Source organism: Python bivittatus, unplaced genomic scaffold (assembly GCF_059951505.1).
Source record: "Python bivittatus isolate LINGU-HERP-01145 unplaced genomic scaffold, Pbiv_v1 ctg000980_np1212, whole genome shotgun sequence".
Taxonomy (NCBI): Eukaryota; Metazoa; Chordata; class Lepidosauria; order Squamata; family Pythonidae; genus Python; species Python bivittatus.
In genome coordinates this window covers 15,937,208-15,998,155 of record NW_028277125.1, presented here as the reverse complement: position 1 = coordinate 15,998,155, position 60,948 = coordinate 15,937,208, and the positions used below count along the sequence as shown (strand labels likewise).

At 37.6% G+C, this 60,948-nt stretch overlaps 2 long non-coding RNA genes across 2 annotated transcripts; one reads left to right on the top strand and one right to left on the bottom strand.

The window, feature by feature from the left end:
* Positions 1-24,934: 24,934 nt before the first annotated feature.
* On the bottom strand, positions 24,935-52,608 carry LOC148213545 (uncharacterized). Its single transcript, XR_015794358.1, has 5 exons — positions 52,556-52,608; positions 36,344-36,520; positions 30,489-30,587; positions 26,304-26,562; positions 24,935-24,951 (listed from the first exon to the last, which is right to left on the bottom strand). It is a non-coding gene; the product is annotated as an uncharacterized LOC148213545 (long non-coding RNA).
* LOC148213546 (uncharacterized) lies at positions 26,725-32,583 on the top strand. The gene is made up of 3 exons (XR_015794359.1): positions 26,725-27,049; positions 27,779-27,908; positions 30,659-32,583. It is a non-coding gene; the product is annotated as an uncharacterized LOC148213546 (long non-coding RNA).
* Positions 52,609-60,948: the final 8,340 nt, after the last annotated feature.

The window sequence follows — 60,948 nt, the reverse complement described above, 5'->3', positions numbered from 1 at the left end:
TTAAGAGCAATTTATTAAGAAGATTTGTCATTTCCATAGCTTAATTATGAAGGTATGTAGGTTTGGTGAAATATGGGACCATTGTTCTCCCAGTGAAGAGCCCAGGGTGTTATTGAATCAGGCCTGATAGCTTTTTTTTGGTTACAGACCATTTGCTCTGACTTTCCAAACATCTGTGCAGTTAGCAATCTATCAGCTTAGCCCTTGACTGATCTATGCAAACTCCATGGCTTTATTTAAAAAAAGAAGCTCAATCAACAACTGTAGACGCTTTGATTCTGCATGTTAAGTTTAATTAAGAAACACAGCCCTTAATCTTTAGCCATGTCTGTCCCCTTCATCTACCCGCTAAAGTGTACTGAACTTGTATCCGAAAGGTATCATTTGTCCTTGTGCAATGGGACCGTTAAAGCTTTCTATACCACATTTGATTTATTTCTTGCAATAGTTAAGGTGCAACAGCCTTCACAACTTCTTTTGCCTCCAAGTTAAAGGGATAAGGTCAAACAACAATGCAGAAAAAGTAGCCCCTTTTTCCTCTTAGCCAAACAATGAATCACTGCTTTGATTTTAAGACCGGCCAGTAATGCCTTGTAATACATGGGTGACACTGCTGGTTTCTTCCAAAGGTTGCTATTAAAATGGTCAAGTGATGGCTTGCTTCCAGGTCTTCTGGCAGCACACAACGATATTGTATTTATATTCAGGCCTTGCGGTACAGAGTGATGGAGAGATCTTCTCCTAAGAGAGAAGTAAAAGGTTTAGAGGGGAGCACAAGGCTGGCGCATAATTGAGATAGAAATTGATTTGCTCTAAGTTTTAATGCTATTAAAAGCCGCTGGCTTAGGGAGGCCACTTGGCATGAATGGAAAAGCTTTTCAAAATTATTGATAACGGAAGATGCAGCCCATCTGCAGAGAACTTGTCAACAACCAGAAGAAAATATATGAGACCCCTTTGTTCTTTTAGCATGCAGAGGGCTTCGCCCTGTAGGGGGAGTTTGAAACACTGATTGCAGCGGTTGCAACATTTATGAGGATTGCTAGTAAGCTGGGTTTCCTTATATTGAAGAGCCTGAGAGGTTAAAAACAGGGTCTGATTCATTTCCAAGAGCAATAGATGGCACTAATGTCTGCATCTTCGGAGAACTGAGAACAGGTAGCCTCCTTTTTTCCCTCTAACCTCCCCTATAATTGCTAGAGACTCTCTGCACGTGATATGACTTGATAGTCCCAAGGTTTCTCCCCATCCATTCCACCTAATTGGCTACCGCTAGCAGGAGAAGGAACACTTCTTGTATATTGTGAATTGCCACTATGAAGCTGGAATAACAAAGGTGAAAGGGGAACCTTCTTTTCAGTATAAACCAGATGAGTTTCATAAAGTCTAATTCAGATCTGTTCACTTCTCCTAAGAGGCGAATTTCTCAAATTCAGGTGTAGAGACTTTTCCACATCTAGAATCTGTACGCTTTGAATACAGAATCTGCCTCTAACCTGTGATGGAAATGTGAACTGTGAAGTGACAAAAGGATATCTGGCATTATGTCTAAAGCGTTCTTCTGCTTTATTCTACACATGGGGCTTATAAATGAGATATCGCAGCATGTCTTGTCTTTAAGTGGAGTATTCCCTATTCAAATTCTGGCATATAAACAAACACAAAGAGTGTTGGTTGTTTTTTTTTTTAAGTGAGCCTATCTCCCTGTCCATGACCAAACTTCCCCATGCCAAATGTTTTTATTCCATGCGTCCAAGATCAGCCAATAGTTTTGCCTCTCCTGAATTTTACTCCACCCATTTCAGCTAAAAGTAGGGCTATCAGATCTGGGACTCAAAAATCTAGATAACCAATAGATGGCAGCAAAGGAATACAAAAAACTCTTTACCGCCATCTCCTGGTCATCTAGATTTTAGCTGCACTGGGAACATGGGGATTAAAGCAGCAGATAGCATTGCAATGCTGCTGTAAGCTTTCCTCTCATCTTGGTCTATGAAGATATGTGACAATCCAACACTTACAGATTTCTATAAACCATTCAAAGCACAATCTTAATAAACAATACTGACATATTCTGCAAGGTTTTTATAAACCATGTTCCCCTGTTTGCAACCTTCAATTTGCATTATGAACCAGATGGTGAATTATCCAACCAGTGAAAAGCATGGTTGTCTGTGCCCTGTTGTCTCCATGTGTAATGCAAAAGCTTTGCAAGCTGTGACTGGATATGCTCATCCCCCTCCTCTACCGATGCAAACACACACACACACGTGTCTGTTTTTTGTTTCAAAAGAAAATTAATGTTACGCCTGAAACCTAAACTGTGCTTAATCTTCACAGTGGTTTGTTGAAGCAAGCCAGCTTCATAAACCATGGGTGACAGATTTGGACATCACAACCACCTGTGATTAATTTAAAGTGAAAACAAGATTTTGCAAAAGAAAGGGGGTGGAATGCATGAACCTGAAGTTTCTTGCATTTTGTCCTAATGCTAAGCCAAGGAAGCAACTGGTACTCTTGAAGATTGCCTAAATTGGGGAATGGGTTGAAGGTGGGCAAACAAACTGAAATTAAATCCATACAAGATCTAACTGTTGCTGGTAAATAAGAAAGTGGACTCGGAGTCAAGTCTATTCTGAATGGAGTTGCAATATCTCTGAAAGAGCAAGTTTGCAGATTGAGGGTGGGTCTTGATCTCCAGCTTTCACTGGATTTGCAGGTAATAGTTATGGTGAAGGGTGTGTCTGCATAATTATGGCTACTCTAGCTACAACTCTACCTGATCCAGACAGATTTGGCAGCAGTTACATCTCTACCTCACAATATCGTTGAGAAGCTCTATAGCTCAGCTTCAAAGTCCTCTCTGATTACAAATCTGCCCAGCCATGAAGGCCTGCAGAAGAGGCTCAGATTAAGATGCCTTTGCTATTAGATACTCCCCAGTCTGCCATACAGAAATCGAAGAGGGTTTCTCCTACATCACTAAGCTTTTGCACTCTGTTAGGAGTAGAATTTGCCCCCCCCCCATTTTTTAGGAAATCCATGACAATGCCATTCTTTGGCCAGGCGTTTAATTTGAATGGACAATTTTAATTTATGTTTGAACTTGCTGAATTGTGCTTTCCTTTTCAACTTGGTGAGACATCTTGAGTATTCCCTTGAGTGGAAAGAGGAAGGAAGGAAGGAAGGAAGGAAGGAAGGAAGGAAGGAAGGAAGGAAGGAAGGAAGGAAGGAAGGAAGGAAATTGCTTTTGCCCCATTTTTCTTGGAAGAAAGAAGATCAAGGGAAATGGAACCAAGGAAGATGGAGGAAGGGAGATACCTAAAACCTTTTCATTTTCTCCTTTGCTCCCTTGTATTTTCTCTTTCAACTATTTTTTCCTGCTTGCCAACCAGTCAACTATTTAATAGCGTTTTCCTACCTCTCTTCCTTTTTACTTTATTCCCACCCTACCACCTCACCAAGAAAGATTTACATCACAAGAAAAGAGGAAAAAGGGAAATCCAATCAGCTATTTAATCTCTCATGCTCAACTTCTACCCTGCCATGCTCTCTTCCAGCACACTCTCTTCCATTTCTCCTCCAATCTATTTTTCTTTTCCCAATGGATAGCCATTTTGTGACTTTTGAATACTGAATCCTTACCAGGCTGGAATGTTTTGTTTGGTGTTTTGCATTTTCCCATCCTTTGACTTCTTAAAAGTTTTGAGAGAGGGTTCATCTGAACAATTGCAGTTCTTTAGAGTAGTGTTCCTCAACCTGAACTTTAAGATGTGTGGACTTCAACTTCCAGAATTCCCCAGACAGCATGGCTGTCTGGGGAATTCTGGGAGTTGAAGTCCACACATCTTAAAGTTGCTGAGGTTGAGAAACTCTGCTTTAAAGCATCATATTTTCTGTCATTAGATAACTGCCTTCTGGTTGCAAAGACATCAACACTCTAAGTGTGAGGGTCCCGTTAGTAGAGGTGATGGGGTTCTATGGTTGGAGAGCAGCACTTAAAACAAGTTCCAGAACTGAGATAGCTGGGTTCAAGACTGAATCCTGATCAGGACAAACCAGAAATCAGTTTTTTCCTCATCCTCTGGTAGGAACAGCTTTTCTCCTGTAGCCTTTAGGGTACCTAAAGATACCTGTTTAGCTCTTTGTAGGAGCAGCTCCATCCTGCAAATGTGATGGCAGGGGTTGAAGCAGAACCAAAGGACATGATAAACAAAGAACAGATAGTTCAAGCAAATACAAAATAAAAATGCAAACTAGAAATCAGCAGGGTTCAGGATCTCTCTCCCAGATGTATTCAGATCCTTAGAGGAGATAAGCTCTTTTCAAAACAGTTTCCACATTCCTCCTTTTCTTTCAAGCCACTGACCCAAGCACATCTGAGGGACAATGAATTTCCTGCTGATCTGTGAGCAGTGATGTTGAATGAAGAGTCAGAAGTCAGAGAAAACCCACTGGACCTATTCATGACTTTTTAAATAAAGTTGCCAAGATCTGTAATTAAAAACTGTTATGCAGAACAAAGATTTTCTTTGGAGCAAAAAGTTTTAATATTCTTGGTGCAAATCTGTCCTGTGTGTCTGTGCAAAGGCAGACAAATGAATGAGAAGTTTGGTTGAGGGGTAGCAGAATATGAGTGGGACTTTCTCATATCAGCTTTGTTGTTTTATTTTAAGATTGAGCCTAGTAAAATCTTGCTTTGTTTTGTCTTAGAATCACTCTGCCAAAGGAAGGAAGATTAGCTTTGCATACTTTTTAAAAATCTGGCAGCAAATAAACTGTCTGTCAGACTTGCTAAGGCTGTTTATAATAAGAGACGTTCTGAGATGTCGAAAGATGGTTGATCTATCATGCAAATTATTCCATTTGTGTTTTAAAAAAAGAAAGAACATCATTCAGATTGTGTTATGATCATACATATTTGTGGGTCCAAGTTGTTCTGTCAGTCATGATCAATACACAAACACATGAGTATGACGTGAAAAGATGGCTCATTCCAAATCCATTTCTTTTCTTTGTTTTCATTGAACTGAGTTTCAAAAGGATGTTATGTACCCTTTGAAACCTTGTGATTGGTCTTTATGGTTCATTTTTCTCTTTCTCTCCATCTTGTCAGGGAAACTATTATGGACAAACTATTTTGGAACTGCATCTGTAAGAATGAAGCACTTTTTGACCATGTCATTGGAGTGTACATATGAGCCCAGGATGGAATGGACTCGATTGTCAGGAAAATACTAGTGAATTTAAATTTAGTTTTCCCCAACAGCAGATGAGCAGATCTGGATCCAGACTGGACCCTCTTCAGAATGCAGATGGGCAATAATGCAGTTGAGTGCTCATTCACTTTAAAAAAAAAAATCTCCAGAACTAGTATTTCATAGTTCCCATAAATTATTCTACAGAACAAGATTATTGAATTATGAGGACATGCCCTTCCATATTGCCTTTCTGATTGCATGAAAAGGCAAGAAGCCTCAGCAGGTAGCAACATCTGGTGGACCTTGAGTGGGCTGAGATGCTAAGTGAGATCAGGCCTAGGTAATGCTGGTGAGAATTAATGTTAATGATGAGCAACCATGAAAGAATCTCTGGGGTATAGGGTATAGACTGGGAAGTTTAAAAAATCCCATGGGAAAGGAATGGCAAACTATTTCAAGAAAGCTACATGGGTAGATCTATACAGATGCCAGGAATCAAACTCAATTTGTTTGGTATCCTTATTTCTGAAGGTGGGAAATTCACATGTCAGGGAATAAACTGAGCTAGAACTTTTTGCTCTGATGGGTTAGATGCTTTTGTTTATTAACACAATTAAACATCTGGAATTCATCCTCCACCTATTGTTTAGGACAGGAAGGCCTGGCGCAATATGGTTCATGGGGTCACGAAGAGTCGGACACGACTTAACGACTGAACAACAACCTATTGTTTGAAGTGGCATGTTCTACCATGTCAGGATTTTTGTATGATGTAACCAGATCTAGATATTAGGAAGGAAAAAGGGGTGCTGATTTTTCTGCATGTATGGGTTTTTTTTTTAATGATTTCATCTAGATAGATGTCATCTCTTGCAAGAACTAGACCTTGGAAAAGGTACAGGGTCATAACCAAATAGCAGTGATAAACACAGTTGTTTGTATAGCAGGTTTTTAACCTTCCTGAGAATGCTGAAATTGACATTTAATCAAGTGGACTCTTTAAAAAAAAACACGCTACAATGAAGTCATCACAGACCATTAGAAATCATAGCAGTACAACAATGCTTAGCAGAAGAACAATTAGTTACATATGATATGCTACGCATTACATAAAATGCTATCAGAACAGATTGGCATTTGTGACAATATTAAAGAAATTATAAATTGCTGTCTTGTGTGGAGCTAACAGAGGGACTCTTGAGTTTCATCATAACAAGCATTAATGGCTAGAAAAACTTAACCCAGTCACATAGCTTATATTTATAGTGAAGTCATAAATCCCCAACTCCCATTATCTTTGAATGACAAGAAATGGTATTTGCCATGCAGGAGACATTTTTAATTATTCCTGAGTATTCTTTTTGGAGTATATATTGAACCCTACCATGTGAAGGTACACTGAAATAATTTTTTTCAGCAAAAAAAAAAAAAAAATGCAGCATAAAACCTGAGGAAGAATAGTAATTCAGAAGTAGTGCATACGGTTTGCTAGCTCTTGAGTTTAATTCTTTGTAACTCCAGTTTTAAAAGAATCAGGTTATAGGTGATGGAGAAATTCCTTCCTATTTTTGGAGATCTGTCAGAATAGAACAGCAGACTAAATAAGCTAATTAATGATCTGATCACTATAAGGCAGCTTTTGACACCGATATGACTTTTTCTTTAAAAAAAATGGATTTGAGAATTAGGCCAAAGGCAAACGAGACAGCATCAGTCATACAATACTCTATGTCAAATGAAACAAAGCCATTTTTCAACTCCAGAGGATAATATTAACCAAAGCTTGCAGAAAAAGTAACACTAGCTTTTTGATTCCTAGCTGATCCACCATACCATGAGACATGACTTTGTAAGAGAAAGCAGAAAGTTGGGCTAGAAAGTTGGAAGAACCATGTTCAAGAGAAGATGGCATGATTGCTTACCATCCAGTAACAGAGTCCTAATGTCAGTTTACAATTTTATTTATTTGTTTGTTTGTTTATTATTAAATTTGTATGCCGCCCTTCTCCCCCAGAGGGTGACTATGATGGGAAACTATGCATGGTGAGACTGGAGCTGTTGACTGGACTTTGATTTTCCATTGTAAAACTTCCAAATGAAACCATCTATACTAACAGCATAACTGCAGTTCCCTTTTTATTCTGCATAACTAGAAATACAGATGTTCCCAGGGAAAAATAAAGGGTGGGAAAAGCAGTAATTATCTTCTCCCTACATTAGCCTACTTTGGACATTTATCCTACTTTGGACACATTATGCAAAGTCCTAGCTCCATAGAGAAGGCTCTAATGCTAGGAAAGGCGGAAGGAAAGAGAAGAGGACAGCCAACAGCAAGGTGGATGGACTCAGTTATAATGGCTATAAGTCCACTATTGGAAGACCTAAAGGACCACGTCAGGGACAGATTAACATGGAGAAAATCTATCTATGTGGTCACTAGGAGCTGAAAACAACTCGATGGCACATAATCAATCAATCAATGAAAACAACATATCTGAGTCCACAAGGTAAGATGAATAATGACTTATTTCCTTGTAATGCATGTTCAGATGCAGAATACAACATGTTGTACACCAAAAAAACTATTCTTACTGAATGTGTATTTGCAGTGAAATATCTTTCACAACTTGTTTCTAGGGTTATATGGCAAGAACTACCTGTCAAAATAATGCTATGTGTAATCACATGGCTGGACAATGCACTTACCTCAAAAGGCTGGACTGGAATAGCTTCTGAATTGGCAATTATCATTCAGGGAAATGTATTTATTATCCAGGTTGCTTTGGGGACCATTATTCCACAGACCCTAGACCTCCTCCCAAATATCTTTTGACTGATTCAGAAAGCCTTATAGTAAGAACTTGAGACTGCTGAATTAACATCACTGACTAGAGCAGTGTTCCTCAACCTTGGCAACTTTATGTGTGGACTTCAACTCCCAGAATTCCCCAGCCAGCATGGCTGGCTGGGGAATTCTGGGAGTTGAAGTCCACACATCTTAGAGTTACTAAGTTGAGAAACACTGGACTAGAGCATTTCCATTTATAAGACCAGTAAGATCCTGCCTATGCCAAAGACTTTAGGATTTCCATCTTGGAATATTCTATTACTTACTATATCAAATGTTAAGGCTCAATCTGCATTTTCTGATTCTTTTCTGCTTTTTCAGGTATAGTGGTTCCTGCCTTCCTTTTTCCCTTTCAAGGTATGACTTTCTTATCCTAACAGCATTTCTTTGCACACACTTTCTCTCATGCAAAGTCAATGATAGGTACCTGATATCTGTTTCCATATTGGTCCTGGACCTTGAGCAACTCGCAAATAAAAGATATGTTTTACAGAATTTGAGAGCCTAAAATTCTTCCCATATTAGGGGAACATACTGGTGTTTCAGGCCTCAACTTCATGATCATTGTGGAATTTGGATTTCCTAATTTCTCTCATCATCTGTCTGTGTTGAAGTGTTTTGGCTTGAAAGTCTGTTAAAGCCAAATCCTTCTGCTTTCAAAAATATGAAGGGTCAAAACAATTTGACACCCTTCTCCCAGTATACCAGATGGAAGAAATTGAGCTCAGTAGGTACTTTATCATCATCATCATCATCATCATCATCATCATCATCATCATCATCAATGATTAATTAAATTAATTATGTCCACCCACTCCAAAAGACTCTGGGCAGCTTACAACACCCAAATATACAATTAAAACAGTTAAAACATGAAAACAAAATGTGACAGCCTGGACTAAAAGAACAATCATAGACATTAAAAACATGACAGAGACTTCATAGGCACACAAACTCCAGGCATGGCAACAGTCATTGTTGACAGTATCTTCCAAACTCAACTCCAGAACACACCAGCAGCACCATTTTAAAACTTCCAAGATGAGTGGATAGGTTTTGCCTGGAATTTATGCTTTCTGGAAGCCCAGTTCCCTATTTCATTGTAAAATTTGCATACTTCTTGTTACATGTATGTTCTATCCTAGTGTGTCTGAATTTCATGGGAAAGAAGCTGCTGAGAGTTTTTCTCAAGTAGGAGGCAGCTGGCAGGCTTCTCAGTAGGATCAGCTGTAGCCCCCATTTTATGAACCCAGTTGGAAGACCAGGATTTTTTTTGGAATTCTGGAGTATAACAGAACTCTATACCCAAAACCTTGAATTGAAGGCACCCATTTCATCTTTTAACCCCACTCCTAAATTGATTTCCCACTTGGGGGAAGGAGGTGGCTTAAGCAACAATATGAGGATCTGAAGCCCCTATAAGGTTTAGGTTCTCATTTCATCTCCCACAAACAAGGCAAAAATTTCTGTCACACCAGTGAAGATATGTAATCAACCATGTTCCTCCCCTTTGACTCCAGCAAGGTTAATAATAATAATAATAATAATAATTATTATTATTATTATTATTATTATTATTATTTTAAAAAATAAAGTGGTTTCAGATAAATTGCCCATTATTAATGAAGACCACAGGCAAGAGTGCAAGGGCTAATCTCCCATCTCACCAAGGCTATTCAGGTTTCTCTGCACTGCTATTTGCATGGCAAATAACTACACATATTTCTTGTGATCGGGGAAAATTAATTTCTTCTCTTGTTTGGCCCCGAGGCAAAAATGATGGCTAAAGAAGGTCTGTGCCAGTGGTATAGCTATCCAGCCTAGCCAAAAATAAATTGAAAAGTCAGAACAATCTTTTCCTTCTTGGGCAGCCAGGAAATGTCCTTAACAGCAGAAATCAGTATGAGCAGGTATGAGCCAGTTGAGAGTTCAAAAGGCTGGAGGGAAATAAGCAATCGAGGTTCTAAGATTGCAGTGGTGTCTGCCTTCCAATCCAATCTCTCCCCTCTTCAATCTTTTGGGTGATGATAGGGACATGGCTTCAGAAAATGTATACTCTATGCACATCTGTGGGCAAGAATAATTTGCAGGCAATTACTTGTAACCCTAGCATACGTGTATATTTGTGTATATGTTGGCAGTCTCCGAGAAACTTCCCTAACTCAAGAGATCTGTAAAACACCTCATTAGGATTATGAGCCTTTAGATGAGCATGTCTAAACAGTGGCGAGATTTCAGGCATTCACAAAATTAATTCCTATGTGAATGTCTACATTCAGGAAATGTTGGGCTGTCAGTATAACGTCGAAGTATACTTTTAACCTTATGGCACATAGATGTTTTGAATTGCACATTCAGATCTTCAGCATGTTAAAACATTCATAAAGTCATATGTTCTCTCTTCATAAATATTGGCTTTTTATTTGACGTGTTTGAAGGATTGCATTCAAATTATTCACTCTCCCTTGCTCCTTGAGTGGGGGACAATGTGGGAGACTTACGTTGTACATCTGATTCTTGTCTTAGCTTGTCCAATGGGCTCCTTTGGGAAATGGTATGAGGAAATGTGTGATTGTGAGCATCTTGCCATCACCAGTCTGGAATGTGTCACTGTGAAAAGGGTTGGAGAGGAAAACAGTGTGACAAGCATAAGTTCCTTTTAAGTTCTCTCCTGCTTTGCATGACCAAATTCAGTGATATTTTTCTAAAACAATGAATTAAATCCAGTGAATGAAATCCCATAACCCTTAACTTTTCAATTTCACAGAGATGTGCAATCTTTTGGGGGACATGGATTTGATCTTTGAGTGGCAGATGGGAGAAGGATTGGGGCCAAGAGATGTAGATAGACTGAGAACAAAGTAGATGGACTGAGAACACAATTTAATGTTTGAGTTAATTTAAACCAAATGTTAAATTAAACTGATTAAATACAGTTAAAATGAATACTCCTGTTATATTTAATGATTTTTCATTTTTTGTCATATTAAACATTATAATTGAGTGGCAACCTTTAGAGGACTATGACAGTCACTCCCATGAATTTGGAAAAAGTGATCCTGGTGCCTTAAATTATGCCTCTTTGCAATAAATGAGGATTGATGGGCACAAATACAGTCTGTTCATATCAATCATATATACGGACACACACACACACACACACACACACACAAAATCTCCCACATTTCCTTCAGAAGCTCAAGGCAGCATACATAGATAAGTTTTTCCTTGAAAGAACAGCTTTGTGAGGTGGGTTGGGCTAAGAGAGGGCATCTGGCTCAAAATCATCCTGAGTTTCCCCAGACTTAATCTGACACCTTAACCATGATACTGGTTCTTATATATTTATGACTTAATCATGATTATACATTGGTTCTCACCATTGCAAACCTGTAGAAATGAACAATATTCTGCAGGGATATTCATTTCCAGAAGTTACAATAGACTTTTGAAGACCCACAATCACTGATGTTCTAGGGTTGGTGGATTTGCTTTTTCCAAAATGTTTCTAGTTATAAGAGACAGAGAAAAAATAGTGTTTATTTGCAATGTACATTTCTGCACTAACAAAGCAATCCACCTTTTTCTGTCTTCAATATATGGAATTCAGAGATATAGTGCTTCCAAAAACTTTGAGGTCTATTAACTACCACAGTTAACAACCACCAATGGACATATCCTCCATAAATTTGCCTAATCTTCTTTTAACAGCTGTCTAAGTTAGCAGCCATCAGCAAATGGTAATAAATTCTGTGAGTTAACCAGACATTATATTATGTACTTCTGTCAATCCTTAGGCCATCTATCACATGGCGTCCTAACAATGTGAAAAAATGCAGAAGATAAATATCTTTTTCTGCACTACTCATAATTTTACAAAAAATCTTCCTTGTCCCAACTTTCAAAGCTTATTCTCATTTTCCACAGTTTGATAACTTTAATAGTGTGTTGGAGCATAACTTCATATTTCTTAGCCAGCATTACCAAAGACATCTGGAAAGCACCATATTGAGGAAGGTGGGAAATTAATAAGACTCATACTTCTCCCTACAATGGAAGTGTTTACAGCCGTCTGGATCAGTTTTTGTGTATACTTTAAGTCATATTTATATTTCCAGACTATAATACTTTGGTTTGGTTTGCTTTTCTCCAGTTTCCTTGCCTGGCTCCTATGGCAAAAATTGCATGGAGCAAGTGTCCTTCAGGGGTCTCTGTAGCTATGTGGCCCCAGGATTAGGGGTATGAAAAAAGGGTTTTTTGTTTTTGTTTTTTGGTCACAAAAACATTGTTAGATGTGTCATGTACAACTGTTACTCTGTGCATAGTTCCAATCCCATCAAAAAGGTAAAGAGTTTCTCAAGTCAAGTTCAGTGCTTGGTTACTTGGCAACAATGCAGAAGTGGTTTGCCATTAGTCTAGAGTACAGCCCCAGTATTTTCTGATGCTCTCCCAATCAAGTACTTATTAAGTCTAATTTAGATCTTTTAAGAGCAGTCATGGTTGGCTTGGTGCTGCCATTGTAGTTACTTTACTTTACATTACTTTACACATTGTAGTTAATCAGCTGTAATATATGATTGGTTTTAATTGTGTGAACTACCAGGGTAGTCCCTTCAGAAAAAAAAGTCATTTTTTTAAAAAAACCTTTTTTTAAAAAAAGTTATTTTTATTGTGATTGTATTGTTTTTCTTGGGCCATAACTACTAGAGTATATGCTTTGAATACAATAGGCCCCAAATTAATTCTCTAGCATGTCCACATAGAATTCAAATAGGCTGTTCTCTGAATCCAAAGATGGGCTGATAGTCTGACTTTCTATAATAGGGAAGGACCATAACATATTTGTAGAGCAGACATTTTGTATACAAAATATTTAGTTGCCAAAAATCTACTAGTAGGGTTGGGAAAGACCTTGCCTGAAACATGAGATAGCTGCTTCCAATCACTTAGAGTTAACAACGTAGCCAATTCTAGGCTAGATTAACAAGTATAAGGCAGCCTCCTATCATTCTGGAAAAGTGCAGAAGTCAATGATAGCACATATGCTTTGCGTGGGTTCATTCTCTAGCAACTGGTGTTGAAGAGTGAAGAACTGCACATCTGAAGACCTGGAGAGGGTCTCTTGATCAGTGAAAATATACCTAGCTAGAGAAATCAATGGTCATTTTGTACATCAATCTCATTTTGTGCAGGTATTGTTTGGAAGCCCCACAGTGTCTGAAGCACATGCTTCTTCCTACTGTTGTTGTAGAGATATATGTGGAACATTTACTTCTGGCAAAACACTGCTTCACATCTGTATATCCATTGCTTCTTGGCTGCATCATTAAGCAATGACTCCTATATTTTGAATGTGCCACTACTGATACAACTTTCACCCTACTACCTGCATGCTTGGTTTTTTACAAATGGAATCAATTAATGTAGGCATACACAACTTCTTCTGAGCTGGGGACCACACCTGGTCTTTCATCTGCTGGGAACCATGCTTCTTTTCTTCATACTTTTTTACATAATTCAAATTTGGAATTTGCTGCCCCAAGATGTGGTGCTGCCTATCAGCTTGGCTGGCTTCAAAAAGGGTTGGAGCAATTCATGGAAGTCATGGGGATTGAGGTCTATTAGCCTTGATGACAACCTCTGAAGACCATCTGCTGGGAGATTAGTGGGCTTCCTTGTGCACTTGGCTGGCCACTGTGAGAACAGATTGCTGGACTAGATGGGCCAGGGGTTCACTCCAGCAGGGCACTGCTTATGTTCTTTCTGTCACAATAAAAATTATAAATAAAGCTTTTGGAGAGGCTTTATCAGGCCACAGGTTATGCAAGTGAAACATTTCTCTAATACTACAGTCAGATGTAAGTTGCTATGCATAGTTACTTAGATGATTTTCCCCGGCATGTTACTCTGTGCTGTGGAAGCAAACACTTAAGTATATACTTGTACTTATGCTGCTAAGCACCAAATACTGCCTAAACCACAAGCTTTCCTGTGGGTCTCCAGGGCAGAAAAAGAACTGAAAAATAAACTGCCTAAACACTGGAGGCTGCCTTGAAGCTTTAAGGCATTGGTGGAGGACAGAATCACCATGCACACACGGAGAGACTCTCCTGAGTTTATTATTTTAGTCGATTTTCCTTGACATCAACCTATGACTTTCTCTAAGTGACAAGAAAATTGCAACTGGCCCTTGACAGTTGGGCACAAATTGACTGAACAGAACAAAATCAAACCACAAAGTAATCCCAAAGCAAACGTAATAAACCCAAAGTCCCAAAGGACAGCATTCTTCTGCAGGCAGTGGTCTCATTGAATAAATTCTGCCCAGCTCTTTGTTTGAACACTATGTTTATCAAGACAAATGTAATTCATTGGTTTACATTTCCTCTTCCCGCAGCTTGTCTGCCAGGCACATATGGGGAGAACTGTAACCAAGTATGTCAGTACTCCGGAAAGAATGAAGAATGCCACCATGACACTGGCAGGTGTGGGTGCCTGCCAGGTTATTATGGAACCCACTGTGACCTTCATAAGTGATGTTCTTGTTTCATCGACTTCTCTGATACTTGGTTGATTGGTTAGAACCAGTTCTCAGAATTCTGTGGTTTTAATAAAACAAAACCAGCCTTTGTTGTCTTAACAATGGCTGTGAATGTGAACCTTGTTTTTAATGATCTGTCAACCGTTTGGGGAATATTGATGGCCAAAATCCAGGCTTAAAATGATTTAAATGAATGCATAAGAAATGAAGGTACTTCTGATCACCTTTCATAGCCTTCCAGTAGTTAAGGGCATCCCCCGCTTTCTTGGACTTTTAGCCATGCTCGCTGAGAGCTGAAATTCTGCGGCATCTGAAAGGCTGCACATTGTGCACCAATTTCACAATGTTGGTATGTGTGTAGTACCTGCAAGTATTCTGGACATTCTTTAATCTGTATGCAAGTGGGCAATAGGCTTAAAGACCATTTTGGATGTTGCTGGAATTTTTCTACCATTCTCTTTTCTATTTAGCATTGTATTTCAGGGTAGAAAACTTTTTACCGTTTGAGGAGGAGATGCCCATGTCTCTTCATAAAATGTTGTCATGGGCATCATGGCAGTCACAAAACACCTATTTATCAGAAGGCAGAATGATAAGGGTGCTCCCCGCCACCCACTCTCTTTTCAGTGTTTGCTATGACCTTAGTTTTTTATTATCTTTTTTCAGAGCAGGTAGACACATTTCCAAATAAAACAATGGGATCCAACCTCCAACCATTCTTCATTTTCTAAGATTACCTACTAAGGTTTGTCTGATGTTCAAGAAATTCATGGAAGTAGATAGTGCCAGAGGCTAGCAGTGGCCAGAAGATGTATCTGCAGGCATCATGTTGCCTACTCGTATGTTGCCTACTTTAGTAGGAAGGTATGTTGGACTTGGACCTGAGAGCCCTCAGCCATCATTCTTCACCACACATCGGTTTGTTTTGGATGCATTGTGTTATTAGACCCCCAGTCCCATATTAGTTTTGATATGATCAAATTCTTAACAAAATTATTTAACTATATTTCATCCAGTAAATGTTTCTTCTTTGTGTGTGTAGGAAAATTTCATTCTATGTTAAAATCCTGTATTGCTCAAATCTGATAACCTGTTCTTTTCCCTGGTATTATCCTTGCCATGGTAAATTTCTATGTAGAAATCATATATTAAAATAATTACAATAGGTTGGACAAGTGAATTCAACTTTTGAAAGGTACATGATATCAGAAACATATATGGAAATCAGTTAGTGTGATGTAGTGGTTAACATGTTGGGTTAGGACTGGAAGATTCAGGTTCAAGTCTGCCCTTAGCCATGGAAGCTTACTGGGTGACTTTGAGCCAGTCACTCTCCCCCAGGCCAACTTATTTTAAAGGTGAGTTGTTATAGTAATAAAATGAAGAGAAACTGTATTAAGACATTTTAAAGTCCTGGAGAAAAGTCTGCACCATGATGATGATGATGATGATGATGATGATGATGATGATGATGATGATGTCACCACCACATGGGATGCTGTGTGGGTGAACTGGGAGTGTTACATCCAGCAAAAGAAAACCTACTTATGGAAATAGCTTCCATAACTGGCATTCTTTTCTAGAAGGAGAGTTGCGTGGGAATTCCAGATGTTTTATACCCATATTATCTCAATTTGTACTATAAACCATGAGTAAAAGTGTGCCTTTCCAACTATGCTTCAACGCTGATGAAAATACACATCTTCAACAAGTGTCCAGAGCTACATTATATGTCATGCATAATTCTACTTTGGATCAAGGCTGAAGAGCATTAAGAACTTTGCACAGAATGCGTTGTAGAAATGCTGAAGGAATTATTTGTACAATCAGGATTTATAATAATTTACAGGGATTTAAAATTCTGGGATTTGTAAAAATTTACAAAATCGTGTTATGGATTTAGGACACATGCCAGTTCAGTGTTATCAAGACTGAGTTTAAAATATATGACAAATCAAAATCTCCACATATTAGACAGCTGTTTTGGCTATGCATTTAGACTGTAGGGTCTCAATTGTCATTCTCTTCTCCACATGGTAAGAAAAATATATTGATTTCAATTTACAGACCACTTTTGTGCTTATGGTTGGCTGGAGAATGGAAGAAATGTTCAAGCCCAAGAAAATATTATCTAAAGTGAATGATAGAGTATATTATGGTATTCCAGTATATAGAATGTTTTATATTCTTGTTTTAAATGTTTAATGTGCTGACTTAAGAAGCCTTGAAAATAGACAATAAAAATGTTTAATTGTCTGATGGCTCTATACTTTATACTTACCCCCCACAACAATTTTAGATGAGTTCCTGAGTGTTTCTTATTGCGAAGAACATTCCAATCTGTGCACCACCATGCCGCTTCCCCACTTTCTTCAAAGTTCAGAGAATTAAAATCAACATGAATGCTGGAAGGGACAATAAATCAGAACACTTTTTTTACAGTCAGCTCTTAAGTTATTTGTGCAGCCTTCATAGGAATAATGAAATTAAAACAAATTGTGATCCTGACTTGAGGAATGGAGAACAACCTAAGGACCAGTTCAAGAAATACTCCTAAATAATAGCTGCTTTTTTTCCCCATTTTGTTTAAATGAAATGATTTGTGAAATGGAACATAGTAACTGATAAGAAACATAGATGGATATAGCTATAAAGCAGGACAATAATTAGTTGCCTTTTTATTTAAAGCTTTATTTTTGCATTGGCCCTCCGTTGTCCATAATTTGTAAACATAACGTTCACTTGCTTCCCTTTTTTTTTGGCCTCTGTTCTCTGTTGCTCAACTGTTGTACCCAAACTGAGGGGAAAGCAAACTTCCACTACCTCCTTTTGGCAATCTTGCAATAGGAATATGCAGCCAAGGGTAAAGTCATTAGGCAATTTGTATCAATGCAGCTACTTTATACTGAATCCTGCCCAAGTTCCAGAAGATCTCCTGCAAGCTAGTGCAGTTGCTCTTGTTGCCCTCTTATTTTTACTTTTGTCCAAGAGGTTGGGCCAGAGGCTTGAGAAACAGAATTTACAAGAAGGAACAAATAGTCAAGAAATACACTGCAGACTAGCACTCAGTAGAGCAGCCACGAAGGCCTTGGAAGAGATACCTACAAAGATCAGAATTGTGCAAGCCATGGTATGCCCTGTGACACTCTATGGAAGTGAATGTTGGATAGGAAAAGTATTGTTGCTTTTGAGCTTTGGTTTTGGAGAAGACTCCTGAGAATACCATGGACATCCAAGAAAACAAACAAATGGGTCAATGAAAAAATCAACCCAGAGTCTTATTTGAGGCACAAATGACCAGGCTCAAATTATCCTACTTTGGACACAGTATGTGAAGATTTAACTCTCTGGAGAAGGCTCTAATGCTGGGAAAGATTGGGCATCATTGGAAGAGCTGAAGGACCAGGTTAGGGACAGATCTTCATGGAGAAACTCTATCTATGTGGTTGCTAAGCGTTGACAATGATTGATGGCACGTAATCAATCAAGTTTAGAAAATGTTGTCATCTTTACTCTGAGATTGTACCTTCACTCTGACTTCTGTACCTGAAGTGTATAGGTTTTGTCCCTCAGCAGAATCTCCCATAAATACCTATTATACCTGAGGCATTTACCTTGTACACATGTCTAGAGCTTTCCCCCCTCCCAGTTTCTTTTTTGACCAATTCAGCAGTTGTGTCATACAGAACCTTTCTGCAGATTTGGCTGAGCTATATAGACTGCTGTTTTACCACTTCTTCATCTTTTTCTCTTTCCTGCTTCACCTTAAATGGTCGCATTTTTTCAGTCTTTATCCATCTTTGTTTTCAATAAACTTTATCTGGCCTCAGTGCAGCTTTCTTTGCTACCGACATGGCCCAAACCTTCAAGCCCCTCTTTTACAAATGCAGGTATTTTTTTTCAATAATTTTATTAAGATTTTAAAAAGATCAATAAAAGATAATGCAAAGTAAAAAAAAGAAAGAAAAGCAAAAAAGAATACAAAAAATCCCCCCACTTTAAGAAAATGACTTCCCACCTTCATCACAAATAATAAATAATTTCATAATTTCTTCACCCCCTCTTAATTAAGGAATGTAAAACTCTTCATCCTATTACCCATCTCTTAGTAATGAACCAAATAAGTAACATTTTCTCTTTATCCTATTGTCAGCAAAAAGTCCAAACAGAGCTCTAAAATATTAAAATTATGTCTTGTGGCAGTAAATGATTAGACATTCATGGAGGTGGCAACCACCATTATATTATTATGCTTGGTCGCACAGTCAGCCAGACTGTTTAGACTGGATTTGGCATTTTTGTCTACCTATCAAGTCCTTCCCAAGGACCTGGGGTAGGCAGATGTTGTTTGATGGTGTTCAAGGTGTCGTCACAGGATGTAAGCTGTTCCAAGTAAAGCTGCCTTTTGCAACTGACTGATGGTGATTTTGTCAATGCCAATGGTGTTCCATTAGTGCTCCAGATGTTTTGGGATTGCACCCAAGGCACCTGTTGGTACTATCTTTGCTTTCTTTTGCCATAGCCATTCTATTTCTATTTGCAGGTCTTTGTATTTTGTGATTTTCTCCAGTTCTTCCTCTATTCTGCTGTCTCCAGGTATTGCAATGTCCACTATCCAGACTTTTTCGTCTTTCTTATCAACAATTGTTAAGTCTAGGGTGTTGTGTGGCAGGTGCCTGTCTGTTTGAATCTAAAGTCCCAGAGCACTTTAGCTTCTTCATTTTCTATTGCTTTGTCTGTTTTATGGTCCCACCAGTTCTTGCTCACAGGCAAATGATATTTCTTGCAGATACTCCAATGCACCATTGTTGCTACTTTGTCATGCCATTGTTTGTAGTCAGTCTGTGCAATCTTCTTGCAGCAGCTAACTAGGTGGTCTATTACTTTCTACTGACTCCTGTTATTTCTAGGCACTTGATTATCCAATCATGTGGCAGGAAGTTGAATGCCTTTTTGTAATCAATCCAAGCTACATTCAAGTTGGTCTTCCTTCTCTTGCAGTTTTCCAAAATCATCTTGTCAGTTAGGAGCTGATCTTTCATTCCTCTGCTGTTTGGGCAGTTTCCTCTCTGCTCAGATGGAAAGAGCTTGTCTTCAACTAGATGCTGTTGGACCACACCAGTCAGCAATTTGAAAGTTGTTGGTAAGTTGTTAGTATTATTATTATTAGTTGTGGGTATTATTGTTATTAGTTGTTGGAAATTATTATTATTATGGTTGGTTGCATGGTCAGCCAGATGTTTAGACTGGATTTGGCATTTTTATCCACCTATTGAGTCCTTTCCAAGGACCTGGAATAGGCAGATGTTGTTTGATAGGGTTATTATTAGTTGTTGGTATTATTATTATTAGTTGTTGGAAAGTTGTTGTTGTTATTATCATTATTCTCTTTTCCTATTCTCTTTCTTTCTCTTCATACAAAATTCCTCCTCCCTTTAAATATTTTTCAGTGATGGAGGCCCAGCATCTATTTCCCCATGGGGAAAAAAGAAGCAATGATAAAGAACAATTTCTCTGCTTCTTCCCCAAAAGCTTTTTTCCCGCTTTTCCTCAAAAACAAAATATAAATAATTATTTGCATGGAAGTGTTTGAGTAATATTCAGAATAGAGAATATTAAACTGAATGGATCAATAGCCTAATTCTGTCTAAGACAGCTTCATATATCAAACATTGTTATTTGCCTAGAGAAGAATCCAAGAAGAGGAGCCCTATATTCAAACACTTGCTTGTTGGGGCTGATAAAGTAAAGTCAGAATTGGTCTCATGAACTGTCTCCAGAGCAGGAGTGTTGCTAAGAAATAGGCTCGGTATACAAAGACTCCCCCAAAGAACTTGAGTTGGATGGAGTACAACCAGCATGTGGCTGGATATGGTTGGAAACCTTTCTTGGCAACAATTGCTATACTTATAATACCACAAAAGAGGGGGGAAAGCAGCACAAGAAATTATCCATAAAAGGTGTAGCTGGCTGGTAAACAGAGGTTTTTAGCCGCCAAGAGCAACTGAGCTTTCATGTTTTCAAATTTTGGAGTGAAGAATTGAAATAGTATCTTGGCAGGAACCAAGGAAGCAGATAGCCCCACAATAAGAATGGCTTTATTTGCCTATAAATCAGTGCAAGGACATATGCCTGATACACTATAATTTAAAAAAAGAAAAGAAAGGAAAACTCAATGTCTAAATCTGCTGCACTGAATAACAGATTTCATTATATTACTCAGCCATATCCAGATGAAAGGCACATTGAGATACAGTATTTTAACTTGGAGGAGGAGGAGGAGGAGGAGAAGGAGAAGGAGAAGGAGAAGGAGAAGGAGAAGGAGAAGGAGAAGGAGAAGGAGAAGGAGAAGGAGAAGGAGAAGGAGAAGGAGAAGGAGAAGGAGAAGGAGACAACTGATGTGTTGTGGGAAAGGTGGATTTGCACATTACAAAGAACCCTGAAAACAACTCTTGAGTTGCTTTCCCCTCCCCACTGACATGGAACGTGGTTAAGGAAGTATGCTTAATTATATCAAGGCACAGATAAATTGAATTAGGTGTTACAATATGGAAGGGAAATTAACTAGGAAATTGCTATTGTCAGTGGTATCCCCTGTTCACTGCAATACTGTATGCAATTCCTTCCCAAGGGAAGGTGTTTTGTTTTGTTTTGTTTTTTTCCAGCCTAAAGGTCATACTGTCAGGTTTCACAGAACTATATATGAAAAAATCTTGGAGATCATCCCTGGCTGGTGGGCATCTAGCCTCTGAACACCTTCAACAATTGAGAGGCCACCGTCTCCCAAGACAGTCTCTTCCATTCTTATAATTAGGAAATTATTCTTGAGATCTAACTGAAGTCTCCTTCCTTGCAATTTAAACCCATTTTTTGTCTTGTCTTCTGGAACAACACTGAATAGGTTTACCCCACTTTCTACATGTCACCCACTCAGATACTTGAAGACACTTCATTTTTCTCTCTGGGCTAAATATAGTCAACATTTGCAAATGTTTCTCATAGGTTTTTCCTTCTTGGTTGCTGTCCTTTGGATATGCTCCAGCGTGTCAATATACTTCTTAAAATATGGTGTCCAGATAAGTGCAGAATAGAAAGGAATGATGACTTCTCTTGATTGCTACATTATACTTTAATTAATGCACTCTAGGATTTTCTCTTCTCTTCTCCTTTCCTTTCCTTTCCTTTCCTTTCCTTTCCTTTCCTTTCCTTTCCTTTCCTTTCCTTTCCTTTCCTTTCCTTTCCTTTCCTTTCCTTTCCTTTCCTTTCCTTTCCTTTCCTTTCCTCTCCCTCCCTCCCTCCACTATCTTATTTCTGAGAAGTGATATATTTAAAATATATTGGCATATAGTGCAGAATTAGCCTGCAGAATTTATTACTTCTGAATGTAGTAATAGCCACTGATTTGGATGGCTTTAAAAGAGAATATGAATCATTAAACTAATCTCTGCATCTAAAAGGCAGGTGTTTTTAAATGCAGATAACGCCAGCAGGGTATAGCGATAACAGGATCAGAAAAAGCAGACAGAGGGAATGTAACCTTTTTTTCCCCTGCAGAGATCCTTCTTTTAAACTTGTATTTTTCTTGGGGAGAAATCTCCACAGCTACTTTGAGCATGCTAATTATCGCTTCTTCCAACCTTTCTCTATCTAAATCTTCTAAAACGTTCATATTAGAGGCAAAAGTGTGTTTAATATTATCTGTAGCTTGGGCAGACAGACACTCAAAACCAGACAGATTTGGTTTAGATCCACAGTTGGTAATACTGGGCGCCTTTGGGCAATAGCACATGTGTGCTGAAATCTTACAAGATTGCTAAATCTTTTGAGATTTTGGTAATTTCAGGTTGTAATGCCATGCAAGAATGCTGAAAGCTTCACGAGATTTTTAGTATTCTGTCTTAAAATTTTAGAAGATCTCATGGGCGATCACTGAAATATCACAAGGTTGGGGCCATTTTTAAAGGGGTGTGTGTGTGATTATCCTCTAAAGCAGGATGTTTCAAACTCTTGCAGGCCGCAGAACCTGTTAGTTAAAAAAAGATTCTGAAGCCCTTGATCAAGAGGCAAAGCATGAGTGACAGAAGTTGTCCATAAAATTAAAAGTAAGCTGTTACGTGTCAATGCAAAAGTAACATTTCTGATGAACAAAATATAAAACTTGAATTTCAGAGTTATTTTGGATGTCAGTGTTTTAACCAAACCAGTCAACGTTCAGTGACTGGGATGTGATTGCTTTTCCTTAGATAAAATTTGAATATTAAATTACTCAGCACTAGCAAGATGGAGTGTCTCTGGGTCTTTGTTCCCCTGGCTCTGGTATCATCTCTGGTATCATCTCTGACTTTTGCCAGGTTTGTACTCCCCCGGTGGAGCTGGTGTGTAATTTGTGGGTCTCTCTGGACTCACAGCTCTTGCTCAAGGAGCAGGTAGCAGACATGGGTATGGGACCTTTGTGTAGATTCATCTTGTGCTCCACTTGTGCCCGTTCTGGGACAGGAAGGCCTTGCTCACAGTCAGTCACACTCTGATCACTTCCCAGCTGGCTTACTGCAATGTGTTGTACATGGGGCTGCCCTTGAAGGCTCTCCAGAAATAACAACTGGTTCAGAATGCAGCAGAGGGTAGAGTTTTGGGCTTCCAATGATTCACCTAAGTTGCATCACTACTTCATAAGCTGCACAGGCTTCCAGTTTCCTTCCAAGTGCAATTCAAGGTGCTGATGTTAGAAAGAGAGCTTACGAAGTTCATTTCTGAGCTGGGAATAAACACGCAGGTGGTTGCTTGAAGGAGAGAGAAGACTTTATTTCTGAGAGCCAGATACACAAGACGATCAGCTGTTGGGGGAGCCACCCTCGGGTTTCCCCAGGAGTTCCTTTTATAGGGAAGATACTATTGGTCCTTGAAAGGTGCAAAGGAATGCCCACCCTCTAGGAATTCTTAGAAAAGGTAATTAGCTGGGATTCCAAAGCAGAGCACACTCTCCAGTTAAATTGACTAGATCTTTAGAAGAGAGCATTCTAAAGTCAGGCACCCTATTGAGCTGGGGTTTCCTGTGTTTGCCTTATCTGGTATTGTCTAATTCCAATGTAGATCCCTTCAGGGAAGAAATCTTTTTTATGATTTGATTAAAGCTTCAAGGAAAGTTGGCCCTTCCTGCTAGGTCTTTAGTTATTTAATTTTGGGCTGGGGTGGAAGACTCTTGATTCTTCCTGCTACCTTTTTAGGTGAGTCCATTCTTACTATAATTTAATCATATGCCTTGATTGTTGTTGATAAACAATGGTGAAGTGAGACAAATAAGAAGCTTTGACTTCCTGCTGCCATGGGAGGGGGGAAGAATTTGATTTCCTTTTCATACTGATTATAACTTTTAAAGCCCTGAATAGCACAGGACCAGGTTATTTGCAAGACTGCCTCTCCCTGAGGTTATCTATCCATTCCACCAAATCCAATAGGGTGGGCATGCTCCAGGTCCCTTTCCTTAAATGTTGCCATCTAGCAGGACCCAGGCAACATGCCTTCTCAGTAGTAGCCCCTACCTTTTGGAACAGCCTTCCCACGGAGATCAGCAGGCCCCTCCCCTCCTGGCCTTCCAGAAAGCCTTGAAGACCTAGCTTTTCCCACAAGCTTTGGGGTAGAGTGAGGATGGAGCCCAGTAAGGTTGTCTGTGGAGGCAAGTTGTTTTGGGAGATCCCAGGATTTTTTTGATGGTTTTTATGCTTTTTACTGTTTTTATTGTTGTTTGTAAACTGACCAGGGTTATGGTATGTAAAATGGGCTGTTATATAAATCAAATAAATAAGCAAGCAAGCAAGTTAGCTAGCTTCTTAATTTCATTTGGTCTCCCTTTATCTCTATAGTTAGCCAAGTTGTGGCACCCCCCCAAGAGTTCTCCTAAGGTTCTGCAATCCTGCTAGGAACATACCCAATAACAACTAAAGGAGAAACTCTTCGCTGTAGGCAGTACTTATGTACTTCTGCTCGTAAAGTGGAGATAATGGGTATATTTCAAAAGTCCTCTGTGGACTTGATTTGATTTGGGTTTTGCAAAGCAGTGAATAATGTTGGTAAGGAAAGCCCTAGCTACAGGCTACTGCTGTGAAAGGATTTAGGAACTGTTGGTCATGGCAAAACTAATGCAGACCAGAAGGCAGAAATCAGGAAATGACTTAGAGAGTTGGCTGATTCTCTTGCAATTCCCAGAAAAAAGCAAAATACAGATACACAGGAAACTGTTACATTAGAAAATGTCTTTATTAGATAACTGGCAATTGGAGATTGAAAACCTCTTTTTCTGGATGTTCCGCCTTCACAAGCAGCCAAGCTGTGTGCAAACCAGCCTCGCCGCCTTCACGCAAACCCTTTTGGGAAAATAAGTAGCAGGCATAAAGTTGTATTAAATAATAGAGATTTGTGTAGGTCACCACAAACAAGTAGCATCTGTGAACATCACTCCTGGCAGAACTTAAATAAATACAAGAGTTTACCTCTACTAGTAAGAGGAAGGATTGTACAAATTACCACAGCCATTTCCAGTTAGAGAATAAAAGTGCATCAGTTTCAAGTGTAAAAAAAATCCACATATTTTGCCAAAAAAGTAAAAAATAGACAGGGGAGGGGACCCAGAATCAGGTGTCTGATGCAGAGTGAATAGCAAGCTATTTAAACAAAAGTCAATGAGTGATCATAAAGGAAATGGGGTGGGTGGAAGAGACATTCTTTGAAAGACAAGCCAAATGAAGTCATTCTATTGAGGGTGTGTTCTATCCGCTTGGTAGATATTAAAAAGGATGCTGGAGTGATTCACCCTTTTTTGCCCGGAAAAGTAAGATGTCCAAGATTCGCAAAAGAATTTGCAGAACCCAAGGCTCAGTTTCTGGACTGAGCCTAAAAGAGAGAGACAGAGGGGGAAAAAATTCATTCAAGTTGGTTGCCGGATTTTGCTTATGTATGCGCATGAATAAAGAAAATGCTTTTTATGAAAACATGCTCCATCAAACCAGTTTGACTAAGAATATTTATAGTTTTTCCTCTTTTCCAAGTTTCCAAACATTTCTGATTCTTTTCTAAGTGACAGAGATGATTTTACAGTCTGAAGAGTGAAAAGAACGCCCAGGATGGCCATGCGTGAAGTCCATAACATGCAGGATGCAGAAGCACATCTAGACATTTTAAATGCCCATGGAATATTTATGTTGGGAGGGGAATGAATGTGCCTTCTAGTGGGGAACCATCTCAGTCTAACCAGATAGGCCTAGCAATCCCTGGAGAATTTGTGGATCAAGATCAGCTCCATTCTGTTTATCTACTCTGGGGAGCAGAGGTTCTACCCAGACAATTTTTATTTTGATTTCCCAGGTTGAACGTGGGGGGCAGAATGGATGATACATTTACTTTTTAAATTGTATAGAGGAGCTTAAGAATTATCTTCCTCCTCTTCAAGTTAGACTGGTGATTTTTTTTTTTTTTTTACCCTAGCAAAGGGATTATTCCATAGGATTGTGCAAATCAGTAGTTCCAGAACACAAGGAAGTATGTTTGAAGGATCTCTTTTCAAAACATTAAAGCAGCTCATCTTGGCTGTTTTGAAACCTGCTCCCAGTTGTCCCTGTATATATATGCATGCCCAGTCATGTTATTATTTAGGGTGGGAATATTCCTCTCAAATGCACAATTTCCCCATGAATAGAGCCAATCTCTGAACATAATTTACCTTGAGTCAACTCAATAATGTTACAGATAGATTGCAGTATGACCACCAGTTGGAGAACAAGCTCTTCCTTAGATACACCAGCTTGAATTGTATCAGAAACCAAAAGAGACTTTTCCAGCTGGGTGTCAATAACTTCAGCTGCAGAGGAAATGTCTTCATCTTGAGATTTTACCAACAGTACTAATTCTTCTCTGGAGGAGGGACTAGCCACATCCTCATCTCTCAGAGGTGAAACTTTGTCTTATATTCAATCTGGTTCCTAAAATCAACCAGAGAAGGAGAGGGAACAAACAACACAGCTGCTTAAACTTTTGTGCCACCAGAAATCCCACCCCACCCCCTACCCCCCACCCCCCTCAAGGTGGCTGTGAATGCCCATGTATGTGGATACAGCCAACAGCAGCTTACAAAGCAGCCACAGAAGCCTGAAAAAAGACACAGTGGCTTAACAATTTGGGGGGAAAAAGTGTTTTGATCATGCTGATGCATGTTCTGAAGCAGCTGTTTCAGAGGATTTGCATACTTCTGATAAAATGCCTATCATATTTATATCAGCTCAGCTTATCAACCTGCCACTCCTAAATTTATATCACTGCGTTTGGTTTGGTTTTTCTGGTATAAATTAATTCTTAATTTTCTTTAGTATGGCCCCAAGGAAGACATAACTCCAGGATCAACAAATGTATGTATAAGAGTGGTTATGGCTATGATCCTACAAGTGGAACTTGGCTGGACTGGAAGCTAAGGTGAGAAAGGTATTGTTCCCCCACCCCAATTTTCCCACTCATTTGCATAGAGTGATACAATTCTTATCACCACTTGGCAGCATAATTCAAATGATCAAATATAGTTGGGGAAGAAGTCTTTGGCATTGGCTCATGGGGTTCGTAGCTCACTGGCAGAACATGTACTTTGCATACAGAAGTTCTAAATAGTGTTGGAAAAGAGCTGTTGCCAGTTCAGGATAAAGAAAATGGAGCTCAATAAACCATGGTCTGGCTCACTAGAACAGTGTTTCTCAACCTTAGCAACTTTAAGATGTGTGGACTTCAACTCCCAGAATTCCCCAGCCAGCATTAGCTGGCTGGGGAATTCTGGGAGTTGAAGTCCACACTTCTTAAAGTGGCCAAGGTTGAGAAACACTGCACTGGAAAATACTTTCTTATGTTCCTTGAACTGCTGAAAAGATTTTGCAAGAAGATATAAGCAGGCTACCCATAATTCTTCATGACAAAATAGATATGGTTCATTCCTAGCCTTTTTGCATTCCTAAATGTTTTGCCAATGGTATTTTTGGCTCTATAAATTGCATGTTTTATTTAATATAATTTGGAGGATGACCCACAGGCAGAATGGAAGTGTATTGTAAATGCAGTCCTCAGATCTTCCCATTAGGTTTTGACCTTATGGGGGAGGGATTGTCTTGGTCCTTTTCCATTTTAATTGAATAAGACTGTCTTAACTTTTCTTTCTAGAATGTACTCTTGGAAGATATCATTCCACTTGACAGGTACATTGTGTATGTTGTAATAATGGAATTGGCCACAGATTTACTGAATGTTGTCAGTGTCCTGCAGCCTATGATGGATATACTAAGTGAACATGGTAAGTTATCAACCACAGAATCCAAGATCAAAAGCCCAAAGCCCAATTTGGTATTATCAGTGCATGCAAGTGCATATCGATGTAGAGATGCCATTGAAAATTTCCTAAAGGCAAATTCTTCCACATATGATCTAGAACAGTGTTTCTCGTCCTTGGCAACTTGAAGATGTGTGGACTTCAACTTCCCCAGCCAGCTAATTCTGGGAGTTGAAGTCCATGCATCTTCTGGGAGTTGAAGTCCACACATCTTCAAGTTGCCAAGATTGAGAAACACTGATTAAGGGAAACATACCCACGTTGTGATATTATGCAGTTCCTGGGATATGTTCTATATCTTTAGCTGACATGCAAAGGTCACCACTTTGTGAGAAGAAAATCAGAGCCACAAAGTGTTGTTTGTTTTATTAAACACCTTTCAGTTATGAGGAGGAAATACACAGGAATCTTGTTTTCAGTGATATCCTTATGTTGCCAGTAAAGAACACATTTTCCCAGTGAAGGAGGGGGAAGTAGGAGTCATAAGCACCCCAGTTTCTGCAATCCTCACTCCTGGTGTAACATGATGTGGCTTTGACTATCCCATTTTTCTCATAGAAAGAGATCATGTTTATCCCTCAATCACTGCACAGTCAAAAACATGATTTAAACATGCAGAACATCTATCACAAATCAACTCCCCACAAATAGAACTTTCATTTTACATTATTTGAAGCAAAGAAAATCCTGGAGTGGATGTATGAGTGCATACTGTATGTGTTTAGATTATTGGAATGTCTATCTGATCGCTACACTAGCTTTTTGAAGTTGTTTGATCTAATTCCAACACCAGATTTTCAGTTTCATGGGTTCAAGGATAGCATTTCTATCTATAGTTAGGAGCAGCTGCGATCACAGATGGCTTAGATAAGGCTGAATACAGGTTAGACTGATTCTTCAGGCATTCCAGCTTTAACAATACTTATGGATTGTGAATGTCATGAGGATAACAGAACTATTTCACTTCTTAGCCTGCCTTTCTGGATTTTATGGTCTCTATTACCACTATACATGGAGCAACTGGGCAGTGTGTTGGCCCTCTAAGTTTCCTAGACGTTGAGTGCAAAAATAAATAAATAAATAAATAAATAAAATAAGGGATAGGAAACGAATGTCCTACTCAAAATAGACTAACAACTGAAGTAACCTTTCCCCATCTGGTGCCCTCTGGATATTTTAGGACTACAACTTCCATAATCACTAACCAGCATGACCATAGGCAATGTCAAATGGGGATTATATTGGCATCAGATTGTGCCAGAGCTAATTATGTTGAAGATTCATTATGTTCAGTACTCTGATGTTATTCCATATAGTTTCTGAAAAAAGGGAATAACATATACCATCAGTGCTACATCCATCCTTAATAAAAACCATATTGTATTTTTTTTAATTCCTATGTACACACACACTTATAGGAATTGTTCTGAAACAATTGTTTTCTTTCTGGACCATGTTTTGCCCAGGACACCATATCTAAAACATCATAAATGACTTCTGGTTTAGATAATTAACTTCAGAAAGCTGCTGGACCACTCCAGGAGCAGTTGGAACAGTAGAGATTGCCCATCACACACACACACACACATATCCACCACATGTATTTATTCTCTGTGCTTTAGAGTGCATTCAAGGGAGATCTGGGGGAAAGTGTCAACACCAGTGTATATGTCAAGTATCAGTTCACAGTGATCCAGTTACTGGAAAACATCTTTGTTCATATGGCATAACTGGGGATAGGTGTAATATTGATAAGGATTTGGAAAAAGTGATTTTGTTGTTGTTGTTGTTCTCACTATATTGTTTATAACTTCAGAGCTAAAACATTAAATGAAGATATCTGAACCAGATATGGTAGAATACACTACACAGTTCTGGATGTAAAGGCACTATTCATTTTGACCTCACAAAAGGCAAAAGGCGAAACAAAACCAACCACAAACCCACTGTTTTTCTAGCATATGGGTCTCAGAACATGACTGATGATCTGCCTATATGGTGGGGAGGAAGAGGATGGGACATCTTGCTAGGCAGCCTAAAATAGGGGTCACTGGGATTAGCTGGAGTAAAACAGTGTATGTATCTTGTGGCCACTGAGAAATCACTGTACTTGGCAGACAAACAGGATTTGCTAAGCTTTTCCTCTAGCCAAACAGCCAGGGAGTACAATAGATGTAAGTGCTAGAATCTAAGATTATCCCAAATATGAAGAAAAAAAAAATGTTTCTGACAGCCTGTTATCACCTGTTACTGTTTGAAACATCAAGGTTCGAGAAAAGAGTAAGGTCAGAGTACAAGCCAAGCCTAGATCCAAACAGTCTTAAGGAATACAGCAAAAGTTACAGAAATTAATCAGAGGATGAAGGTGCTGTTTCCAGCACTGGGCCATTTCCAAATGGCCAGCTTTTTCCCACCCACCAAAGCTCCATTCTAAACCATCTGGATTGCATTGGCTTAATTAAAATTGCTAGTTCACACAACAGTAATCAACAGTAATAGCAATACCTCAGTAGACCCAAGGATCTTCTCCTTTTGGTCTCATACCTCTGGGCCTTTCAGATCTCCAGCTGTCTATCCGCTGTCATCATCCCTTGATGCTCAGACTTGGATGGTGCTCAGGGGAGTCCTAGTCAGATTCTGGGGCTGCAAGAACCATAGTTAGTAAATTAGGTCCTCCTCATCTCACCTGTTGATTCCTGTCTCCTGGTCTTTAGCAGCCTCTAAGGATTCCCGTCTCTCGCTCATTTTCTGAAGATGAATCCTAGCAGTCATGACGCTGTGCCACTGACTAAACAGCAGGACCTGGATTTGGTTGCACACCTAGAGCATTTCAGCTGGATAGAGCCTTAACCCTACTCACGTGCTCATTATGCAAATACTGCTCTTCATATGATCCGATAGAGAACCATACTTGCATTTACAAGTATGGCTTCCTTCAGACCTCCTGGCAGAATACATAGAAGACAGAAGCAGGTAGCAGGCGGTTTCTCTACCCACCTGAGCACTCCATTCAACTTGAATGCTTGAACAGAACTAACGTAGCATTAAAATGTGGACCGGAATGGAAAAGTCTGTTCCTCAAAATCCACAACCCAGAATTCAAATGGCATGAAATGCTTTTAAAAGCAACTAGTATGGATGCAGTGCTCTAGAATGCAGAAAACTTACAAGTTAATGCTTGTGAATGGTAGAAAGAAATGGAGTGACTCTTACTTGTTTGCACAGTCCTGTACTTGAGATTTAAGTATCTAAATCTTTTAATTTCTTGTGGTTTGAATGGGGATTGCACAGTACAAATGACTAACCTTATGGGAATCTAGAGAGCTTTCACAGATGTATTTTTTGTAATATCTGCACAGACTAGTGGGTCACAAGGGGGAAGCTTAGCCCAAAACATGAGACTGAAGTTTTATCCTCTTTTCAATAAAAAGGAAGAAAGTAGGAGTCACTTTTATTTCCTTCTAAATGCCAATACATCTCTCAGAGCTTAAAAAGCTTCTATGGCACTGGTTTTATTTATATTTTTATTTTCAATTAGGCCCAGTTCCTCTGTGAAATAACCATGAGCAGCTGTGACCATGTAGCAGTTATAAAGATAAAAGACTTTATTTTAATTTGCACTCTGGTAAAGCACCCATTAAACCACTGTAATGCTAATTTAAAATAAGAAGAAGCAAGAGAATATATAGCAAATTTTACTAGGCTGGGGTTTTTTTTCCTGCTAAATTAAACTTGCAGACTCTTCAAACAGATGTCCAAAATTCACATTGTTGTGAACAGGAAAATGGGGTTATTACTTAATTAAAATCAGACCCAACGGTGTTTGCAGTGTGTATATCCCATCACATCTTAATTCAAAAGGTAAGGTGACTGAATTTGACTAAAGAATTCTCCCACATATGGCAGTGTTGATGTTTAATTGGATTTTTTTAAAAAAATAGTTATATAATAACACAGAGGATAAAAAGGCTTTTTGTGTTTATCCTAAACCAAAGAAGTTGGCTGCGAAAGCATTAAAAAAAAACCTAATTTATTTCACTTATTCTAAAATGAACTTTCTATTATTATTTGCTTGACACCTTTTTTTTTTTTTTGCATGTAAGTGTCTCTTGAACACTGTAAGCCCAACAGATATGGCCTCAAGTATTCTCAGCCAAGCCAGCGTGGCAACAAATTCCAGTGCAACATGTGTAAAGTTGCATTTGTTTCTTCAAATAGATGGAACCTACTCGTGAAGAAGGTTACGCTGAGCTGCAGCAAGCCCCTTTGAAGGGAGTTCTAAATCCACCCTGTTTTATTGCTAACCGGTAGTAGATTCATGGTAGGTAGTGAAATATGCATTCAGGGATGTGAAAAATTGTTGCCAAGACTTGAATGCGTTTGTTGAATATTCCTGGAAAGTACAAAACAATGTATTTTCACCTGGACATGACCAATTTCCATCGTTATTTCAGTGTTTGCTACAAACAGCTTCACTGTCATGGAAAATCTATCTCTTTAGGTTGCAAATAAGGATGACTTTCAGTCATATGATTTTGAAATTATAAAGCCCAAATACAGACTTAATATCTCAGTGAAAACTAGCCCAAACTGTAGTAGATGGTTGGGGAGGGGGCAATGGGTTATCTCCACTTGTAGATCATTTATCAGCATATTGAGGACGCTGCTGTTAAATGTAAGTCATTGCCACTTACTTTAGAATGTAAAGTTAAGATGGCTTTTAGATGCATTAGAAAACTTACTGAGCGTAAGTTGAGCATAAGCTATTTACCAGGGTGTTCAAACAGAAATCTGCCTGTTCAAAAGTAATATGTTATTGCAAGCAAGATTCTGGGGAGAAAAATGGATTGACTGAATGATCTTAAAACTTTGAGCCACCCTCTAGTGAAAGCTATTGGTTTTTGTGCATCTTCACAATATTACCTACCTACCTACCGATCTATTTATATAAATGATCCTTTTTCCAAGGACCAGGGCAGTTCATGATATAAAACCATTTTAAAAATCTAATATCAACTTTGGATGAAGAGCCAAATAATTTTATGTTGGTGATATTGATATCCTAAACTGCAAGTAATACTGATAGAATTTTTACTTTTCTCTTTTTATCTCCAATACTTTAAGCTTTCAAAATAAAGGAATGTTCATAATTTAATCATATAACAAAATATTACTGCATTAACATCTGCATTAAAATAATACAATGTATCAAGATTTATAACATTACAATAAATATATATATATAAAAAAAAAATCTAATATAAAAAATCTGCAAGACAAGACAGACCCCAGATTTGCTTATGCAGGATCACAATCTACTTTGAGATTTTATGTTTTATTGGATTACTGAAGTATGAGCTATATAATAAGTATTAACTGTTATGGCGTATGCCTCAAAGCCTGAGTACGTGTATTTTCCTGGGTGGCCCTCCAAAGCTTCCTTCTTATGAAGAAGAAATTTGGGAGAAAGAGAATATTTTTTCAAGATTGCCAGAACAGGAATACTTGGGCTAATATATGAACTATTTTATATGCACAGATGGTATTTAGCTTTGGAAATAAGAGCTGCTGTTCATTTCAGTTTGAACTGTACTGAAAAAAATCACACTTCATGTGAGTCTACATTCTCTATTTAGCAGCTCAGAAAACTTTTTTACCTCTTTTTCTTTTTATTTATAATTCCTTTTTGCTTCCTTTTGCTTAATCTTTGCCCAATATCCATTCCAAATGTTAGTCCTGCATTTCTAGAACCTCCAAATACACTTATTTTCTCATCTTAATCAATCATATTAGAAAGATTTGAATATGAAATGAAGGAACGCTAGCACTTGTTTGCTAAAGAAACTGACCAAGGGGAAACTATTAAGGTATCTGTTTTTAAATAGCTGCCTTGTAGCTTTATAATGACAAATTGTTTAAGCTGTGTTTAACGAAGCAACAGAAAAAAATAAAAGCTACTATTTCAACAGAAGCAGAACTTCAGCAAAAGAAAAATACGTGGGTCTTTATTGAGATACATCTAAATGCATAAGCTGACTTTCATCTACATGAAAACTGTTTATGAATATGCGTGCCTATCACATTAACTATATTGACTAGATTAATATTTTGAGATGATGGAAATATATCTTCACAAAGCTTGTTGCAAGAGAATAAAGGATTGAGATTTTAATGACTCCAAAAGGGCCCAAAATAAGAAATCCGTTTTTTAAAAAATAATGCCTACAACTTAGACTGAGACGTGTAATGCTTTAATTTATTGGATTGTACTAACGTTCTGAAATTATAGCAACATTATAGTTAATGCAGGTATCTTTTGGCAGGCTTTAATTGGGACCAGTTTATTTTCAGCTTTAGATCAACCAGTAATCTCAGTTGAAAAAAGAGCCACTTAGCATTAACTAACACTAAATAGCTAGTAATTTGTACCTAATCAATAAAGATGCAAATTAATTGTCCTCTTTCAATCTATTCTAAATGGTTCAGGAACTCATACACTATTCACAGTCCATCAAAAAAGGTGATACTCTAACAAGGCTGAGGGGTCAAATAATCTGTTTCCCAAGAGATCAAACATTTAGCAATTAGTTTAACAAGTAGAAATCACAGTAACCAAGTGGGCTAGAAACTATATGCCTTATAACAAAGTGTTTTCCATGCAAAAAGGAAGAATCATACTTTATTTGGACCTAGTTGTGAACTATCTTCCAATTTCTCCCAGACTCATCTTTCAAGCTGGCTGTTAAATAAAACAAACATTTTAAAATGAGGGAAATGATTTGGCCTCAAATTCTGATATTTATGAGAATGAATGAATGAATGAATGAATGAATGAATGAATGAATGAATGAATGAATACATATATACATACATAAATACAACCAAATGCAAGTGAGATTAGAATAGAGGTTATGCCATGGACAAAACAGATTTCAGGTCATACGAAGCACTGTTGTAAGAATGAATTAAACTGTGCACCCATTCAGCACTGAATTTTGCAACTTCCAGAAATCTGAGCAACTTCCAGCAAGACAAATTTGGCAACAAAACAGCTGGTGGTTGTGGTGCAATTTTGGCCTGTATTCAGAATTTTGGCTGATATTAAAGGTGAGAATTAGAGTGATTAACCTGTGTAGTTTATTTGTTTATTATTTATTAAATTAACTTATATAACTGCCCATCTTACCACAGGTGACTCTGGGTAGCATACAACAAAGCTAAAAACAGTAAAATACATTAAAAATATATATAAAACAAAGTTATTTAATAATAACTGTATTTTTTTAAAAGAAGTATAAAAACTAAGAAGTACTAATATTCTTTCTAATATTAAGAAAAAGATTACGAAGAGGAAAAAAGAGATTAGGGGGGGAAAAGTAGTAAAGATCAAAAGCGCAGGGGAAAAAAAAGAAAAGAAGAGAGAAAACAAAGGGGAAAAAAAAGAATTGACTTCCAATCCACTTTGCAACAGTTATAAGTAACAATATACATCAAACTCTTGCTCTAAATTTACAACATAATTTTCATTATTTCTATGAACCCATATTATTTCTAATCATCAAATCCATACAACATAATTTCATTTTTTTTTCTGTTTAGAGTGATTAACCTTTGGAAAATGTCTTGCTCCTCTTCCTGTTCAAACACCCAAAAATGGGGCAAGAATTTTCAGGTAGATCCCTTGGAGCAGCCTGTCAAAAGGACGGGAAGCTGCATTGTGGCTCTAAGTGAATTCTCTACTTCTGTGCTGTTAAAACAAAACCTTCCAATGGCTACTCCCCCTTTTTAAATGAATATGTAAAAGCCAGCATATGCTTGGCTCTGTCTAGAGCAGTGAACATAATATGCAGATCCTGTGTTGCAGATAGCCAGGCTAGAGTCCAGCCATAAATACTATTAATGCATAAATATGATATAATGTTCACATTATGTATTAAGATATTACAATCACTGCCTAGCAATTGAACCAGGTCCACTTCCTCAGGGGAGTGTTACTGTTTTCTAAGCAAATGGCCATGATTTAAACCGGCATTCCCTTCCGCATAACATCACACCACCAAAAAGCAAATCATAATTTTGCTGCAATAAGTACCAGTTTCCTCCACATGGGGGCATATTCTGACAGCACAGCTGCCACCTGTAGCGGACACTCTTAAATCACTTTTGGAGAAAACCTGAAAGTCATTGGACTTGCCTCACGAATGGGAAAAAAGATGCAAGGGTACTGCCCAAATCCTGTAACATGCCTGTCTGCTTTCATGAAATCCAGATCAACCGAGCCTGGAATCTTGAATGTCAAATTCAGAATAACCTGATAAATTAATCTGAACTCATTCAGATTTAGCAGAGTGCTAAAGCTGTTCCTGTATTACGTTTAATCTCTGGCCCATGGTGAGTACCTTGTTATTGACAGGAGAATCTCTCTTCTGGAAGAATCAATTTATTTTTTTCTTTCCCAAAGATCATAACACATCAGCTCCATTGAAATCAATGGACAAGTTGCCGTTCTCAAGAAATGATCACCTTTCCTTTGAGTTGGTCCCATGGCATTTTCTTTCTGTTCTGGGACAATGCAGCTATGAAAAGATACAGATCAATGGTGAAGCTCCTTGGTTTTTTTTAAATCTTATTCAAGTAATATTTAATTTCAATTGTTTAGTTAATCCAATAAAAGAGAATATATGTAGCTCAGAGTTGAACTGTGGAGTCCTTGGTGCTCTCTGTAATTACCCAACTAGGTAATATCAGTGCGAGTAAGTGTACGGTCTGCTCCCTGTTTATATACAGTAGCTTGCTCTGCCAGTGTTGGTGGAGCTGTGGTTTTCTCCTTGGTTGTTCCTTGTTTAGGTTATTGTTTTCTGCTTGATTGTTTGTCTGGTGTTAATCCCTGCTTATCTAGGTGCTGGAGAGGATGTGTTCTGATCTTTTTTGCTTCCTTCTTAGCTTTTTTATTGTCTCTTTTGAATGGTGTGTAAATGTGGTTTATCTCTATGTGCCTACTGATGGCTGATTTGTCTGAATGCCAAGCTTCCAGGAATTCCCTAGTGTTTTTGGACTTGGCTTGGTCTAAGATACTAATAGTTTCCCAATTGAAGCTGTGATTGAGTCTGCCCATGTGTTGTGACATTAAGGAGTTTTCACTATTTCTTCTGACTGCTAGTTGGTGTTCATGGATGCACTTTGCTAGTCTTCTGCCTGTCTGTCCTACATAGTGGCTGTTACAGTCCTTGTAGATGACTCCTGTTCTTTCCTCTTGGGCTACTGGCTCTTTTGGTTTACTTAAGATGTTTTAGAGGGCTTTAGTTGGTTTGTGTGCTATGGTGATGATGTGTGGTTGTAATAGTCTGTTGGTTGTTTCTGAGATGTTTTTGATGTATGGCAGTGTGATCCTTTTCATAGCTTGTGTGGGTTGTGCTGTAATGGGTTGAGCCCTAGCACTGATGATGTTACCTAGTCAGGTAATGAAACGTCTTCAAGCAAACAACCAATCTCAGCACCAAGGACTCCTCTGTTTAGTAAATATATTAGCTATTAGATGAAAACTCCTTGTGGCCAGTTGTTTCGTATAGTCAGATGTTTGTATAGCGTTTTAAATCAAGTAGGAATCCTGTGCACCACCGTAATGTTGGTTAGCCCACATTTATGGCTCAGCTAAATAAAGTGTGGAGTGGATTGCAGAGTTGCTATCAAAATCAGCAAGAGTCCTTCTACCCTTGGCTAATGCTTATAGCTTATACACTTAAAATAGATACCTATGTACATAAAGTATTAGGACATGAATGAACTCCACTATTGGTTCTTGAATTCAAGTAGCCACCCAGCTATACATGCACAACAGTGAACTAACGGCGGAGCAAAAGAAGTCACCTTCAGTTGGCAGCAAAATTAAAACCTGCCAGGGTTCTGCCCCTCCGGAATGTTACATTCTTAAAAGAAAAGAAAAAAAACCTTTAAAAATTACACTTAATTACTTCTAGGAAAGGAATGCAGGAAGAAGCCGTGCTGTTGATTCAAAATCCTAAGGGGAAAAAAAAAACTGGAGGTAGGAATTGGGATATTGACAACACTTCAGAAGTTACGTGCAGCTCCTTTCTATGAGAAATATGATGGTTGTCTTTTTGACTGCTATGCCAAGGCCATTCAGAAAGGATTTTCTTTTGATCAGGGTTTTAAGCACACCAAGTTCTTTGCCAACATTATGTATGGAGGTGATTCATAGGGAAGAGATCATTAAGACTATTCCCCACTTCCTGAGTAAAGATATATCTGAAATGAGAAATCAATAGGTTAGGGTTAGGGTTTTCTCTCAGTTTCTCAGACAAAGTACCAAAGTCAAAGAGCATGATCGAAGATATTAATGTGTGCATGTATACTAATGTTATGTAGTCGCAAGGACTTTTTCCTAGGTCGTTATTGTGTTTGTTGTTGCATGAGGAATATATAATGTAGAGATTATGTTTCATTAAAAGGTGCTATAAATGTTAACAGACTTGTTTATATTCTGTTTTATACAGCTTCAGAATGACTTTTTTTCCTAATATAGTTTCATCTTAGTACCAGCTATGAAAACAGTAAGATATTACAAATGTGCCTGGATGTTGCTTGCCTGAGTAGTTTTGAAAGTCTCTTGCAATCCCTAAGTAATATTATGTCTTCTTTAAAAATATATACCAGAATATTGGAATTTTATATTCTGAGAATGCAATTATAAGGAGGAGGAAAAGCATCCTCAATGTAAACAATGATTTTAAAAAATCACACATTGTATTACATTTAAAATTGTTATAGGCTATTTGTTTCGATTGTTTTCATTATGATGATGTTGTCGCTATTATTAGTTTAACAAAAATAAATATTTTTTGTTAATCCAAAATAATAGCGACAACATCATCATATATTTTGTTATGACACACATTTTTTTGTGTCTAAGGGGAAAAGAAACTAAAAAAAAAACAATTCTATTTAGCTGCGGCCGGGATTCCTGCTTCATTTAAAAGAATCAGCCATTTGTTTTCATTATTGCTCACAGTTTTATAGTTCCTTGTTCTTTCTTATAATATTGACACTTCTGAATGTTAATGCTAGAAAAGAACAAGTAAAACCATCACAAATGTTAAACAACCGAATATGTAAAAACACTTTCATTCTATTTTTCAGAATTAAGTTATCTAAAGCAACTGGAACTTTTATATTACATTTCTGGAAGGTAGCATGGCCAACAGTTTTAGAAATTACATCTGAGTACTGTAATTTACAGTAGGGTTAGTTATTGTTAGCATTCATTAATCTAAATGTAGAATTAAATTTTTAAAAAGGCAGATGCCTTATTTTAGATTTAAAAGTGATAAAAATTAATATTCATTCATCATTGTAACTAAGATGCAACCTTATTTCATATAAATATAAAGCTGTTCCCCTTGACACTTGAAAAAATATCTCAGCATGATGAGGATGCATGTTTGAGTTAATTGAAAGGCAACTCATTAACTTTATTAGAATTTATAGTTGTGGGGGATCCTGGGCAAGGTGTCTTCAGGACTACTTCTTCTTCTCCCCTGGAAGTTCTGACCAGTCTGTCTGTTTGTCTGTCCCTCTGGACCAAATCCACATCTGTCCTTTATCTTGCTCTTGGTTCCATTTTTGGACAGGGCAGATGAACAGGCAATAATAGCAAAAAGGAGGCATATCAGCCTTGGAGGGCCCAGCAATAAACCCCACTCTTACTGGTGCAAGTAAGGTATGGGCTTTTGGGCCAAAGTCCAGGGTGATACAGGAGGCTCAGATGACCACCCAGGGAGTAGGAAGTAACAGCAGTATGAGGCCCAAGGGGGTCTAAGGCTGATACACATTTTTATTGGTTTTATCTTAAATTGTATTATTTTCTGTAAATGTTCGGTTCTTGGTTCTCTCTGAGCTTGGCTGTTTTCTTACAGACATTTCACTACCTGACTAGGTAACATCAAAAATAAGCTGATGATGTTACTTAGCCTAGCAATGAAACATCTGCAAGAAAACAACCAAGAGAGCACCAAGAACCCAACAAAAGAGAAAGTGTTACTCTCAAGTAACACATAGTTGTATTAAAGAAAAAAAGTGGGACAAGACCGTTAAATCCAGGATCCAATATTATCCAGCTGTGGGCAAGCTTGGAGCCTTGAGAGGCGCCCATTTCTAGCCCCTGCCCTTCCCATGCTGGCTGTAAGGACAGCTTATACATTTAAAATAGATACCTATGTACATAAAGTATTAGGACATGAATGAACTCCACTATTGATTCTTGAATTCAAGTAGCCACCCAGCTATATGTGCACAACAGTGAACTAACAACAGAGCAAAAGAAGTCACCTTCAATTGGCAGCAAAATTAAAACTTGCCAGGGTTCTGCCCCTCTGGAATGTTATATTCTTAAAAGAAAAAAAAAACTTAAAAAATTAAGATAAAATGAGAACTGGCATGCCACTAAGAAAAGTGAAGCTTTTGGACTCTAAACAGGCTCCACAAACTTTCTAAGAAAAGTAGAGATGATGAACAGCAACTTCCCTGTGCTTTGAATATTTGCCTACCTCCCTAGATAAGCAAGGATAGTAGGAGGTATGCAGCAGCTGGTAAATCAATGACATTGGTTATGTTCCCCCCTTGGTAACCATTTCATACATAGGTGAGTCTCCACTCCAGCAACTGTTTGCAAGAGCACCCACAGCAAGTTCTTGAAACTTCAAATGCCTTGAAAGCTGAGAAAGATCAGGGGAAGCTCCTGTCGGGGTTCCTTTTCAAGGCTTCTGCAGAAAGATGGCCACCCTTAAAAAGGAGCCAAGCAAAGAGAGTGGGGAGAAGTTCTTGAAGCTACTGGAGGGAGCAGATCTGAACAAAGGAAAAGACGAGTGCAACCCTCCCTTCTGCTCAGTGGCCCAGTGGCCCTTGAAAACATTCAAAAGGCACACAGAGACATCGAACTGGAGACCTAAAAGTATTGGCACTTGTGTTTTCTTTTGTTTTACTTTTTGTGTTTGTGCTCTTAAGTCACTCTTAACTCCTTGTGTCCTCCTGGACAAGTCCCTGCAGTTTTCTAGGCAAGTTTTTCTGGAAGTGGTTTGCCCTTGCCTTCTTCTCCCTAGGTGTGTGTGAGAGAGAGTGACTGGTCCAAAGTCCCCAAGCTGGCTTTGTGCCCAAGGCAGGACTAGAACTCCCAGTCTCCCAGTCTCTGAGCTGGTGCCTTTAGCCACTACACCATGCTGGCTCTCTTTAAGATTATAGATCTCTCTTTATATGTTAACATGTGGGAAAAGAGCAGCATGTTTTAGGTTAGACTTCATAATTACAGTGTCAACCTCCTGGGAAAACAATCAGAATTTTAAATATACTCTGCTCCTCCCTGCCAGAATTTTTATTCCATTTTTATCTTTTTAATATTAAAGAACTAGAGCTATTAAACTTTGCCCAGCTTTCGTGCCAAGGATATTATTTTGATTGGCTACAGGTCTATGTTTGCCTAAGTAATAACCAACATAAGATTGGATGTTGCCAGCAGGACAAACATGTAATTTATACCTTCTTACTCCTTCCCTTAAGAGCCAAAGAGACTTTTCAGAAGCTTCAATGTGAAAAGGTTCCCAGTTTATCCCCATGAGGGTGGTGGAAGAGAATCACAGGTAAATTGCACAGGTACATTTCTATGTCCCATTGAGATGACTACGAGAACAGCCTAAAAGTAGTGCAAACAAGTAGCATGTTGAAGCACCTTGGTAAAATTCACCTGATAGGTGTCAAAAAAGGATGGGAGAAAGTCCTTAGTCTGCTGATCTAAACTTGCATCCTTTGGCCAATGCATTATCCTTCAAAATTCACACTGCTCCAACTTATAGTAAATGATTTCTCCCAACAAAAGAAGCATAGGTGAGGAGAAAGATGTACTAAGTTGAGGGGAGGGGAGGGGAGGGGAGGGGAGTTCTGAATGTGGGAGAAACAAAAATGGCTGGTTGGGGATGGTGGAAGGTTATCAAGTTTCAGGAAGCCCTTTAGTTCTAAAAGGCTAGGTTTGAGTCTCTATGTATTTAACCATATTTGTGGTGTTGAATTAAAATTCTCTAACTCTCTCTTTTTCTTTCTTTGTTAGACTCCTCATCTAACAACGGTATGGCAGGCAGGGCCAATATAAATTTTTCCATGCTTGGAATAGTTGCATGTACTGAATTTGGCTTATAATGAAGAACTGTCTTCAGTTTGTTTTTTTGAGGAGTTACCAAAGTCTTCATGAATGAAATAGAAAGAACTTGAGATTTTAAAAAGATGATGTAGGAGAAAACAAAACTGATAGGCAGAGATTGAGCCATGAAATACACTTAACACTATTTTACATTACTGTAGAATGCAAGTACAGTCATTATCTTCTCATTCAAATATAATTTGAATATAGCATATCTTACATGCTATTTTAACTCTAGCTAAATGCAGAATCAGTAGCTTGAAAATCCCTAATATGTTTTGCTTACCTTTCTTAGCCAGTGAGGTGCATTTGAAACTTTGCACATATTGCATTCTTGAATTCTGAAATCTTTTTAGAATTGTAAGATAAATTTTGATTTTATCAAGTGTTCTGCTTTTATTACACGCTTTGAGGAAACTATTGCTGTTGTAGAAAACTACAATTTCTACAATAGGAGGAGGAGGAAGGGGGAAGAAGAGGAAGAAGAAGAGGAAGAAGAGGAAGAAGAAGAAGAAGAAGAAGAAGAAGAAGAAGAAGAAGAAGAAGAAGAAGAAGAAGAAGAAGAAGAAGAAGAAGAAGAAGAAGAAGAAGAAGAAATTTCTGTAATTTCCCTTGCTTCTTGTTTACTGTTTTTCTTGGTTGTATAATTTGCTGCCTAGTTGACAATATCTATGTTGTCAATCATCTACATAACATCCAATCATTAAGTCCTGATAATTACTGACATAATCCAGTGTCTAAGAGGTAGCACTACACATTGATCCGATGGGGATCCAATTAATTGAATCCTCCCCCATACAAGCATTCTCTCTACATGCAATACTAGATATCAGGGACTAGGGCCTTAGTCTAAATGTCTCCATTTTCTGGGGGAATGATTTTTTTACTGTTTCCATTCATTTTGCCCAGTCTCTCTGTTATTTATTTATTTATTCATACAATTCCTGTGGAACAATTAAGAATTTTTTAAGCCTCTTTAAAAAATAGGAGATTGGGGACATTTTTTATCGCAAGTGACAGGGTATTCCAAAAGTCAGAGGACACTACCAAGGAGGTGCATCATTGACTACCTTCTGTTCTCACAGGGTGGGGACCCTTAGTAGACTTTTCCTCAGCAATCACATAGAACAAACCAAACCTGGGTGGAAAAGATGGTCCTGTAGGTATTTGGTGGCAAGCCATGTAGGGTTTTAAAAATAATAAACAGCACTTTGAATCAGACTCAGAAGCAACTGGTAACCAGTGCAGGGACAGCAGGATAGGTGTAACATCGCTGAATATACTACCTGCTTTTTGACCAGTTGAAGCTTCCAGGTTGTCTTCAAGAGCAGCCCCATGGAGAGTGCATTACAATATCCTATACATTAAATGACAGAGGTATCATTTGTTGTCAGAGTATCAAGCCTGCATTTTGAGCATCAGCCAGAGTTGGACAAAGGGTCCCCTGGCCTTGGCATCCACCTGCTGCTCTAGCAGGAGCTGTGAGTCTAGGAGTATTTGCTTCTTTATGGAGAGTGCTACCCCATCCAGAAACAATCATCAATGAACAGCAACTCATCTTGCCAGGATTTAATCTGAGCTTGTGTAGATCCATCCAGACTGTTAACACCTCCAGGCACTGGCCCAGCTTTTCCACAGGATCCCTGGATCACTCTGGGGTGGTTATGTACAGCTAGGTATCATCAATATATGATCCCCCCAAATCAATGGATTATCTCTCCCACTGGCTTCATATAGATGTTACACAAGATGGACAAGAGGACTGAGCCATGTGGAACCTCACACTAGGGTCACCACGGGCAGAGTCACTTCTTCTCCGGCACATTGACTGCACTGCCTGCTTAGTAAGGAGTAGAATCATTGCAGTGCAATGTCTCCAAACCCCAATTCCTGCAGGAGATCCAGATGGACCCCATAGTTGATGGTACTGACGGCTGCCAAGAGGTCAGGTAGGATCAAGAGGGGCATATTCCTTCCATTCAGGTTGTGGCAAAGGTAATCCAACAGGCAACCCATACCATTTCTCTCCCAAATCCAGGCCTCTTCAAGAAGATGATCTTAGGCCATACAAAATATCCACCAATCATATTGTGTATTTCTAATACCTACATATTTATCTATAAAAATAGGTACATGTTTTTATTATACATGTTAATGGATCTTCAGTATGAATGTGCATGTGCCAGTTTTCTGTGCTTTTGTTACGGTTTTTATAGTTTTTATGTTTTTATTGTTGTTCTGTGACCTGCCAGAGTTATGGCACATAACATGGTACATAAGTCTGGTAAATAAATAAATTAAATGTTTGTTTAGCAATCATTCAGGACTGAAAAAAAGCATCTGTGTATAAACATTATTAGTTCTATCTATAGCCTTCATCCAGCACACACTATTATGTTATGTACATCTTAACTCCTCGTTCACCATAAACAAAATGGTTGGCTATACTGTATATGCATTGTGCTAAACCATGATATTTGTTTTTGGCTTAGCATGTTGTGTTAACCCAGCCATTGTGGATTTATTTTACAAATCAGGGGAAGATACTGTAGACTACTTCTCAAGATCATTTGTAAAGCAAATGATCCAGCCAAAAGCTAGGCATTCTCAGATCTCTCATTTATATCCATAGGAGTTAAAAGTACTGAAAGTTCAAAGTACTTGGATGAATAGTTCTTCAGAACTGTATTAATGCATAGAAAGTAGTTGGAGTTAATCTTAGATTGACTCTGGGCACTTTTTCTCAGTCCAGCCTATCTCACGGGGTTGTGGTGGTGAAAAACAGAAGGAGGGTATGCAATATATACACTTTGAGTTTCTGAAGGAAAAGCAAGATAAAAATCAATAAACTAACAACCAATCCCTGACAAACAGCCATCCCATTTCTGTTTAAATAGTTCCAGTATTTAACAGTAAAGAACAATCTATAACCCCTCAAAGTCTATTCCATTGCAGAACAGCAGTTACCATTGGGATATATTTCCTGATGTTTATCTGTAATCTATTTCCTTGTAATTTAAACTCATTTTTCTTACCTTGCCTTCTACGTGACACCCTTTCAGGTACTTGAAGACAGCTTTCATGTCTACCCATAGTTTATCCAGGCTAAACGTACCCCGTGCCTTCAAATATTCCCCATATGTTTTTTCCTTCCAGACTGCTGATCATTTTGGTGTATTTCACATGCTCCAAATTGTCTATGTATTTGCCAGAATTAGATTTTAGGTGTGCTGGAATCAGTGCAGAATAGAAAGAAGTAATAATTTCTCTTGATCTTGACACTATGCATCTGTTGATGCAGCCTAAGGCTAGGTGTGTGAGTTGTTTTGTGTGGGTTTTTTGGAACTACATCACACTGTTGGCTCATATTCAGCTGATGATCCACAAAGCCATCCAGATACTTCAGTAGCAATCAAAATGCATTAAAATGTCTTCTCTAACAAACTCATGTTTTTATCATAATTTTAAGGAAACTCCAGCTTTTGGCAGGACTGTAGAAAAAGTACATCAGTATCCAGTCGTCATGATGAGAGACATCTCATCATCCATGAGGATACTATGCCAGAATCAACACCAGCATTAACCTCTCATTTGTGCAAACACTAAATTTCTTTTATGCCTGCACCCCAAAATAAGGCTGGCCAAGAAAATGGTGAGCAATTTAGAAAACATTGTGTTCAGTGCTCGTCAAGTTTTTGCCACCAATTTACTTAGTCTTCCTTCTGCTTCCTGTTACTAATAAAAATGGACAACATAGCTTGATTGCAAGATGTTTTATGTATAAGCAAAGGGTTTGCCAGCAACCAGTAATATACAGTATGTGTCTCTATTATTTGGCTAGCACAGTATTTAACTGCATTTGTATTCCCGCTGAAGATTTACCTCTTAGAAATCCAGGAATACTGGTAGAGTCTCCCTTCTAAAATGATTTTTTAAAGAGATTCTAAAATGATTAAATGAGATGAGCTTTCCCTACATTTGGTACTCCAAAATTTCAAAGGCATTTGTAATTTTATTTCTGGCTTAGCATGCTGTGTTAATCCAGCCATTGTGGCTTATCATCAAGGAGCAATACCAGGCGAGCAAGAGAGGGGGGGGGGGAAAGCAAGAGAGAAGAGTCTCTTGACATGCTCACAGTGAAATCAACAGTAGCTTGGGCAGCCATCTTGCAGTTAGAAGAAAAAGGCAGAGCAATACTTTATTGATTGTGTAATGTTTGGTGATTGGAATAACTAGTTGACAAACACAGTCATCAGTATCTGTTCATCATCTGGTTGGGATAAGATTATTAAGAGTCACCTTCATGCTTTGGAAGCATTGAATAGAGATATACAGTGAGATGAGAGAATTGCTGGAGTGAAGATTAAAAGAGAAACTTACAAATTACAGGCATTTGCTGACAACCTGGTGATAATCTTGGAAGATCCTCTGGAAGGAATAGAAATATTAATGGAAAAACTAAAGGACTTTGGGGTTTTAGCTGGCTTTAAAATGAACAAACAAAAGACAGAGATGTTAACATAGGATATGAACACTGAAAAACAAAAGGAATTGATGGAAAAAACTGGTTTTAGGATTGAGAAAAAAGTGAAATATTTGGGTATCACTATGACTAATATGAATTGTATGTTATACCAGAATAATTATGTTAAGATGTGGAATTAAATCAAGAAGGACATGTTAAGATGGGAGAAATTACAATTGTCATTGTTGGGAAGAATTTCTGTGATAAAAATGAATGTATTGCCTAGAATGATGTTTTTTTTTTTTCAAACAGTAGCTATTCTGACAACTGATGTACCATTTAAGCAATGGCAGAAAACTCTATAAGTTTGTATGGCAAGGGAAAAAACTAAGGGTTAAGTATAAAATGCTTCAAGATGTAAAGGAATGAGAAGGATTGGGAATGCCTGATTTGAAACTGTATTTTGCAGCCTGCTGCTTAATCTGGATGAAAGAGTGGTTTCTGCTGAGAAATAAGAGGATCTTAGAAATGTGTATGTATGTATGTGTATATGTATGTGTATATGTATGTGTGTATGTGTGTGTGTGTGTGTGTATATATGTGTATATATGTATATATATATATATATATATATGCACAGTATATACATATACATATACATTCAACATATAAAATTGCTACTGAAACTTTTAAACAAGAAGATAAAAACTAATCCAAACTAATTTAAGGAAGAAAAAATAAAAAGAAAGAAATCAAAGAAAAAGAAAAAAGTGCAAGAAAAGGAAAAAAAAATTGAAGAACAATAGAAAAGAAAAATGGTATAAAGACGTGGGTTCTGATGTTCTTCACAGCAGTTTTAAGTACAAATATATTTTAACCTCTCTCTCTAAAGTTATATCATATTACTCTCCTTTCTATAATCTATCCTGTCTAATCATCAAAGCCATAAATCACAAGTTCATTTTTTTCATTTTTACGCAAAAAGTCCACAAGAGGCAAGAGGGTCAGAATTAGAAGGGCATGATATGAGGTTCGGATGGCATGGTTTTCTATGGCATGATAATGTTAACGTAGATTTTAAGAATCATTATATTAGAAGTGACATATTGAGAATGTGGAACAGATATAAACCCAGACTGTGCCTCAAAATGCCTTTATGAGAAAATAAGAAGCGTTTTATAGGGAAAAAAACAGTAGATAAATAAAAACGGTTAACTTATTTAGAGTTATCACAACAGGAACATGGAGACTATAAGGTGAAATCAAGAGAGCAACTGGTTGCAGAGGGATTTAGTTTTCAATGGCTTTCATAGGCACAGTTAAGAGAAATATTTAAGATAGATAATAGGACATTTGGAACAGAGCAGCAGAATTTGAAGTTGAACTATGTACAAATGATGAACATGTAATTGTTAAAATGTATAAACTTTTATTGAAATTTGAAACAGAAGAACAAATAAAAGACTGTATGATAAAATGGGCTAAGACCTTTGGACATACCACATGGATGGAACAGTGGGAAAATATGTGGTTAAAAGGATTGAAATTTACATTATGTTATAACTTAAAAGAGAATTTTTATAAAATGATGTACTGTTGTAAAGGACTCCAGAAAAATTGTCTAGAATGTATAAAGGTACTTCAAATTTATGTTGGAAATGTGGACAACATGAACAGTCATTTTAACATGCCTGGTGGACATGAAAAGCCAGAAATGTTTGGGTTCAAATACATATAATGATACAAAGAATGATAAATATCAACATTCAACTGAAACCAGAACTTTTCTTATTAGGATTAATGGACAGTCAATTAGAAAAAGAGCCATGGAAGATTATTTTTATGTATGATTACTGCTGCAAGACTATTAAATGCACAAAAATGGAAAGACTCTGAAATACCCACATTGGAAGATTGGTTGGTAAAGATGACAGAACTAGCAGAGATGGCAAAATTAACTTGTTTGATTAGAGAAAGATCAATAACTACATTTATTAGTGACTGGTAACCCCTTATGGGCTTTTTGCTGAAAAAAAAGAAGAATGAACTTGTGTTTTATGAGTTTGAAGATTAGAAAGGGTAGATTATGGAAGGAAAGAAATTATGATGCAACCTTAGAGAGAGTGGGTAAAATATAAATATATCTATAACTGCTGTCAAGAAGTTCAGAAGTTACTTCTTTAGAATCTTTATTTTATTTTTTCTCTTTTCTTTCTTTTTTTCTATATTTCTTTTTCACTTCCTTGTTACTTTTCTTCATTCTTCTATAATTCAAAATTTGTACTGTTTTAAATTCCACTGAAAAACTTCTTCAATAAAAATTTTTTTTTTAAAAAAAGATTCATCTCCACAAGTGGCTATTTTATGAAGCCAAGTACTGCGACAAGATTTGTCTGCAAAGTAGAATTTATACGCTGCAACTTTGAGTTATCTCATGCCAGGATCAAGGAATATACACATCAGAATTACTAAATAGGCATTTTCCATTGAAGGTACCTAAAAGGATGTTAATGGTTGGGTTACTCCCTGATCCTGCTGCCAAGGCTAGAAAAATCACGCATTCAGGATTTTTGTTTTGCTTTGTTATGTTTTGCAGAGAGGTTGAGAGACAACACTTAAACCTAGTTGAAAGCCCATCAAGAAATTTCTGCCAGGACCACCTGTTAACAATCAGGAACTTACAAATAATTTGTGACTATTTTCCATTTATATTATTGCCGTGTTGGCCCTCCTTTTTCCTCTACAAAAAGATGGAAATTTTGATCAACCTAAAGCTTATTATGAGACTGAAAACAATGAAACTCTTACAATTGCATCCTGAGACTCTCGTCAGTTTCTGCAGCATTGCTTGGAACAGTACCTAACCAACCCAAGATGTCTTCCAGAGTGATTGCCCAAACTGGAGATATATGCAAACACACCATATGACTTGACCATTCATGTGGCACACTGCCTGTTATTATTAAACTGTAATACTAGAAGGCAGCCTTCTTCATATGGGAGCAATTCTCATAAATGGCCTATTTGCACAATACATATTTAGTTGTACCTGGAGGCAAGAATGTCTAAGTCTTCATCCGTATCCATTATACCAGTGGGCAGGAAACAAGAAAGTCTGCTCAGTTCTGGAGTAGCTGCCAAGGGTTATCATTGCCACAGAAGCAATCGCAGCTCAAAATAGTGTGACAAAGCATAAACGCATAACAGTACTTCTACTGGTGTTCCTACCTGAACCTAACCATGGTTTGCAATATGGAGACAATCTGGACCCAATGTACACCCACCAACTTACTCTATATCATTATCTGTTTAGGGTTTATTTGTTCTCAGAATCTATGTATTGTAGACCGGTGCCAAAAATAAAACGGGGAGGGAAAATGCCTAAACATCTTTCTGGAAAGTGTTACAAGGAGTGTTCCGAGCTCAAAATGGCTCCATTTGAACTTAAAGCAGGTGTTACCATGTTCCATGTTTAAAACGGATCCACAGCAAGCATGGAAAATTTCTCGAATGGTGAGATCAGTTTTAGAACAGTTCTAGTGAAATTGGCATAGTCTGATTCAAACTTGAGACAATTGTTTTGAGTTTGAAACATTTAAAATGTCCAGTGTGCATCCACTGTAAAAAAATCCCAACAGCATGTTAGGGATAATAAAAAACAGTATAGAAAATAGAGATGCCAATATCATAATGTCCTTATATAAATCAATGATGTAATCACATCTGGAATATTGTGCACAGTTCTGGTTGCTGCACCTCAAAAAAGGATGTAGTGGAGCTAGAGAAGGTTCAGAGGCGGGCAACTGAGGGGCTGGAACAGCTTCTCTATGAGGAAAAGTTGAAAATTTGGGGGAATTTTTAGTTTAGAAAGGAGGCAAATGAGAGGGGACATGACTGAAGTGTACAATATTATGCACAGCCAATGTTGCTGTGTAAATCTCTGAAGTGCCTCACTTCAATAAAGCTGCTTCACAAAGCAAAGTGAAGTGAAGTTACTGTTCCATACAGACCTAATATTTGACAGATAGCATGCACTGGTTTTGAAGGCTGATCATTATGAGACTTCATATTTGAAGCTTGCCAAAATTGCAAGGAAGCAAAGCCAGAAAAAAATTAATGTCCTATTGTGGAGTTAAAAGATATAAATAAGAAAATTGCTTGTAATTTTCTCATAATGCAAATGGCAATCCTGAGCGTATTTGATTAATCTATTTTTAAATATTCATTTCAGTCTTTTGGTAACGCATTTCACTTCTGATGCCACAAGCATTTTGTGAGGAAATGCTATTTTCCAATCTATACATCTGGGACTGTTGGATTCTTCACACTGCTTAGAACAGAGGAAGATGCTTTTATCCTAAAGCAGACCATTAGTTTATCTAGCCCAATATTATCAGTATAAAAGCTTTATTGAATTCAGAAAATGGGTTTTATATGTTTCACATATGATACACGTAAAAAACAGGAAAAGCTTTGATTGCACGGCCCCATCTTTTTTTTTAACCACACCCTCAAGACACCCCTGATTACACTGACAATATATCATAAATACAAAAGTCTATTTCTGTGTCAATTTCCCATGTGCCCACTTTGGGACAAAGTATTTAAATGTTTTTTTATCTCAGGCACACATTTTTAATATATGCACTTATCTTAAAAATGCACAAGAGGCACTTTTATTTTCATTCTGAGCCAAGAATTTTATCACAAAATCTGAACACATGTGAAACCCACAGGAGAGTGACATCAGTCTGTGAAACCCACTGTTGGTTTTGGTTTGCTTTTGAATGAACACTTCAAGCCTTCCCTCCTCATTTATTATTTCAAAAATTAAAAATAAATTCTAGACTGTCCCATCCCAAGATTCTGGATCGTGTACAGCAATATAAAGCAGCATAGCAGAGATATCCCAGTTGTCTCAGTTAAACAGTCAAAATGCAACTACAGAAATGCACAATGCCCCCCACCCCAGCCCATGTAGCTACCACTCTCCTGTCTAAAAAGAAAGACTTGCAGCATATTCTTGAATGGCAGAAAAAAAGAGAGAAGCGAATCTTTGGAGCACTATATTGGGTAATTGTGAAGAACGTAGACCTGGCCTTGGAAATGGGGAAGGAATGAGAAAGCTATTAAGGGGAGACTTCCACAAAAAGTTTACTCAGTCCACAGAAAACAGAAAGCATGAGAAAGAAAAACTCATAATAATCCTGCCTTGATTTTGTTTGGTATACGATGGGGCAGAGAGAAACAGAAAGATTCGGTTATTTTACCCTGCAGCAATGAAGGACAGCCATTGGGATCCCTGCTCTCCTGTTTCTTGATCTTGCCTACCTCAAAGGGCTGACCATTATGTGGGGTCTACCATTAAGAAGGTCTGCTTTCTAACCCACACTCTTCTTGCTACATCAACATTCATTCTGTTATTTCCTACCGCACACACACCAAACCAAAGGGGGAATAAATTGTGTTCAAAAACCCAGCTTACCTCTTTAGGGGCACCGTTCATCACCCTGTCCCTGCAACTCTTGCTTTTAAAGTAAATCAGTAAAAGTATAGTCCTGCTTGCAAACTTGGCCCACCCTTATTTTTAAAGAAGGGTCAGTCCGATCATTTGAAAGCACTGCTTTCATCTGTTCCCAGCCTGCTACTCCACCCCAGCTTCACCAGCTCTTAAAAAGGACCCTATTGAAGAGCAGGGTTTTTAATGTATTCCCAGCCTTGGTCTATCCACCTGGCCCATTGAATAAAGCACTGGCAATTTGAGTTGAATTTCTTCAACTGGGAGCATAGGATGAAAGCTACCTGAACATTATCTGGCTATTTTGCCTTTTTTGTTCTGATCTTTGTTCTTTGTTCTCCATTTAGCCATAAACTTGCATGCCTTCTAACTTCCTGTCTAAAGTTATACTTAATAAAAATTGGCCATGCCTGAGAGTCACTTACCAGCTGCTCACCTCAGTCCTGAGGTTTTCCTCCATGCTCCTGTTGGAGATGAGGCTAAGCACGATGTCTTGATATAGCAACAACATTCTTTCTTTTTTTGTTTCCAGCCAAATAAGAAATAAGCAAATTCTCCTTCTTCACCACAAGCTACAGCAAAATCTTGCTTCTTTCCAACATTCTTGTGGTCTGTTTAGACTTGCAGGCAACATTTTTCATTGTTGATTAGTAATGATGATATTGTTCTTGCTATGTGCATATTGTTTTGTTAATTCTAACTGTCAGAAATTGGTTTTTAAAAAGAATACAGAGACCTTTGTTTTCTCCAAAGGGGGAAAAAAGCTTCATAGATCAGTCCTGGAATTACTAAAAGCCTGGTTGTGTTTTTTTGGCACTGAAGAAAATAAGTCAAGAAGATAATTGGAGCAAAGCTCTGTGTCTCCCTATACTAATGTTCAATAGTAACAAGTTTCAAATTACCTGATTATTTTGACATTGCAGTTTAGGTGAAGAAGATCTCTTTCCCTCATTTTAAGAATATGTATTTACAGAATATTAAAAAGAAATCGAGAATGATAGTGGTTGAGGGTTCCCTTCACTTTCACTCATGAAAGACTATCAGCCTTCCCAAGATGAACGTTCAGCAGATTCGTTGCACTGGAGCATGCTGGCTGGGGATTATGGGCACTGTGACTGAAGTCCAGCTCATATGGAGAGCACCAGGTAATGAAACACTGCCTTAAATTCTTGGAAAATACCTCCTACCATCTGCTTTATTGCAAAATTGAAAGAAAACTCCAAAGCAACCTTTTGAAACTGAGTGACTGACCACAAAAGGGCTAATAAAATTCAAAACCCATATATACATAACCATATTATATTCTTGCCAATTTCAGGGCATAGGAGGCTGCCTCAGTCTTTCATCCATTTAGAACAATATTTTCTACTATCCCTCCTCCTTGTATTTACCCACTTTAGGGACAGATCCAGCCTTTTATCTTCCCAATCATGTGTTATATGTGCATGTATGTATTTACTTATTTGTTTATTTTAAAACTGAAACATACATTTTAAAGATTCACAAACTTACTAGCGGCCAAGGAAAACTCAACTTACTTTTTTAAAGATGCAAAGCGGTAGAAGGTTTTCCATCTTTTATTATTTAATTATGAAAATGTCTCACATAACAACAGCCTTCTGGGACTCTGCATCAAGAAGATGATCTTTCTCTTCTTAGAAGGTCCATGGGAGCATATGATATTATGTGGGTCCTTTGTTATTTTGTCATCATAGTGTTGGTGACGTTCCAAATAGATCCATCTAAAAATTGCTCAGTAAGAATTGAAAATGCTTAGAGACCACAAAGTATTTACTCGGGCATAGAGGAATGGAAAAGGGAAGGAATCTTATTTGTTATCTCTTACAAACTAGAAAGTTAATACACTGATATGAACAATGATATATTACCAATAAATTCTGACAATTTTAACTGCTTTAATTCATTTAAATGCACCATTTTCTTTCTGTTAAATGTAAGAATTGGAGCTCTTTATTTTTAAAAAGAGAAGTGAGAGAGGAAGGGATATTGGAAAACATTTAAGTTATAACTTGTTTCTTACTGTTGCAAGAGTTTCTCCTTGCACATGTTTCAAAACTTTTGGGATTTACCTCACATAACCAGGGGACTACTTCATTCTGATATTAAAATCAGACTGGCAACTGCTAACTTTTGTCATGCTGATGAAAATGTCAACTGAGTATGCAGCTGCTGTGAAAGAAGGCAAATTCCAAGTTAGGGATCATAAGAAAAAGGACAGAAAATAAAATTGGCATTGATGGACTTCCAGGGGAGGTATTGCAAACTGAAGATGGCTCTGTGAAAGCAGAGCTGACAACCACAGCAAAGACCAAGGAACCAGTGAGTAGACCAGACCCTTGGAACCTCTCCAGATAAGGAGAGGATGGGAGATTGCCCACATGTGCTCCAGATGGTTGCTCCTTATGGGGACTGCAGGACAGTGGTTTTCCATGAGTTTGAGCACTGGGAGATGACAGGATCAACCATCTTGCTCACATCCACAGCAGAGCTTTTTAAAGGGCACTAAGTTCACAAACCTCATTTTCTAATCACGTTAGAAAGTTGCCTATTAACTATCTTAAAGCTATTAGAGACCTTCAGAATGACTAGTTTAAAAAGTCTTCATCAGGTGAGTTTATCTTCAACTCTGAACAAAAACAAATTAATTACAAGCTTAAGAATTTAGAGAATTTGAAATAAACAGCAAAAAGCTAAATAAGATTTTGATCTAAGAAAGTTATAAATGGATTAAGAGTCCAAATAAATTTGGAATATTGACTTTTACTATAAGATTTTGGAATTAACATAAAAAATAATCAATTTCTCATGAGAAAACAGACTAATTTTGGTTTTCCTGGCAATTGCAAGTCATAACAAAAGATAAGTGATGATTTTAGAAACTGGACACTAGAGGGGACTAAAGATTTTAAGCAGAAAAAAAAAATACGTGCCTGATGTCAATTAATACTGGGATTTACAAAATGACACAAAACATTATAACATCAGAAATATTAAGGGAGATTTTTGAAGAAGGTAGCCAGAAGTTAGTAACTACAATATCAACACTGTCAGTAATGATGTTTGCTTCTATGGATAGACTGTGTCTAAAAGATGTTAATGAAGGAATGACAGATGTGGAACACATTTGATCTGATAAGATAGATAAAGTACAGAATGTGGAACTACCAATGACAGGTCAAGAGAATGATTTGGAAAAGGACACTTTACTGGATATACAAAAGAAACTGGCTGAAGTTTTAAACATTAAAAGGGAAATACAAATGATAAACCAAGAAAATGACCTGGAAAATGTTTTCTTATTGGATTTACAAAACAGGCTTGTTAAAGCCTTGAAAAAATCTGTATGATTGGATAAAGAATAATTGAAGAGAAATCAAAGCCTACAATATTTGATTGAATTAAAGATTAAGACTATTAGAAGTAAATGAGATGGGCGGTGACAATTAATAATAATAATAATAATAATAATAATGGTTTATTTGATCAAGGTTAAAATAAGACTTTTTTTTTTTTTTTTGCAATGTTCTGGCAACCCTTTATGGACTTTTTGCTGACACCAGGATTGAAAAGTTGATGTTTTATGGATCTCCTTATAGATAAGGGATATGGGAGGAAGAGTTATATGTTTAACCTTATAGGGGTGAAGAATTATTAAATTTATTTATACTTGTGTTGAAGATTGGAAGTCACTTCTTTATATATTTTTTCTTTATTATAATATTTCTTTTCTTTTTCTTTTTTCCTGTACTTTCTATTATTTCTTTCCATTCTATTTTCTTTCTCTAAATTTAGTTTTGTATTAGTTTTTACTACTAAAATTAGAATTCTTAATAAAAATCATATTTAAAAAAATAAAATTGGCATTGTCATAGTGCCTATATCAAAATCTAAAGTGCAAATACAGTTCAATACTGGATGCAATTCTAAACAACATACTTCAAAAAGACATTGCAAAAATTGAAATTGAGCTGATCAATGACTCAGTCTCTGGGTAGTTCCAGATAAGCCCATCTATCCACCACTTTTTTTAGGGTAGGCTTGACCAATCCATCACTTTAGTCAATGCAGCACTGTCTCACTGGGAAATTAAGAGCTATGCATATAAATAACACTTCATGTCCTTTCCTCCTGTTGCTATTTCAGAGAACATCAGTCCTGTGTGCATTGCCTTTCTCCTCTGCTTGCATCTGAACTCTTTTCAAACCATCATTAATATAGTTTATATCTTCTTTGGGACTCTGCATTTTGCTAGTCTATTCTCAGTCAGAGATAAATCAATCTTTCGTTCAGAAGATAAAAAGTTTCAAAACAAGGAGAAGAGGAAGAGAGTGCAGATTAAGAATCACCAAATGGTGAAAAAAGCTCACTGTACCATGCTTTGAAACATACTTGGTTATGTCTGGACCAGTATTTCTCAACCTTGACAACTTTAAGATGTGTGGACTTCAACTTCCAGAATTCCCCGGCCAGCCATGAAGTCCACACGTCTTAAAGTTGTCAAGGTTCAGAAACACTGGTCTAGACATACCTCCTCCAACAACTCCAGGCTGACCAGGCAGTTATAAGGAACCTTCCTCCATTTTGACCAAGCTTGAGCTCATACCTCCCAGACTTAACACCCTTAGATGCAGTCCAAATTATGCTACTGAAATCCCAGCTAATTACTTTGAGTTTATTCTGAATTGTCCTACCAGGAAAAAGAATTTTGACTGTAGAGGACAGGAGTGAGGTATTCCTGCAGTTTCAGTGTAACTGAGAAACAAGGTTGAAGATTAACAGAAACCTAACAAGCCATGATTAAAAATTCATTTCCACAATACTGATAACTAGCAAGCAATGATTAAGATATCCACAATATTGATAACCATCCATTAGGACAGCCTTAAAAATGAATTAAACTGTACTGTCTTTGGCTTCAGGAAAAGCATTTGCAGGTGAAAAACAGGACAGAGAGTTCTTGTCTAAGAAAACGGGATGCCAGGTTGAAGTTTTTTGGTCTGGTCAAGCACAGTTTTTGCTAGTTGATCATTGTTCTCAAGTAGGCTCAGGCATGTCACTACTTCCAGAATTAGCCACTGGGATTCCTTCACAGATATAGCTGCCCGGATCTGAAGAAAGCATTAACTGCTCCTCGTCTGAACAATCCACACCCACGGGAGCTTTTTAATTCTCAGTGAATTGTACTTGTGATTAATACAGATCTGAGTCATTTAAGTAATGTCACAGATGCCTCATTTTTTCCGATGGATCCAAGATTTTCTTTAAAAAAGACTGAAGACTCAGTATGCCTTTCAGGAGCTTTATCTACAAGAACAGATATGCAGTTAGTGCCCACAAAAGAAAACATCATTGTTTATTTAACTTTTCAATTTGCATTTCTATGCCAATCTTCCTCCTCTAGAGCAATGTACCGAATAATGATAATTTCTAAGTATGAAAGTTGAAGACATTTCTAAAATAGGTGGCTTATTTTAAACTGATGATCTAGGATGATCACTGCAGATATTCTCATTGAAAATGACAACTTTGTGGGTTTTGACATGAAAAAGACAAATCCAGCATTAGAAAAAGGATGCCTATGTGATTCAGCAATATTTAGAATAACATGATTGTAATTGTAGGAAATTATTGGCAATTCTGGGCACTTTCACAATGTGAAGTATAGTAAATTTGAGGATTTAAATAAAATAAATAAAATCTATGACTAAAAAGAATGACTGACTGACATGGAAAAGGAGAAAATTCTCATAATCCTAGAAATTAGGGTCTGTTAACAAAACAGGGGGCACAAGATTCCAGAGAAACAGAAGGAAATATTACTATAAAATGGGATGAATTCCATTAGATTTGTTGGTCTGAGAAAAGCTGTTACATACATTCCTAGAAGACAAGCCTGTCCATATCTTTAGCTATGTTAATCCAACAGAGCTTTCAGGAGCCGTGACCATATGATTCCAAATATTGAGTTCATAAATAAATCTCCACTTCCCAGTGGCATCAGGAATACATATGACCACCCAATTCAAACAGTGTGACTCTGGACAGCTTCTAACAAAATGACCTTCTGAATTAGAATCACGAATGAAGTTGTACAACACAGTTTGGAATATTGTTGAAACAACTGTGAAATCAGTAGGTGGAGTTTAAAAAAGAGAAAGAAAGAAAAAGTATAACCAAAGAAGATATGATGTTAACCTTTCCATTAATATGCACCTTTAAAATTGCAGATAGAAGCTGACTATATAAGATAGAGGGACTAATTGTGATAAGAATCATAGAATGCCAGGAATGGAAACCCTTTTCAACTACACTTCTGACGTAAATCCCCTTTGGCTTTTAAAGTGTCTGATTCTTTTCCAGCTAATCATAGATCTGCATGCAAGACAGCCAACCATGACACTACTATCTTGTTCTCTGCAAACTTTTTGATACTGACCAGGAAACTAACCTGGGGCAAAAATACTAGAAATGTCAAACTCTGGCCTTTAAGTCACTGAGGATGGATATAGACTTCAGTGTTTTAAAACATGTTATTTTCTTCCAGAGTCCCTAGAACAAAAGGAACATAGAGCGGACATACTATATTTGCTTATTTGTTATTTTCTTTCCTGGACTTCAAAGGTACATTTCATATGTGGTGTAAGAGCAACTGCAAGATGGCCGCTACATTAGGTAACATTTAAATAGACCCCGTGCCAGCCCCCCCCCCCCCGCAAAGAAAATTCTTTAGAAGTGAGGAAACACTGTAGGTTGAATAAGCCAGAATGTATTTATTAACTGGAAGGGTGCTAAATTGCCTTTTCCCTATATCATACCTACAAAAAGAGACAGAAGTTTGATCAAAGACAAGCCATCAGTCCCAAGCTGCTAGGGGGAGACCGGAGGTGTGGGTCAAAATAGAGGAAGCATGAACAATCTGAGATTGCAACAAGTGAGATTCAAGAGAACATCCATATTGCCTTTCTTATACTTGGCATTATAAAATGGCACAGCTTTTTGTTGTTCCTGGAACCACTCAGACATAATGAATGGAGTCCCAGTGACTGGAAACATTTGTCTTAAGCTGATGTTTCCATAACCTGTTTTCCTATTTGAATTCTGTAATGGATTTCCAAGTGTTGACAGATTGCATACAGTGTTTCTGAGCTTCCTGGACTACTGTCCTTTTTTTTTAGCAGTCTACTTCAAACTCTCTGATAGTTATGTAGGATACCTATTGTTCTAAATATTTTTTTAAAATAGATTTTAAAAAACCTCCATAACAACTACACACAAGCAGATACATCTCACATGCTGTGCACTCAAAGGCAAACACAGTGCTCTCCAGATGTGCTCCCAGCATTCCAGCTGGGAATATCTGGTATGATATGATATATGGTATGATATAATATGACTGAGTTCCACAGTCCATATAGTGGGTCTACACACACCAACCCACAGCCTAAAGTTGAACCATTCAAAAAAGCTTAGCCACAAATAGTAGATTATCTAGCTAAGGCAATTTTGAATCCAATCTTATAGTCCCAAATCAAACTCTATGCACTAGACTACACTGGCATTTCATGCTGTTATTAAAATTAATACTGTGTTGTATTATCCACAAATCATACATATTTGTCTATTAAATGTCTGAACTGCCCAATAGCCAAAGCAGGCAGTTCATAAGATAGAACCACAACCCATAATGTAGAAATTGATGAAAGAAAGAATAACAAAGTGCATTTTTAAAAAATGAAGACAAAATAAATATTGTGTTGTTTTGGAAAACTGGAAAGAAGGGTGGGGGAAGATGAGGAGGAAAAATAATTAGGAGAAAAAGAATAACTTGGTTTGGTTGAAAAGTCACAATATTGGCATCAAATGATTTTTTTTTTCCAAAAGGACATTCCACAACCAGTCTAGGACACTAAAAAGGCCTTCTCTAACTCTAGTGAGTTGCAATTTTATCCAGATAAGGTTGTAGATGACACAGCAGCTGAAATTAATAAAGACCTTCTGTGCCACCAAAATTTAAATTTAAAAAAAGTTCGAACACCACTTTGTGGGACAAACAAACATTTTAATTGAGTTTCACTTCAATGGCTGATATGCCATCCATTACTGCACTCAGGCACTTAATACCCCACATGCTGATTTGATGAAATAGAGCTGGGTATCAACTGTATTTCTGTGATATCTCAAGCTACATCACATAAGAGCATCTCTAATGTCTTCTAGATATCCAATACAAACTTTCAAGATAAGCTCTTGAGTTTATTGCATCTAACATTCAGTAGAGTAACTTCTCATTTTTCCTCTGCCATAAACTTGGTAATACACACTACAACCAGACCTATAGGCAGATTGATAAGATAACCAGAACTATCTTATTGGGGAAGGAACATTACTTTAACATTACCTGGATTTATTAAGACTAGCCTGGCATTCTATTCTCCTATAACATGTCAGAGGTGGACAATCAGGAAGAATGAAACAATTTGTTTATTTAATATACCATTTGAATGAAATTTCTCTCCGATCAAGACAGGATTTTCTAAACTAAAAGGGTTTATGTGGGTTCATTAGTGCTTCCTTCTGCTGTTCCACCTTTAACATCAACCAGGAAACAGGGAAACCATATGTGAACTTTCTGTTAACAAAATGAAATGCCAAACACTGCAAAATGTTGCATCCAAAAGGTAATCGCACATATGCTTGTTTAATTGTAAATAATTAAAACTTTCTTTTGCTTAAAAAAATGCCTTGATACTGAGGCACGTTGTGAGTATTGGACTGAGCTTTGTTACAAACTTATTTT